This window comes from Paroedura picta, chromosome 12 (genome assembly GCF_049243985.1).
Source record: "Paroedura picta isolate Pp20150507F chromosome 12, Ppicta_v3.0, whole genome shotgun sequence".
Classification (NCBI taxonomy): Eukaryota; Metazoa; Chordata; class Lepidosauria; order Squamata; family Gekkonidae; genus Paroedura; species Paroedura picta.
Genome location: NC_135380.1, coordinates 22978555 through 23030067, shown reverse-complemented (window position 1 = coordinate 23030067; position 51513 = coordinate 22978555). Strand labels below are relative to the sequence as shown.

The 51513-nt window shown below is 44.3% G+C and overlaps 3 protein-coding genes across 4 annotated transcripts in view; all 3 read left to right on the top strand.

Moving 5' to 3' along the window:
- LOC143821738 (SH2 domain-containing protein 6-like) overlaps positions 1-4948 on the top strand; it is a 17317-nt gene extending 12369 nt beyond the window's left edge. Inside the window, exons 14-17 of one of the 2 annotated variants that reach the window (XM_077306066.1) lie at positions 355-386; positions 1066-1149; positions 2854-3012; positions 3542-4948. In XM_077306066.1, the coding sequence (XP_077162181.1) occupies positions 355-386; positions 1066-1149; positions 2854-3012; positions 3542-3658 (392 nt within the window). In that variant the 3' untranslated portion in view covers positions 3659-4948. Of the gene's footprint in view, positions 1-354; positions 387-1065; positions 2519-2853; positions 3013-3541 lie in introns of those variants that run through there. The other variant, XR_013225892.1, reaches the window with a different exon arrangement.
- Positions 4949-23554: 18606 nt separating this feature from the next.
- On the top strand, positions 23555-25297 carry LOC143821914 (uncharacterized). The gene is made up of 3 exons (XM_077306398.1): positions 23555-23962; positions 24141-24224; positions 24520-25297. The coding sequence occupies exons 1-3, from the start codon at positions 23887-23889 to the stop codon at positions 25182-25184; spliced, it is 825 nt and encodes a 274-aa protein (XP_077162513.1). The 5' UTR covers positions 23555-23886; the 3' UTR covers positions 25185-25297.
- Positions 25298-42899: 17602 nt separating this feature from the next.
- Positions 42900-51056, top strand: MAT2A (methionine adenosyltransferase 2A). The gene is made up of 9 exons (XM_077305256.1): positions 42900-43132; positions 45690-45767; positions 45853-45975; positions 46063-46175; positions 46259-46402; positions 46642-46860; positions 47797-47979; positions 48506-48639; positions 49566-51056. The coding sequence occupies exons 1-9, from the start codon at positions 43054-43056 to the stop codon at positions 49666-49668; spliced, it is 1176 nt and encodes a 391-aa protein (XP_077161371.1). The 5' UTR covers positions 42900-43053; the 3' UTR covers positions 49669-51056.
- Positions 51057-51513: the final 457 nt, after the last annotated feature.

Genomic DNA, 51513 nt, shown 5'->3' with positions numbered 1-51513 from the left:
ACTGTTCTCTGCAGTCTCATATTTCCTGCAGAGGGGAGTGATCTATCCTGAGGCTGAGTGTTGGTGGGATGCAAATTGGGCTGCCAGCTCTCAGTTGGGAAATACCTGGAGACTCTGGGTGTAGAGCCAGGAGTAGATGGGATTTGATGCAGAGTGAGACCTCAGTGGAGTATAATGCTATGGAGTCCACCCTCCAAAGCAGCCATTTTCTCCAGGGGATCTAATCTCTTTAGTCTGGAGATGAGCTATAATTTCAGGGGATCCCAAAGTCACATGTGGGGACGGGCATCTCTAGATGTTGAGAGGGTAATTATTGTGCCACTGAAACTATTGAGAGTGCTACTTCTCTTTCAGGAGGGGGGCTGAAGAGTGGATTTCTGGCAGAGGTGAGCACAAAGCCCTTGCCTGGGGGTTCACTGCTTTCCTGCCAGGTTGTTTTTTTAAAGAGTGTCAGGCCACAGGGAGAGAAAATATAGAGGGATGGGAAGAGCCACAGAGGGACGTGGCACTCTTCCCTTACTTCTGTACAGCTCCAACATGCCTTTAAGAGGCCTGCAACTGATTAAATAGTGTTGGCATCATCCTATTAGGATTTCCTTGTGAGGACAGAAACCTCTCTTCCTACACCACCCTATATACACACCTGTCCAACCATGGATGAGGGGAATTCAAGAGTGGTACCATAAAACGAAACTTTAAGGAGGACCTCTTACTTCTGAGGTAGATCTGAGCCTTACAACAGAAACAAAACATGCCAAATCCTTTTTTTTTTCCGGGGGTGGGAGTTGTTTCTAATGGGTATTTTATCTTTAAAGCATCCCAGAAAGAATCTTTGAGACTTTCTTTCAGTTTAATTTGCTCTTCTGTCTTGCTATTCCTTCAAGGAGCTCAGGGGGAGCAATTTATGGTCCCCATTGCAGACAATTACAAAATCATCCTGCCCTCTTCTGAAGCTGACTTTGGAACGGAATGGTGGGAGAATGTAGTCATCTAGGCCCATCTACTTGGTGTTCCCCTTCTGACACCTGTGTTTGCATTCTACCCATCCCTGCTGTCTTCTCTCAGGATTCCAGCATGCAGAACAAGGCCTGGTACGCAGGCAGCTGTGACCGGCGCACAGCAGAGGCTGCCCTCCTCCGATTTAATAAGGTATGGGTGCATACCCCAAAATTGTCCAGCATGGTGGCCATAATACAGTTGCTGTTCTCTATTTCGCCTTATATTTTGCAGCTAGAAAGCAGAATATTTGCATCATGCTTGTCCTCCAGCTCGGCTGGCTGAAGCTGACTACATTTGGGATCTAGCAACAGTATCTGGATTTCGGGGAGTCTAGACTGCTGCCTGTCACAAGGGTCTCTTCACACAGTGGTCTTCCTACAGTTTGGGTGCTTTGCTCCCCCTACCCTACCCCAGCGTCCTCATATCACGGTTTTCTGCTTGTCACCTTCCTGTGTTTCCATCACTGTTTCCCCCTGCTTCTTCACATCATTTGAGAAAGCCTAGCAATGATGAAGAGAATACAGAGCCAGCAACAAAAGGAAAACTATGAAGCAAGGAAGATCAGAGGGGGAGAGATACTGCAGTTCAGCTGCCAAACTGAAGGGAAGCTTCTGTGTGAAAAGGCTCTGGGTCAGAGGTTGTGGCAAGATGGGATCCCATGCGGGATACATATTGGTGGACAGAACAGACGAGACAGATCTAAAATACGGGGCACAACCTGTGGATACATCCTCTGGCAAATTGTTTCTGATAATACTAACAAAAGTTGTGCAGCGGGAGTGTACTTGAAGGAAATATTCCATGTAGAAAGTGGTGTGAGAGGTGTGTTATCTGAATTTCCTACCTCAGGCATCAAAATATCTTGAGCCAAATCTCAATGCCTCCCATCACCCCCACCACAACAGAGACAGTCTCCTGTACTTGGCCAGGTCCCCACTGCAGCACATTTCTTATATTGCTATTAATCCTGCCTGGGCTATATCGCGATTTGGGGATGTTTAATTTATGATATGGGTTTAAAATATTTTGCCCCACCTCCAAAATCTTGCTCAAGGCAAGAGTATATATTGGGAGGGAGAGAACTGTTTCTGATAGTTAGATTTTCAAGTACATTAGATTGTTGGCCAAAGATTAGGAGAAATGGTTTGGGAATGGTAGTCATGGTGGTTGTAAGTGCTGAAGAGGAGACAAAGCAAGCTGACAACATATAGTCCTGTTCAATCCCTGAAACTTCATTAGGTCACAGTCCTAAAGGCAATAATGTCAGCCATAGAGCTAAGGAAAGAACAGAGTGACACACACTTGAATTCCTGGTTCTCCTTTGGAAGCGACCACTTGCTAGTGCTTAAACAAAGAGTTTGTTTCCTGACACAAAACAGTACTTTTGACCTCAGAATCTCTAAAGTGATTTGGAACTACAAAACTCCAATGGACTACCTAATTTCCATATGAATCCACCTGACTATTAAGAGCTGGGCCGGAGGGCTGTCTCTGGGTTGCTCCCATTCTCAGAGGCAAGGTAAGTAGCTACTGGGGACAGGGCCTTCTCTGTGGGGGCACCCTCACACTGGAACTCCTTTCCCAGATCTATTTGACTAGCACAGCATTGATGGCCCTTTTGGAGCACATGTTTTCTTGGGCTTGTGGCGCAAAAACACCAATGTGGGAAGAAAGAGCTAGCGTTGCCCCCATTCCCTGGCTGTGTCTCTATGGTATTCAGTCTGGCACTGGTTAGCATTCAGTTTGTGCCTAGTTTGTAGTGCTGGAGCCCCCCTGATGTGGGACCACTCAGACTCTTCTCTCTCCACTCACTTCCCCTAACATCGCTCCTGTTCTCCTTTTCTCCCCTGGCAGGACAGCGCCTACATGGTGAGACAGAGCTCAGGACATGGTTGGAATCAGCCCTACACATTGGTTGTGCTGTACAAAAAACGCGTCTACAACATCCCCATCCGCTACTTGGAGAGCAGCCACCAGTATACTCTTGGCAAAGACGGCAAGAGCCACGAGGAGGTCTGTACTGGAGGCCCTTTGGATGTGAGGGGCTCCTCTGCAGAGATATATGTGCTCTGTGTGGAAAAGAAAAATGAAATATTCTGGGCAAAAGTAATCTAAGTTATAAGCCTGCTTGGGGGTGCTTGCCCTTTTTGTAACTGGAATAAATGAAATATGCAAATTATGCAAACCTTTCAGTGGGGAGAACTTCAGAGAAATTTCTCTGCAGTGTTTTATTTTTAGAAGGCCAGATCAGGGGCTCAGGATGTTCTGGAACTGCTTACTCTGGTCTTGTCCAGGAACCCCTTACGCATCTGTAGTTAGTCAGAGGTGAAGCACATGCACATAGGTCTTCTGTTCTGGTTAGGTCCAGGCAAGGTCTGCAATTTAAAATGTGACTAACATTTAATATTTTCAAAGTCATTTCACAAATTACATAGGGTTTTGCAATTTTTGCAAAATATAATGTGTCAGGGAAGAGGTTGGCCAACTAGTCTCTGTTGACCTTCGTCCCAACTCTCCCCTTTCTGTTCCATCTTCTTGCCAGCTCTTTGACAACGTCTCCAGCATCATCCAGAGCTACAAGGAGCGTCCGCTAGTGCTGATTGACGGCACCACTTCCACCAAGGAACAGACTTGCTTGTTGTTTCCTGTGAAGCCATGAGCCAGGTGCCTGGAGAGCAGCCCTTATCTGAAAGGGGGCAATCCCCACTGAACTCTTCTGTTTCCTGGCAAGTTTGATGTAATGCCAAAGTCCTGAAGCTTGGTGCTTGGCTATCCTTCCTGACATTTTGCAGACTGAATGCGATTTCCAGCTATCCTTCCAGAGCCAATTAAGAGGATGCTTGACCTGTGATATTCGCCTGGGATTGACGGGACTGAACGTCTTGAGTTAAAGGAATTTTGGTATGGAGGGCGGAGGTAAAAAGGCACGAGTTTTGCCCAACCGCAGGAAAGTTATGCTAGCCTCTTTTGTTTAAAATCTTTATAAAATATTGAGAGATGTATTGGGTTAGTTGCACATTTTAGTTAATCTCAGTTACAGTATATTGTTACTGGATCTTGTTAAGCTATGTTATCCTATGCAGTTCATTACTTCTCTTCTGAAAACAGTTTGGCTTTTCTCGCACATAAACCCTTTTAGCTCCACAGAAGTATTGTCAGCCGTCCCACCCTCAACACAGACAGATGGGTTTTTCCCCCTGTGCTAAACACGCACATGACCTCACATGACAACTGTTGAACTTGGGACCTTTTGCATGAAAAGTGAGCACTCTCTTGTAAGCCACGTTATTCTTATTTCACATGTGCCACTGAATGTCACTGAACAGGAATACACTGACCAGGCAGTTCTAGGAGTTACATCCTTCTAAGCCTGGTGATTTCAATGAACTTAGAAGACTGTAACTCAACTTAAGACTGCAAGGTCTGCAATTTAAAATGTGACTGACATTTAATATTTTCAAAATAATTTCACAAATTACACAGGGTTTTGCAATTTTTGCACTGACTTTTAATTTCCTGAAAAAAAAATCCAGCTCCTGTGGACACACTATTGAAATCTGAAATGGATTTTGATCAGAGCTTCTGAAATACCCAAACACATAGACTCAAACATGTCCCTATTCACTAGGGACAATTCCTAGTAAATCACTGCCTTTATTTTGTCTGATTTTTGTTCTTGAATATATCTGGGAATGGCTTTTAAAAATTGGTTAGTGTATACACATGTCCTGGAGTTATCAATGCTGGAGGTTTCAGATATCTATTTTTTGTATTTATTTCAAGATTTGTGCTCTGCCTTTACTACACTCAAGATGGCTCACAGTCTATAAAGGTACAAAATGGAATAAATAAGAGTTAACCATTAATAATAATAGATACCCGGTGTGCTCTAGGGCAAGGGTAGTCAACCTGTGGTCCTCCAGATGTTCATGGACTACAATTCCCATGAGCCCTTGCCAGCAAATCCTGGCAGGGGCTCCTGGGAATTGTAGTCCATGAACATCTGGAGGGCCACAGGTTGACTACCCCTGCTCTAGGGGACAATTAGAGGGTTGGACTAGTCTCCCCTCTGCCATGGAAACTTGCCTCAAGTCAGTCATTCTCTCAACCTAACCTTCCTCAGAGGGCTGTTGTGAAGAGAAAAATAGAGATGAGGAGAACCATGTAAGCTGGTTTGAGAGCCCATTGAAGAGAAAGGCGGGATATAATTCAGATAAACAATAAACAATAGTACAGATCTGCATTAAAACACCTGTCATAAAAACCACCCATCCTTCCCATCATACATTAAAAGGTAGGCCTCTGTGAAATCCAGGCAGTGAGGTTGCCTTCCTGATCTTCTTGGGCAAGCAGCTTCCAAGGTTTAAGAATGCCTTGTTTATTACCATCTCAAATTTGGCTAGACAGCTGAAGACATCACCCGCTGTGCCTGCTGGCGAGGTGGGTGGTCTCATATGGAGAGAGGCCATCCTTCAGATGTCCTGAGCTTCTGAAGTTGGTTGGGTTGCATCAAGTTGAATACAAAGGCTATGAATAGTCAATGCCTGTGCACAAATACAAAGGCACCCGTTAGTAAGCAAAGACAATAAGAGAAGCCCTGCTGTCCAGCCATCCTGCTGGCAATAATGCCAGATGTTTCCAAGAAGACTGTGAGCCAGTTAATAGACTGCAACTGGTGATGCTTAGTTTGAACTACAAAATAAGAGAGAGCCTACTTGTAGGGCAGCGAGGTTTATTTGACCAAAAGAATCAATTCCTCAGTTGCTTTTTAATCAATACAGGGCCGACTATAGCAAAATAAATCAATATAGAAGGCGGAAAAGTGCTTGCAGCAGTATAAAATAGAGGGATGTTCAGTATTAATAATATTGAGCATTTATTGAGAGCTTTCAAATTCAATAATCAGGCAAAGAGCATTTGTTTGAGAATAAAGGTACAGTAGTTAAGTAGCATGAAAATGTTAAAATGATAAATGTGCCCGGCTCAATTTTTTAAAAAGTCTTTTTATTACATTACGTTACATTAAAAGTCTTTTCAACCATTACATTTACTGGCAGCCATACAAACTTCTGCCTACAGTGGGAAATGACCAGACTATTTTGACTGTCTGATGAATTCTGTAGTAAGAATGATGGTCCTTTATTTATTCTTGGGTATTTTACAACCTGTGGGAACTCTGGGCTTTGATTTTTGAAGTGTAACCCTTGTGACTATTAAATTAAAGGGCTTCGGTAAACCTCTTTTGCCTTTTTGCTGTCTGGTGTCTTATCATTAACTACACAAGGGTATGATTACCATGGTGGCCCAGCTCCAGTTTAATTCACTGGCTTGCTCTGGAGAGATTCTTGGTGGAATGCATGTCCCCCAGGAAAGTGACTATTGTCTGGACAAGAACTTGAGAGGGGTGAGATTTTATAGCAGAGGAGGGAAGCCCTATCGGGGGCAAGAACAGGTGGGGAATAAAGTTCCATGGAGGAAGAAAAATGCAGAAACATTTCCCTACCCTTCTTGTTTGCTTAGTGAAGCCCCAAAAATAAATAAAAATCACCAAGATAGGAATTTTGCTTGGGGATCCCAGCACTTGCGAAGCTCTGCTGTCTAATAGTTCCATGCTACCAGACCTGCTCTAAAAATACAAGTTTTTGTGAGACCACCGGCTTCCTTATATCCCCCAAAGGAGATTAAGATGCATTGAACAAAACTTTCTCAAGATCCCCAGCCCCAAAGATGTAAAACTGACTACAACTGACCTGGAAGAATACTCTATCTACTGAAAAACAGGCCCCATGGGACCTAGGACATTACTGCAGGGCCCTTCTCCATTGTGGATTAATTAATTGATAAAAATATGGGGCTGTAGATACCAGTCTAGGTTGAATTCCTATACTAAGTGGGCAGCATGTTTCATCAGCTACACTAGTTAATTCTTGTAATTCAATATCCAGAATTCTGCACTTAATTTTCCTGTAAGCAGACCTGAATGATTCTAAATATAGTGTGTCCAAGGGTATTCCAGTGGTTCTGACTGGAATACCTTTGGACACATTATATTTAGAATCATTGTAAGCCGTGACTTCTTTGGGCAGTCTGGACAATAGGCCTGTGACTGCAGGAGGATCTGTGGGTCACAGAAGGTGGTTGGGGTCAGGCCATACTTGGGGGTCAGTTAGAGTCACAGTTCAGAATTCACAACATTTGAGAGAGAGAGACTTCAAGGAGCACAAACACATTGTGAAGATAGCCATCCCATTTTAAAACCAGAAGTTATAGATTATACAGGTGAGGGATACTAAACCCCTATAGTTTGTTTCCCCCAGGGACTTCTTCTCTGCTGGGCACTGACAGCAAAAATTAGCATTGCTGGCAAACAGTTTCCAGGGTCAACTGCATTCCATGCACAATCTTTACTCTCAAGAATCAGGCTGCACTTCACTTTCATCCCTCCTTTAGACACGGATTAAAACCAGTAGGTGAGACATGTCATTTGAGCCTGAGTTGGGGTGACGCGGCCCAGTGGACAGGGCCTCCTCTACCTTTCCTAAATTGCAAAGGAGGGAACTGGAGCATGTCATGGGAAGCTTTCCTCTCCTGTGGGCAAAGCTTTCCATTTTGCTCCTGCAACCTCACTCCTTGTTCCTTTTGCTTTCCTTGTTACCGTGGTTCTGTGAAGAGGACATCTTCAGCATGTGAACTGCTGCCATATTTGCGTGGCTACTAAAGCCATAGAGCACCCCTATATGGGAGGATGCTTAGTCACTTATTGGCCACTAAAAGAAACCCATTTGCCCATCTAAGTCTTTTGGATATGCTTTAGGAATGACTACATCAAAATATATACTACATCCCATTCTTATGTGCAGTGAAGATCAATACAAGATATAGTTAGTGTAGGTGTTGCCCACTGATGATAACCTAGCCTCGTAAGAAAGTACCGAATCATACCTCCTTTGGAAAAAATTGGCTTGGGGGGGCCAGAGAGCTATTTGTGGGGCTGCAGATTTAAGTGGTAGTACATCCAAAGGCCCACCAGGTGTCCTCAGTCTCCAAAAGAAGCCAGAGGCGCAAGGGGGGGGGGCAGATGTCAAAGTCACACAATGTCATGTGTTTTCTTTGAGCAAAAAGGAGACGTTGAAGAGGCCCAGAACAAGGGTGGCAGCTGCTGTAGGTCTCTCCCCTGCCTCCAAATACCTAATAGAACAGAAAGCGTGATATGACGTTGTCATGCTGTATGTTTCCCCACTTCTGGCTGCAGCCAATGATGTGTGAATTGAACCATGTGTGCGTAGGGGGGGGGGATAGCCCATCATCAATGTCATGTTAGTTGCTGCATTAGATTACCAGTATCAGACACAGAATGAAACAGGCAGCTGGGGGAAGACTGTAGCTCAGTGGCAGAGCATCTACTTTGTGCACTGAAGGTCCCAGGGAGTAGCATTACAGGAAATAGACCTGTCTCCTGAATTTCATGATGGGGAAAATTAGCAACTGTAGGACACTAATAAGCAAAGAGGCGGTAACCAGCGAGATACTACATCTGTGTATAAGAAGAGCAAGAAATCTTAGACAGAGGTAGTTCTAAAAAGTAATAAAAAGGAATTTTATTGAAAACAAATCAAAATTATCCCTATCAACATAAACAATATTAGATCATATTTACAGAAGAAATAAAGAGATTATCGGATATGAAAGAGGGAAAATTTGGGGTCAATTTACTTTACCATCTGCTGTGTCAAGGGGAAAGGTTCCAGAAGCAACAGCCTGTCCATCAAGCTGCGTCTCATACAAGGTAGAGCCCAGTGTGAGAATGGACAATGCTTGTCTCTGCTCTCTTTTTATAGCAAATCTTTTACCTTGGGGGCAGGGGCTGGGAGCCCTGAAACAAAACCTTGATGCGATCAGGAAGGTAATGTCAAAGAAGTGGGGGTTCATTAAATGAAAAGAAATCTGATGGGCCCTTTGTGGGTACCTCCAGAGCTAGTGAAAGACTTTGGGCAAGTCCATGGGAGTGACTTTGTTTGCATTCTGGTTGGGAAGGGGGAGTCCAGGTGTGGAGGACTATTAATAGAAGTTGATGTTCCAGTAACTAAATACAGAAGCTGCTAGAAGCACCAGGAAGAGATAAGAAGAAGAAGTTGGTTCTTATATGCCACTTTTCTCTACCAAACGGAGGCTCAGAGATCGGCTTACAGTCACCTTCCCTTTCCTCTCCCCACAACAGACACCCTGTGGGGTGGGGGAGGCTGAGAGAGCCTTGCTTGGTCAGAACAGTTTTATCAGTGCCATGGTGAGCCCAAACTCATCCAGCTGGTTGCATGTGGGGGAATGCAGATTCTGCATTGCAGAATCGAACCTGGCTCACCAGATTACAAGTCCGCACTCCTAACCACTACACCAATTTGGCTTAAGGTAAAACAATACAGAATAGTTAATTAGATCTACCACTACTCCTGCCCTCAGTGTTTCCAACAAAAATATAAAAATACTTTTTGAAGACCCCTCGTGTAATGCACTCTTGCATTACTGGCACATGTCGAGGCCAATACATTTAGTGCTGCAGACTGGAAGGTAAGACATAAATGACATTCAGTAGCACAAAGGGAGGCAACTAGAGGCCTAAGAGAGAACTGTGAACATTCAAGTCTGAATCCCAGAGATTCTGAGAACTCAGCAGACTTGAGCACAGTGTTTCTCTGCAGCCATAAGAGATGCGGACTTAATACAAAAATGTAGTATTATCCCTAGGAAAGGGTCTTTGCATGATGCTGGCTGGAAATGAATTAGTTCAGTAAGCTAAACATACACATTTCTGAGTTATTCTCTGCAACCTTTGGAACTAGAGCCTTTAAAAAAAAAAGCAATATTAGAATAAGAGCACAAGATGTTCTGGCCCAGTGCCCTAACTTGTTCCATCATTAAGCTGTGAGAATTTGCATCAGGGAAGCATTAATGTGGGTAGAACACAAATTCCTTGCGGCCTAGGAATCCTGGAACCCAAGCCTTTGCCAGAGACATATTGCTCGTGATTGTAATCTTACCAGTCTGACCTCACTGAATTTACATGTGCCAGCTGCTAAATCAGCAGCACCCTCCCTTCCTTGTCTCTGTCTTACTAGTTTGGCAAAATCGTCATCTGCATCAGTTGGCTCTCTCCGGAAGAAGATCTGGTGTGTGTGTCCCCCCCCCAGACACTAGGGCTGTGAGGGGGCCCTCCTCAGTGGAATTTCCTTGTGCAAAGTGGTCAAGCCCAGCATTGCAGACACCACAGTCCCAAAGTCCTCTGTACTGTATTCCACACGAAAAGGCGATGAGGCATCATAAATCCAGTGTTGTTAGGAGTTATGAGGCTTAATTGTGTTCACCCAGAATTACAACCAGCCACCCAACTATAGAAATCCATTTCCTTGGAGATAATGGCTGCTTTGGAGAGTGTACTCCATGACATTGTACCATGCTAAGGTTCAAACCCTGCCCTCTCCAGCCCCCGCCCCTAAAATCACTTGGAATCTCCCAGCTAGAGCTGTGACTAAACTGCATTTTGCCTCCCAAAGTCTCCATTATAGACTCCTGGAGAGCTCCCCCTGTTTGCAAGTACAGGGCTCAACAATATAGGGCCATCTCCATAGACTTCAATAATGGGAGCTGTCCCTCCTGGGGCACACAGTTGTGGGCACCTATGCTGCACTCCTGTTGCAAAAGGGGGAGGGCTTCCTTCTTGGTGGGCTCACTAAAAGAGGCATCTGTTTTGGAAAGGGAGAAGCTGGAGCTCAGTATAAGTCTGTGTGTATTTTGGATAACACAGAGCCATATTCTCCTCTCCTTAGGAAGCTCCCTAGTTAGCAAAGCTCTTTAAGTACGCTGTAGAATGGGTAGTTTAAAAGACAAGTCATGAGGTTGTTAGTGAGAAAGGAAGGGTGGCTAATTTAGTGTTGCTGTGCATAAATTTACGTAATCACTGTACAAATTGAAAACAGGAGTGCTGTTTACACTCTGGAGGGTGCTAAATGAGTCACTGTCTGGGGGGGGGGCCCTTAAGGAGGGGAGAAGGAAGCCCCTGGCCTGCCAGCTGTAGGCCTGCCTTGATTACGTTCAGTGGGTTACATATCTAGTAACCTTGTTGTGCAACAGGAAGAACTGGAAGAAGTAAAAACAAAAAAAAACAAAAAAACCCAGCTGTTTTAAGCAACTTTACTTGTCAATTCTTGGGGTGGTGGAGAACAGCTTATGACCACAGTTTTGACAATTAGTTGCTTAAATGGACAAGCAGCAGGAAATACTTGACATTCAGCCGTCACCGTTGCCCTGGCAACTACAAATGAGAACTTGGGAAAGGAGGCTAGCAGATCTCATAGCACAGCAGACAGGGTGATGGGTGGGGTGGGTGGGGAGTGTAGGAAGGCCCTGGGCCCTTTTCTGCCTGAAGGAACCATTTATTCAGATATTATTTATGGAGTTTTAAATATATATACATGAATTGGTTGGAGAGGGGTCAGAGAAAGACTTTCCTTCCTCATTTATTATGACAGATCAAAAGTCATTCATCAGATTAGTTAGGACAGGACCCCCAAAAAGCGACTTCTTCACATAATATGTCTATTTCTGCAGGCTATGGTGATAGTAATTGCCTTCAGAGAAATTCACAGAGCAGATGACTATCTGCAGTTGTCACAGAATAATAGAATAATAGAGTTGGAAGGGACCTCATGGGTCATCTAGCCCAACACCCTGCACTATGCAGGACACTCACAACCCTGCCGCTCATCCACTGTAACCTGTCAGTTGGGACCAGTTCAATGGACCCTCCATGTACAGAGGCAGTATACCTCTAATTATCAGATGCTGTGGATAAGCAATAGGAGAAGGCTCTCACCTTCATGCCTTTCTTATGAGCTGCTCAGATCTGCTCACATCTGGCTGGCTACTTCTAGAAACAGGATATTGGATAAGATGGCTCTTTGATCTGATCACATAGGCCTTTTCCTATGGTGTGAAGAAGCAGTTCCAGTCCAGGCAGACTTTGTTTATGGTACAAGTATACAATGCAAAGCAAATGGGAGTTCCTGCCCTGAAGCTTGGCTTGTAATAAAAATGCAGGGAGAAGGTGAAGGGGTGGCATCTCATGCAAATCAACCTTCCCTCTTCAGTCTCTTCTTAACCCATGTTTTCCCCAGCTGGATCTGGAGAATGCAAATAGTCCAAAACAAAGAAAAATGACACAAGCCTGGAAAAGATAAACATCCCCTTTGACAAATCTCCATAAATCCCCACCTGCATGCATTATTGATGCTTTGTGTTACCTGCCTTGAGTGTCTAGGAAGGGCAGGTTATAAAAATAAAGATTTATTTATTATCTTTGTAAATGTTGGTTTCTGAATAGGAGTTGCTGAGGTGATATGCCTTTCTATCCACAGGAAGTACACTCTGAAGTTCTCAGTAACATCCCAGCCATAGAAAGATTCCACATGATGGCTAATGCGGGTATCCATCTGAGCTGTGCATCCGTGCCAGACCCCTTTCCTTCACCTCCGCTCTCCAGCACCATCCACAAACTTACTGTACCTCTGACCTCTTTCAGTATAACTGCTGAAACAAACCCTAAGCAAACAATGTCCACAGCTATCAAGACAAAAAAAAAAAACAGTCCACATTGTACTCCTGCCTGAGAAGCAAACCTACACATCAGTCACGTGGAACTGACCTGTTAGGTGCAAAGTTTTTCTTTTCACAAAGCTGATCATCAGTGTTTGTATGTATTAATGGATAAATATATACCATTGCCCATTTTTAGAAAAACAGAAGCTGGAACTCAGTTCCTGAAAGGCTCTTCTAAGGTTGCCACATATTTTAATGATCTCCTCAAGCAAGTATTTCCCCAAATGAACAGCTTCTCCCCCAATATGGAGGGGCAACAATAACAATAACAAAAAATTCAGATCCCGGACAACTGAGGGAACTTTGCACATATTTATTTATTTATTACATTTATATCCTACCCTCCCCTAAGGCTCATACTCAGAGGCATTCACTTCCTCAGTCAAATGGCACATGCATGGAAAATGAATCCATTTCTGGCTCTTAAGAGAGCGAAGTGACATGAACAGATACCACCGTACCACTTTCAACCTATCAGTCTAAATGTAGCCTACCATGTGTGTGGTGGATATCCTGAAGGGGATTCACAAACTGCCTGTTTTTCACTAACTTGGGATTACATGTGAATATTTGCAGGATCTATGAGGCTATTTTGATTTCTATTATATTTATACACTGTCCTTCCCTTGGTATAGTAGCAGTAGAGGGCTGTATTGAGTTACAGAACTCCCAGGTTCTGTAGGCCTCAGATAGGGAGAGTGCTGGTTTGTGACATATATCTAGAGGCAGTACACTAGACAGCCCTGAATTAAATACGCACTGATGTAAGTTTCTCTGCCTGGCCATTCACACCTCCGGGATCTCTTAACTGAACTGCTGCTAGCCAGGGAAATGAAAGGTACAGTAGTAGATGTAATTCAGGCCTGACAGATTCCTGGATGGTTGCCCAGTGTGCCCATGTTGGGTCTCCAGGAATTCATCCTGAACTTTTTGCTGTGTGCCATGCAGCTGCTTCAGGCTGATGTTATGTGTAAGTTGATCCTGACCATTAAGTGTCCAAGTACAGGAAAGGAAGGAGGTTTATTTATAAAGGCAGATGCTACAGGAGCTACAAATGTGCTTGGCAGAGCTCCATGCCATATTGATTTTAGCTGCATGTACAGCACAGGCAGAGCGTTTATGTAGATCTAGTGCAGGATTTAGCTTCCAGCCAAACCTGACAATTTTCATGAAAAATGTTAATCCCCATGGCTGCAAAGAAAACCTAGGTGAATTGATAAACTCACTGAATGTATGTTGAAGCTGCAGAAAGAACATCCCTCCCACCAGGAGGGAATAGGCCATAACAACTGCTCATCAAACGGAGACATTAAACTTTTACACATTTGCTGTGAAATCACTTTCTGGTACTATATTGCATTGTGACTGTCTGTCTCTGTTCTCTCTTTATAGCTACAAAGAGATGCTTACAAACTACCCAAACTAATTTCCATCTATGGCTGCGTGCTGATCGTTTCTTGTGTTCCTTCTGTTGGGGCTGTGAGTGTAAAGACATCTGAAGCAGCAACAGTGTCCACTTGATAGTTTTCTCCATGCACTCCTGACCTCAGCATCCTAACCCCAGTCCCTTATGGGGCTTATTTTTGAAATAATAATTGAGATGTTACTGTTTAAAATAATGGACATTTCACCATATCTTGATGCTATAGCAATATTTCAACTATCTAAAAAAACTGGAAAAAGCCTTCCTGTGGTGGTGAGGGGGGGCGGGAAGAAAATGACTTTACTGGGAAGAGACATCAAAGGAAGACAATGCATACTGGTCATTGACTGGATTAGACCAGCCTTTCTCAACATTTTTACCATTGAGAAACTCCTGAAACATTCTTCAGGCTTTGAGAAACTGCAGAAGTGGCATGATAGTGCAGAATATGGTTGGGAAGCACCTGGACACCTTCCCATCCCCTCCAGGCCCATCTTTGGCCATTTTGGAGTGTGGGCGGGTTGACATGACCATATATGCTCATATCACCCAATAAATATTTTAATTAAAAAATATGTAAAAGATTAATTAACTCCCGTCCATTCAGGAAACCCCTCCAGGGTACTCAAGAAATGCCAGGTTTTCACGAAACCCTGGTTGAGAAAGGTTACATTAGACTCTAGTCAGCTGCTTTTGCTTCCTTAGTCTTTGTTATAGTGTGTGGAGGGGACCAAATGGCCTAGCCCAATTGTTTTAGGATGCGTAGGGCTGATCCTGCGTTGAGCAGGGGGTTGGACTAGATGGCCTGTATGGCCCCTTCCAACTCTATGATTCTATGATTCTAATTAATTCCATTACTCTTGTGAAAGCCAGAAACTCTCCTGGATGAGTCTGACGTCTCAGAGCTAGTGTTGGCCTATTTTTTTATAAGGCTTTCTGGGTAGGCTTCTCTGGCCTAGCCATGCTTGCTTACAGTGAACCAGAAATAAAGATGGAGGTCTGCAGCTGCACTCCTTTTTGCACAGCAAAGGGTACCTCTTGGAGCCTAATGGAAGTGTGGGAGTTTTCCTGATCTCTTCAGCCAGGCCATTCCACAAAGGGGAAGCCAAAAGAGAGAACGCTCTGTTACAGGCAGTTGCCAATCTTACCTGTTACCAGGTGGAACCTTCAGAAGACTGCTCAGTGCTTTAGTTATGTGTTTTAGATTTGTGGACCCCAGACAATAATGAGTTTTAGAAATGGTAACCAATGCCTTGAACTGAACCCAGAAACCAATTGGTAACCAATGAAACAACTGCACAACAGGTATAATATGTATAGAAAAGGCACCGCAATCATATCTGAAAGATTTTTCAAGCAATCTTAAACCATTTGGGCCATATTACCAAGGGGTTTTCTTCAGATGCTTGATCATCCATTACTCTGGTTGCTAGTCTGTTCACCTGCTCTGATTAGAGATATCCAACATTCAACCACATTTCCCCATAGATTTCTTCTGTCTGCTACTCCATCTGATGACACAACTACTTTACCTTTGGTTGAGGCTTCCCAGGTGCTCCCTGGCCACTGATGTGTGTGTGGGGGGGGGGCACCACCAGTTCTAGGATGAAAACGTCCTGTAGAGCTGCGTGGAACCTAGGAAGGACCCTCAATGGGGTAGAGTGCCATAGAATCTACACTCCAAAGCATCTATTTTCTCCCGGACAACCGATCTCTGTAGAGATAAGCTGTAATTCCAGACCTCCGGGCTGCCCCTGGAGGCTGCCATCCCTACAAAATTTTGGCTTTGTCATCACTTTCTTTAAGCACATAAAATAGCAACATTTTATTAACAGTGATGACTTTTAATTACAAGATATAAGCTTTTGTGTGCAAATCATACTTCTTCACATATGTCACTTCAGCCTGAATATCTCTCTTTCTTGGAAAGGAGACAGTCTGGACATGACATCATTCCTCCACATGCAGCCCCCAGCGTGACCTTGGGCTAATCACAGTTCTCAGAACTCTCTCAGCCCCATCTACCCCACAAGGGTAGGTATTGTGGGGATAGGAAGGGAAGGCAATTGTAAGCTATTTGAGACTCCTTTGGGAAGAAAAAAAGTGAGGTATAAAAACCAGCTCTTCTTCTTTTCTACAGTAATGTGGCCCTAATTGTGAAATGTATGCAGAGGGACTTGACCTGCTTTGTATCCCTGAACAGAGGAGACAATATTTATAGTCCTAGATCCTTTCTCTTTACTGCCCTTGGTAAAATCCTAGAATGGTTATGCCACTGCTATGATGCTTGCCAGCTATGACTCAGCAGAAACCAGATTAAAAGGGTGAGGGAGAAGAGAGAGACAAATAGAGGAATTATCAGGAATGATTACTCATATGCTGCTTGTCCAAGGTCCTGCTTCAGTGTGAATTACTGTGTGTTTTTTCAGAGTCTTTGTGCCGATTTGCACTTCAAACGCTTTGTCCAAGATAGCCTTTTGCTGTCAGGACAGTGGAAAAAGGTCATGTCCTTTGAACAGACACCTAGGTTGTGAAAACAGGCAGCTGAGACTTTCCATAGCATGAGCTTAAATAAATACTGTGATAACTACTTGCAAATCAAGCTGATATTTAAGGACCAGCAAGGAGGGCCAGCTTAGAAACTGGCAAGTCGACCTTTTGCTAAAATATATCATGTCCCCAGTCGGTCAGCAACTAGAATACACAGAGGGTTAAAAAAAAAGAAGAAAAGAAAAGAAAGTGGGAAAACATTGCAGACCGGATTGACAACCCCAGAATATTTTTTTATAATACTGTGGCAGTATATTATTGTCTTTGCTGCTGGGTGAGCAACAGATCCTCAGGGGGCCAGATTTAGGCCACAGTTGCTGGTTATCTAATGCGTATGGTACACTGTGAGATGGAGGCATATCATTCTACCTATTAGTCTCAGTGGTAAAAAAAATGATAGCAAAGAATTTTGAGAATGGAGATTTAACTGAGGAATGAATGCCTCTTGAGTGCACCACGCAGTGTGCAGCCTGCTATTTTGCACACTGCACCTGCTGAGATATTTTGAACTCTTGCTGTTGCAGAATGGTCAAAAGCATAACTGAGTTAGCTACAGCCAGCCAATAATTAAAAAGCATACAGATTTTCTTAAATACCCCCTACCCTTTTTCTGTCTTAGAGGCCACTCCACCACCCACATTGAGATTGTTCCTCCTACTCTGTATCTTTTGGCATCCTCCCCCCTTCATCAGTGTACAAGCTCCAATATTGTGTATTTTTACATGTGGAATGAATCTAGTAATATGAGTTTATCGCTAAACTTGAATCGTTGGGGAAAATTAGTGACTCTGTATGTCTGTGTGCAGTTAAAAGTTTTAAAAGATGCATGCCCCAAGAAGATGCTGAATAGGTGGTCAGAGAAGCAGCAGCAGCCACACAAGGGAAGGAGGGAGGAAGGGAGGGAGCAGCCAGGCGTGCATTGCGCTGGTGGTACCCCCTTGCCCAACATGCGAACAACCACTTGAGCCTGCCCTCCTCATGATCCCTGCAGCAGGACTCTGACCGCTTCGTAGCTGCCTGGTCCAGGCTTCTGTTGGCCAGGCTGTGGGGATGGGATTTCCAGAGCTGCTGTGGGCTGGCAGGTGCACCAGCAGAACAGGAGGAGGTTCAGATGAAGTACACAGTTTTAAAAGCATCTTTGAAAACTATCAACTCCTGCTGTTAAATACTGCTCTTGCATGTCCTGTCCTGGGAGAGGAGATAGCCATGATTCCAACAAGTGAACAAGTGAACTATTGTGGTTAGCGAGCTTAAGAAGTTATTACTGTGAAAGAAATTAAGTTTTTTACAGTGCCTGCATTCAAATATCCCACTGAAGTAGAGCAAAGATTTCTGTTTTCAAACTTGGGTGTGTACAATTAACTGGGTGTGTTCCATTACAGAGAAGCAACATTCATTTTATCAGAAGTATCATTGCTGGTTTTTTTAATTGGGCTTGTTCTATTTTCTATGCTTTTTGTACCTGTCTGGACAAATTCTCGGAGTGATATATAAATACACTGAATAAAGTATTAATATATTATGAAATCTCACAGGAGACAGTATCTTGCTGCTAGTGTCATAGCATGTGCACGAACTATAGGGCAACATGTCCTCCCATTTTCCACACTACAGCAGGCAAAGGGCATAGTTTGAACTGTTTATAACCCGTTGTGGGACAATTAGTTTTGTCTAGTATATCTTTAACCAAAACAGCTCTTCTTACTTTTTAACCATGGAAAATGGATTACTGCAAAGCAAACAAATGCAGCATAGAAAGGAGGGGGCAGTGGCTTGGGACTTGAGTGGTAAAATAGTATAACCCTTTCTAATGGGAAGGGGTTCAACTCAAGACATGTCAGCCACTTTGTGGCTTGACAAGATGGGAAACTGCTTCAGAAGTAAAAAAGACAAAAAACCCCACCATTCCAGACATGAAATAGACATCAATATAACAATATTTATCATCAACCCCAGAACTGTAAAACTAAATATATAACAAAATCTTCAGTGTCCTTCCAAAAGAGCACTCAGGACAGAACCAGTCTTAACACTGCCTAGTAACACATGCAAAAAGAAATTCCAAACTTGAATTTATAGAAGTGTATGGCTGCTGCTTCTTATCTGCTACTTCAGGAGTTGACTTGCTGCTGCTGCTGCTGCTCATGAGTTCATTCCCTGGCTTGGGCCTGACAAGGAAATAGCTGCTGCTGCAGGGCCAGACTCACTGAGGGGTGGGGCTTTTGCAACTAATATGTAAGCAACTTAACTTACTGCCAGTGCTCAGTAACCTTTGGCTCCCTAAGCCTAAATCCTAAACTGTTTGATGGAAATGATTAAAACAAAATGACATGGGATACTATAACATATAGATGAAACTTTTGCTTTCCAGCAAATGTTCTTTTCACAGAAAAACTGTGAAAGAAAGGTGGGAGGTCTAGTCCTATAAAACGTCAGGCCTAACTAGACAGAGAGTTGCCAACTGGTGGCCCATGGCAGCTCACAACATATCCATAAAACCAACAACAGTCCCCAACCACCCTCCCTTTACCAGCTGGAAAGTTGGCAATGCATGTGTCTGGAGAGATGTAGCATGGCAAGGAACCCGAAGCCACCGGAGTCTCTTTGAAGCGTCAGGATAGTTTTGGTCCTTTTTGTCCAATGTAATGCAGATCACTATCACTGAAGTAATGGAATTATTGTTCCAGGTCCTGATTTGGGGTGCTGCATGTTCGGGTGATAATGACAAAGCCCTAAAGTCTGTGTTAAGCATTAGCTAAGGGCATCTGAAGTTCTGGAACTAGTTGGTATTAGTGTGCTGATGCGGTAACATGCCATGGGTTTCTTTAACCGGAGACAGCAGGAATCTGCATGTATATATTTAAGATAAAATGGGAATCCAGTGGCATCTTTATTTCTTTCTATTTATTTATTTCTATTTCAATCATAAAGTTGCAGATCATTTATGCCAGCATAAACTTGGTGAGTCATTTCAGCAAATGCACTGGTTGATGCTTTATTATTTCCAATATAGAAGTATGTGTGCAGGAGATATTATGAAGACAGGTCAGTTAAAAATACAATGTAATAAAAAGCAGTAATCAGTTCACTCAGATGCTGGAAATAAAACTGTTATACTAGGTGCTGCTAGACTATTTTGCTACTATAGATTAACACATATACTGATCTGGAAGTATCATGTATTTAGAAGTATTTTAGCCTTTTTTTAAAAAATGTAAAACTTCTACATATACCAAGAGGGAAATGAAAAGGTGGTGATTCTCGAGGGAACTGGCCGACATGACAATTGAGTATCAGAGCAGCAGAAATCAGTGAACTGTCTAACAGAAAACTGTAGCACAACACCTAATTTTTTTGTGTGTGCGCGCGCGTGTGTGTAGAAAGATATGTTTTTCCCAAGATAACAGTTACCACTCTTTAACAAAACACAGCACCTTGCAGCCTGATTGTAATTTGTGGCATGATATAAAGCAAATACAGATTAAAAACGCTCCAAATGTTTCCAGAATGCTGTATTTCCTTAACAGTGGACAAGTGCCAAGTTTTAATAGTGCCTTGAAGGCTCAGGTTTTCGTGCATCACCAAGAAAACCTGCAGGGAAATTAGTTTTTTCCTTCCCCTCTCCAATGTAATTTATTTTGCAGTTTCTAATAGGATTAACCAAAGGCCATCTTAACAAGATTAAAAAAGGACCCACACCATAATGCCCTGGCTGGCAAGAGGAGTGATAGATGACTACAGGCTAGCCTTTATGTGCTTGCTTTCCCTCGCCCTGCCCTTTCAACGCTGCTTCAGTAAGCACACTCCAAGATGGTATTTCAAATCCCTGGTTGCCATGGCAACTTGCTCAGGCCTAGCCAGTCTTGTGTTGTGCTGAAGCCTGAGGTGGACAGCAAGCCAGCACCTTAGAACCTGCTGGTCAGGGAGCCCACAGGTGCGTGCACCAGCTGCCCTGACTGAGTCTGGATTTCCACAGAAAAACTGGAGGAAAAAAGGGATGCTCACTTTCAGCAAAACTGTAATCTAGAATCGATGGAAGGGATATCATCAGATTTTACATATTGTTTCTGTGTATAAGAGCTTTAGTGCTAAACATTTCTGGATCGTTTGGGGGAGGATTAATACAAAACAAGAGAATAATTCCTAATCTCCATTAAAATGTAATACCCACAAATTTATTGAACAAAGAAGAGTTTGAGTTTTTTTGCTTTTTGGTAGCTCATGCTATAATATATGTTTTCAGCTCAACTGGGTGATGTTAAATTGACCTGTTTGAAAAAAAAACAAGTCATGTATATGACGCAAAAGTGGAAACGTCCATTTTGGAGCAGATCTGCTTCAGTTTGCCAAGAAAACATGACCATTATTTGTTTGGGATGATCATGGTGGTCCTGCTGTTTCTGAATGGGATTTATGTATTTATTTTGTTTTAAATTAAATTGTTCTGATAGAAATATCAGATGACTAAAAATGGCAACAAGAGTTGTAAGAATTCTACAACATAATCCTATGCACATTACTCATAAATTAATCTCATGGGGTTTAATAGAACTTGTTCCCAGGTTGCGAGATTCAAGTGGGTAGCCATGCTGGTCTGAAGCAGCAGAACAAATTTAATTCAAGCTATGAGCTGAAGAAGTGTGAAGAAGTATCTGGAAGTATATGTGCACATGAAAACTCATACCTTGAATAAAACTTTGTTGGTCTTAAGGGTGCTACTAAACTCAAAATTTGTCCTGTTGCTCCCAAGTAATTAATTCTACTCTCTTGGACTTCAAGTACACAAAAAACCAACATGATAAAATTTGGAAACTGTAGGGATCTGCAGTATAATAACTCTCATTTACAGTGTCTGTTTACAGCCATCCACTTTAGCTGCCAAACCATCAGCTGTATGCAGCTCTAAATAAGCTTTGGCAAGATTTAATGGCAACTAGAGGAAAGTTGACGATGTTCAATATGACCTCTTTGCTCTTGAGGAGCAAGTAAATATTAAAGCTACTCTAAGGGCCATTACGCACGGCTTCAAAGTAGCAGGATGGTTGCCAATTGGAAACGCTACAAATTTGCCATAACCCACGACGTCGTACACAATCTGCAACAGTCCTGCAACCGACCCGCAAAAAGCGCTTCGTTGTAGCGCTTCTAGGGGAATCCAGAAAACTGGATTCACCCTCCGGATAGCGATACACTCCTGCAACCAATCTGCAACAGTAGCGCCACAGACTTGTGCGTTACCATTGTTGCGGTTTCTTCAAAGTCCCTCCTCCCGAGCCTTTCCTCCTAACTTCCGGTGAACTGTCCGCCATTTTTTTTCTCCGAGCGAGCGGGGATCTACGAGGCAACGAGACAGCGACTGGCTTTCAAGCACGATCACTTTCTGAAATTCTGCCCGGACACCACAATAGTTTTCCAAAAGCACAGTGGCACACAGCGTCACGTTCCAAACATTTGCCCAAAGCTTAAAACCCCGTCTACCTTCGGCCAGTACTAGCGGAGTCAACGTACGGGGATCATTTTTAAAAACTTTCCTCTGAGCGTGCCAACGAACGTTCGCCGCTCGCAGTCTCCTGTTTAGATTACTGGGGTTAGATAGATATGATTCGAGGTGATTACATGAGGGGCGGTTTATGTGTAGTGGGTCTTTGTGTGGTTCCGGGTGCGTGGTTGTGCTTGGGTGCGGACAACCCCTTCCATCGGCGGCTGGACCTCCGGCAAGCGGAGTCGCCGTCCGCCGTTCATTTTAAAAAACCTTCCGCTGCGCGTGCCAACGAACGTTCGCCAGTTACATGTCATTCATTTATGCTTTGGTTGGTGAATATTATTGGGGAACTGTCGCGTACCGCTGCAATTGCTCTCGGTTTTACACCGGCATGCGTTTTTGTAATGGCGGACATTTCACTAAAATGGCTCCCGCTGCATGTTCAAACTGCTCTTCCCGCGTGTGGACGAATCAGCGCATGCGAGAAGTCAAACAAAAGGCGCTAATCTGGCCATTAGGAGCAGATCCTGTTCCCGCGCGAGGAGTTTTGAACGTGACATGTGACCTGATGTGGCCAATGTGCGTGTCCCCTACTGCCCTCTACCAATCAGGAGCCGGCTAGTCCCTTTGTCTTTGTGTGCGGGAAGGTATATGATCCGTTGCACCCTGCACCTCGCACCACCATTTTGCTCAGCTACTAGCGAAAGCAACATGGAATCCTCTTCGCAAGCCTCGTCCGTCCCTGCAACCGGCCGTGGCCCAACTTGGAGGGACGCGGAGATCAGGGACCTGATCGCGATTTTCTCGGAGGAGAAAATCCAGGACGCGTTCCAGTCCTCCCACAGGAATAGGGAGGTCTTCGAGCAAGTGGCCATAAAGATGCGTGCCCTGGGCCACAACAGGACCGGCCTGGAATGCCGGTCGAAAACCAAAACTATGAGGGCTGAGTACATGAGAGCCGTGAACCATAACAAGGGTTCCGGCAACGAAAAGGTGACCTGCCCCTACTTCGAGGAGCAGCGCCCGCTGTACGGAGACGGGGAAGGAGCCGGCAGGCCGAAGCGCGTCGGGAGGAGCCTTAGGGTGGTTCGGAAGCCGGCTGCCCCGGTCGAGGAACCACCCGCTGAGGAGGATCCCGGCGAGGGCACCTCGTCCAGCTTTCGGCCTCCACCCCCCGTCCAGCAACGACCAGCGGAATTGGTCACGGTGGACCTGATGGCCATCGCTCCTGGGGAGCCGGAGGAGGCTCCTGAGCAAACGCCCCTTGCCTCCGGTAAGTAATTTTCTTTTTATTTTATATTTTATTGTTTTTATATTGAGCAAATGTGTGTTCTGACGTTTGGGGATCGTTTTCTCGTGTGTTCGTTGCAACGCATAATATGATAGGATGTTTGTGGATTGCTTTGGGTGGATTTTTAAAACGGTTGTGTTTAACCAACAACCCAAACAGTTTTGCAGCATGCCTCAGCCATAGGCCTTCTGCAGCGCTCTAGCCACTACTTTGGGACCTTGATGTGTGGTTCAGGTTGTGTGCTTGCTCCTTTTTCACTATTGTATGCCTTGTGTTCGTTGCAACGCATGCTATGCTTGGATGCTTGTGGATTGCTTTGGGTGGCTTTTTAAAACGGTTGTGTTTAACCAACAACCCAAACGGTTTTGCAGCATGCCTCAGCCATAGGCCTTCTGCAGCGCTCTAGCCACTTCTTTGGCAGCTTGCTGTGTGGTTCAGGTTGTGTGCTTGCTCCTTTTTCACTATTTTCTGCTCTTGTCCACAGAGACACAGATGCCTGGGACGGTGGTCCTCGAGTCCCCTGCAGCAGTAGCAGAGGACAGTGATTCTGGGGCGTCCACAAATGTTGGTAAGTATCAGTTGCAATAAGGGGGGGGGGGTTTAACTGCTTTGTGCTTTTCTGTTTGTGCAGGGCAGCAGCACTGCCAAGAGACAGAAGATAGTCCCTCAACGTTGCTGCTTTAGGGTGTGAAGCTAGCTTTGCCACACTTTGGTCCTAAATCATGTTCTTTTTTCCCTTTTTTCAGATTTTATACCCGGGACACAGGAGGAGGAGGAGCGTGGGGTGGCTGGACCTCCTGCCCTGCGCAGGCGGATACAGATACAAGATGGTGAGCGTGCATGAACTGTTCCTTTCGAGCCATGGCTGCAGGACAATGTCTGTGTGCAATAACTGTGTGCTTTCTTTTCATTTTTGTGCTCCCCTGGCATTGTTCTGAGTCTTGGTTTAACATGTAACCAAGAAAGGCCACCATGGGCAAACAAACAATAACCATGTGCTCCCCTGGCATTGTTCTGAGTCTTGGTTTAACAATATGTAACCAAGAAAGGCCACCATGTGCACCAGGGTGGGTTTTGACTGTCTCGTTGTTACTAACAGTTCTCTTTCTCTTTTTTTGCCAACAGAGGTCCTTTCTGAAGACGACGAGCCAGCTGGCTCACCACCCAGGGGCGCTCTCCCGGCTGAGGAGAGGCTGGCCAGGGAACGCGGCAGGCTGCGGCGCGTCTCCGTCCTGACTACTGTGGGAGAAAGGATCCTGGAGCACTGCCAGGAGGAGTCCAGGCGTGCAGCTGCTGCAGACCAGGCGATGCTCTCCCTCGTGGCCCAGGAGGGCAAAAAATTCCGTGCCATCCTTAGAGATTCGAACAACTCACTACGCGAAAGCGTGGAGGAAGTTCGAATGATAAGGAGGCTGATGGAGAGGGCGGTCGCGGTTATGGAGGCGGCCCCCCCTCCTCAGATTATAGTGAACGTCCCCCCCACCCAACCCACACCCCCCCCACCACCTCCAGCACCCACCCCCCACCACCACCTCCAGCACCCACCCCACCCACCCCCTCTCAGAATGCCGCGACCCAAACGAGAAGGAGGACTGTTCTCGGGAAGAGAGTCGTTAAACCCGCGGACAAGTTCTCCCCCTCCTAGTTTGGGCCATTTTGTCTGTTTATCTGTGTTTGCTGTTGTCTGTTCAATAAAGTTTATGTTTTTGACTCTGTCTCTGTGTACCCTCTCTAGTGATTGTGCCTATTCTGGCACCGTTGTGTGGGTTGTAGGTTGGAGGGTGTTTTAAAGGTTAAAGGTGTTTTAGGAGTTTGGGGTGAAAGGTGTGCGAGTGCAAGGAGTCACACTGGAGTCTTTTTCAGGAAATTTACAACAACATTTTATTTTCAGAAACAGTTCAACAGGGGAAAAAAACAAGGGAATGTAACTTGGACCCCCCCCACCACCACCCCCACCCTCCAAGAAAGCCAACTTTTTTTAAACAAATTCAAATATTTAACAGGGATAGAAAAATGGGCAAAGTAACTGGGAACCCCCCCAACACCCCCCACCCCAAAACACAAAAAGAAAACAAAACTTAGGTCCCACCGCTCCCCTCCCCAGCCCCTTCCATCGCCCTCACTCTCCTGCACAGCCGTCCCACGGTCCCCCTAACTTTGCGCCGGAAGAGCTCTTCGTCCTCCTTCTTCTTAACTGTGTGGGGAGGGAGAAAAAGTACACATTAGTGCCACACATATTTTCCAATTTTTGTAGTTTACATGCATACACTTTTTGGTGGCCTTAGCCACAGTGTGAGAAGAGTTGGGCAGTGGGGAACATAACCTACGTTCTTCCGCCTCCCTCTGCTGCCTTTGCTGCTCTAACTCCCCTTTCAGCTCTGCCACTTCGGCCTCTAAGGCAGTCAACCTTGCCTCCATGGCACGCAGCCTTGCCTCCATAGTTTCTGCTATAGAAATCAAACAAAGAATTTAATAACACTTCAAATGGGAGCATCACAGCAGGCTCCCATATGGCTCCATGGGGGTACACACACATGGGTCTCCCGCACAGGCATAAAACTCTCACCTGCAGCCTGTCCTGAGGTGGAAGGCCCCTCTTCCTCCTCCTCACGCTCAGGTGCTTTTCCCATCTTGGATGGTGATTGTGTGGCTGGGCAAAGAAAAAGAGAAATCATAATTAAAAGCACACAAACCAGAGATGAAACACAGCTGGTAGACACACCACAGTTAGAGTATAAGCGCATAACCAAAGTGGTTCTACACAGTACTGGCGGGCTAAGTCAGAGGGGGTTGACAGCATATAAATACTATTTCGAATTTCATTGGGGACAGTAGGGGAAAGAGCCAGCTAGTCATGCCATGCATGTTTAAGGGCAAAACACAACGAGGGCAGCACTCACCCATATGCCTCCTCATTTCCAGGGGGGGCTTCCCAGCCTTCTCCCATATTAGCACCATCTGGTCGTGGAAGACCGTCCTCCCACTTGGCTGCGGGACCCCCCCCCACTGTTCCAGACTGTTGAGGAAGTCCAGCTTCAGGCGCTTAAATTTTGTCCGGACCTGCTCCCAGGTCCGGACATAGCCCCTCTCCCTCAGCTTGGATGCCAACACCAGGTAGGCACCCTTGGTGTGGCAGTGGGTGCTGGCCATAAGGCGGCCAACACTTTTCGATTGGAGCACCAGCTCCAGAAGTGCCTCAGCCTCGGCGCGCTGCCAGAAGGAGCCCTTCCGTGGCTTCGGCATCTTCGGAATGACGGTTAGGGAACGAACGTGCGTTGCCCCGATCGACCACCCCTATTTTAAATGTATCAAAGCTGCCCACCAATAAAATTATTCCTTGGAACATAAGTGGATTGATCCTCCGGTTTGACAGGGGTCGCCAATACTTCCTGGCTACCCGCCTCCCCGAACTTTCCCCGCTCAGCGCTTCCGTGTTGTGTGTGTCAATTTCAGTGGGAGTTAGCGTTTAGGGCTGTCAAAGTGCTTTTGGACCAGAGAATCCCCGTTTTTTTGCTGGCAAAGTACACAAACCGCACAAGACAAGGTTAAACAAAGAACACAAAACTTTATTCAACAACAAGAGAGTGGGAAAAACAATTAAACACGCCTCCTGTTTCTGTAGATGTGGGTGGCTATGGCGTCCCGAACCTTGCACCCCTCTGCATAGATTCTTCTTCTCCTTGCTTCAGGGATGTCTTGTGTGTCCTCAAGGACAACAGGATCAGGTTCATCCACAGGGAAGGGGATGTTATGTCCCTTGTCCTCGCATATATTGTGCAAAATGACACACGCGATGATCAGCGGAGTCACATTGTCTATATGCACGTGGAGTCGGGACATCAGGCAACGGAACCGGGACTTCAAACGTCCAAAGGCACGCTCCACTACATTCCTTGCCCGGGAGTGAGTGAGGTTGTAGTGGCTATGCACGTCTGTCCTTGGCCGCTTGTAGGGAGTCATGAGCCAGCGTCGTATTGGGTAGGCTCCGTCCCCGAGCACCAACGGCGGCACACGCACGCCCTCAATGGTGGCGGTGGGGTTTCCTGGAACAAAGACCCCTTCGTCCATGGCTTTCCTGAGGTTGGATTCCCTGAAAACAAGGGCATCATGCCTCCTGCCACTCCACCCCACCTCGGCATCGATAAACCGGCCTGAGAAGTCCACAGTTCCTTGCAGGAGAACAGAACAAAAGTCCTTCCTGTTACCGTACTCCTTTATGCTTCCCCCGGGGGCACGGATAGGGATGTGGCTTCCATCGACGGCAGCAAAACAATGCGGGAATCCGAGCCTGGCAAACCCGTCCATACTCTGGAATAAGGGAAAGAAGAGAATATAAGCCATGGCATGTCAGCGTGGGGTGTATCGCGTCTTCGTTGCTGACCTGTCAAACAAGAAAAAAAATTTAAAGGGCAAAGGGGATCGAATGATACTCACCGCTCCAAGCCGGTCTCCGAGGCACACGACTTTGCTGAACAATTCCGCCTCCATGGCGAGGCAGAACTCCTTAAGGATATCGCCAACCGTAGTGACTCCGAGTCCGAATTGCTGGGCTACTGTCCGGAAGTACTGAGGGGTTGCCAAGTACCACAATGCGACCGCCACCCTTTTTTCCACTGGCACGGGGCGCCGCATGCCAGTGACTTGCCTCTCCATGCGTCCACGTAGAGCCTCCACGAGTTCAAAAAATGTCCCCCTAGACATTCTAAAGTTGGCAATCCAGTGGTCATCATCCCAGCGAGCCCACACAAAATTTTCCCACCAGTCAGAGGATCTTTCGTCCGCCCAGAACCGGGGGGGGAACCGGACCTCTGCCAGAGCTTGCCAGTGCCTCTTTGCCGCCATGGTTGCCCGTTGAGAACGTCTTGTGCTGCTGGTCATCGCTCTGGCAATACGTTCTCGGTATTCCTCTGAAGCAGCCCTCCTATGCTGCACAGTGGTGCGGATACGCTGGACCAACGCAATCACCCGAGCCAACAATTGAACAATAATCCTCTCCATTTCAATGTTAACCTGTGCTGCGGGCAGTAGGCTACGCAAACAAAGAGAGGCCGACCGCGTGTCTGCCCAGGTGCATATAAGCAGGTAACCTGTGGGCGTGTACTGTGGGCGGGGATTAACCTTTCAAACATATCAATGCATCAACCTCTGGTTCATAGAAAACAATAGAAAACACGTTCAAAGGGCGCCAATGATTTGACGATAACGCGTTGCTACGGGTTTCCCAAGGTTTTTTAAAAAAAAGGGGACCCCGACAAGTCCGTCTTTAGGGTCGAGGTCAAAGGTGTGCCCGCAGTTTGATTGACGGGCACGGGAGGCCAGAAGCGCTAAAAAGGGACCTCCTTTGTAGCGAAAAGACGGAGAACCGGAAGCCTGTGGGTTACGAAAGTGACGAGAAGTGAAAGTGCTAAATTCCGCAAAAACCGCAGCTGTGCGTTACGGGCACAGCTAGTTACATTTCGCTAGTTGAAGTAGCGCTTTCGCTAACAGCAACCAAATAGCAACTTTGAGCTCTGTGCGAAATGGCCCTAAGGGTTGCCAGCTGGCTACAATAAATAACAACAGTCTAGATGTTCCTCAAGTAAGCTGCTATTCAGAAATGTTTTTCACGTTTAAAAATCAACTCCTAATTGTTGCAGATTGGAATTCTGTTAACAGGACAGCTTCATGGGAAGCTTGAAAAGTTGGCAGCAAGAAACTTACCCAAGTAAGGTAAAGGTAAAGGTATCCCCTGTGCAAACACCGAGTCATGTCTGACCCTTGGGGTGACGCCCTCTAGCGTTTTCATGGCAGACTCAATACGGGGTGGTTTGCCAGTGCCTTCCCCAGTCATGACCGTTTACCCCCCAGCAAGCTGGGTACTCATTTTACCGACCTCGGAAGGATGGAAGGCTGAGTCAACCTTGAGCCGGCTGCTGGGATTGAACTCCCAGCCTCATGGGCAAAGCTTTCAGACGGCTGCCTTACCACTCTGCGCCACAAGAGGCTGCTTACCCAAGTAAATGTAGAGCAAATTTTGAGTCCAGCAACACTTTTATGACCAACACTCAAATTTTGTTATTTTACTTCAGATACTCATGAGAATCCGTCTTCATGAAACAGACCACAGGAGATAGGACTGCTACTGTAGTTTAATTGTTGGAGACTACTTTTAACCAAGGGCCATTTTTCTGTGTTTTATGAAGCTATTGTGATCATACAGAAGTACTGTAAATAAAGGACAAAAGTTAATAGGTTAAGAATGGTTTTCCCCATCAAATGTGGTGAGTTTTGTTAATGAAACTGTTAAGTTTTCTCACATTCCTTAGCAGGAAAATGGATCTGGACTTACAACTGGGCCAGTAAAAAAGGGAGTCATACTAGTGGCTAATGGGGGTGAGTAAAGAGGAGAAAGGAAGATTTAAAATATACTCTAAGCAAATATTACCTTTGTTCAAGATGTGTGAAAGATAAAGGAAAAAATAAACCAATGCATGGAGGGGGGGGGAATATGTGTTCCATATTGCACTCTCCCAAGATCCTATCCATTTGGTATATAGTGGTGCCAAAATACTAAGAACAGCAGCACCTGCAGAAGTTTGAGTTTTGTTTTTTATTTGCTCTACTCCATAAGTAGAAGAGTTGGTTCTTATATGCCACTTTTCTCTACCTGAAGGAGGCTCAAGGTGGCTTACAGACACCTTCCCTTTCCTCTCGCCACAAAAGACCCCCCGTGAGGTGGGTGAGGCTGAGAAAGCCCTGATATCACTGCTCGGTTAGAACAATTTTATCAGTGCCATGGCAAGCCCAAGGTCACCCAGCTGGCTGCATGTGGGGGAGTGCAGAATCAAACCTGGCATGCCAGATTAGAAGTCCGCACTCCTAACCATTACACCAAACTGGCTCTAGGAATCTTGCTGATATAAAGCTATCAGGTTGAGTGAATTGTTCTAGTCTGTTTCAGCTCATTCTTGGCACTAAAGCAATGTAGAGGAATTCTTAAACTTCTGGCTTCAAATTGCACTGGTGGGTAGGCATAATAAAACTTTGTTATGTGCCCATAGTCTGTTCTTATTCCTTCAGGGTCAAAGCTCTGCCTGCCAATACAATTTCTTCCATATCTCCTATCTCTTCTCTTCCCATGAACTAACAAAAGAAAAATTGCTATGTTGGCAGAAAAGATCTGATTGGCTGAGAGTCTGGGTGGATGCAATGGCTCCTTCTGCTCATGCTGATGAATAGCAGCACCAGTTTAATTCTGATATTAAAATAGCTTTATAGATTGGTAACATACTTAAAAGGAGAGTCTGTCTCAGCTGTCTGCCCTTTTGTACTCAGGTTTTTCATCTGATAAATGCAAGGTTGGATACAAAACATGAGTCACTTAATAAAATCTCTGCCAATAATTGTTAAGCTTTACTAACCAACCATTATTTCAATCTCCTGCTTAGCTGAACTGTTTGGTAGAAGTTAATCAGCATTAGTTGATTCCATTTAGCCATGATAACTAAATGGAATATTTAGATTTGGAGATTAAGTGTCTGAATAACAGTTCCAAGTCAGGGTAAAGTGTGGTTTTTTGTCTGTTTGTTTTTGGTTCTGGTTCCAGATTCCCCTGCCCCTGCTTTGGCTCGTGTAGGATACTACAATAACAAGTATGTGAAGGATAGAGCAGGAAAAGATTATATGAAACTAAAGGACTTCCAATGATAGAGGTGAAGAATGGACAGAAATCCAAATAGGGTTGCCAACCTCCAGATGATAGCAGGAGAACTCCTGAGATTACAACTGATATCCAGATGACATTTTCTTCCCTGGAGAAAATGGCTATTTTTAAAGGTAGACTCTATGGTATTATACACACTGAATTCCCTCCCCTCTCCAAACCCCACCCTCCCTGAGTTCCACACCCCAAATCTCCAGGTATTTCCCAACCCGGAACTGGCAAGCCTAAGAGTGACTCATGTACCTATTGATGCCAATGGACTAAAAAAACGGCAGTGTGCTCCTGTATATATTTATTACGTATAGTAAGATCTCATCTGTGATCATTTCTAATAATGGTGAAGCCATTATTTGAACCCTGCCAACACAGGATCTCAAGATGCTGCCTTTAAATGGCTGCAATCTTTCCTCCAAGGTCAGGAACAGAGGGTGGTGCTAGGGAAGAGAACCTCCCAGCTGCATTCCCTAGTATGCGAGTTCCTGTAAGGAGTTATTCTTTCCCTGATATTTAATATCTAAGTGGATCCCCTCACACAACTGATAGTTTCAGGCTAGGGTATCATCAATATGCTGATGGCAACCAGCTATATTTACTGATGGACAGCCATCTGTCCACACTCCCATATTCTCTGGCCAGATATCTGGATATCTGGAGGCTGTGGTATATTGGCTCAAATGGAGTTGGGTGAAGTTAAATCCAGTTAAGATGGTGGTACCCTGACTGGGTCAACATGCCCCAGATGGGCCACAGCAACTCCTGACTCTTGATCATGTCCAGTTAACAACTTTGGCAACCACCAAGAGCTTGGGTATGACTCTGAATGCCTTACTATCTATGGAGGCTCAGGTCACAAATGTCAGCCACCAGGCCTTTTATCATCATTGCCAAGCATAGCAACTAGCACCCTATCTGTCAGCACCCAGCCTAGCCACAGTGATCCTGTCATTTCCAGGCTAGATTACTGCAACTCGGGCTACACAGGACTACCCTTGAAGTAGGTCCAGAAGCTTCAGCTGGTCCAGAGCACAGCTGCATGTGTTCCTATCGGGATCCAGTGGACAGATTCAAATACAGCACTGCGGCCAGATAAAACAGATAGCAAGAAAAAAACAGATTAAACTAGCCTCAATCAGGGCCTGAGTCTTTTCAGCCCTAGCCCCAGCCTGGTGGAATGCTCTGCCAAATAAAATCAGAGACCTGTAGGATCTTAGACAGTTTGGCAGGGATTACAAGATGGAGCTGTTCTGCCAGGCCTATGGATGAGACCTCAAGTAACATCTGAATCTTCTGGCCCCTCTGCCAAAATTCCATCAAGTTAAAACTACTAATGAGGGTTACTCTGTATGATCCTCCCTTTCTCTCTCCCATATGAGAGACAAAGGCACTCTGGGCAATTTTAGAATTTAATTCTTGTTTTAATGTTTTTTTAAATCTAATTTAAATGTATATAATTTTATCTTGTAATCCGGTCTGAGTGTGGAGAATATAAATTTAAATATAAATAAATAAATAAAATTTATCTTTGAGAACCTACAGAGGTGACATTCTAGGAATAAAAAGTATTGCATGAATTAAAGGACCAGTGTTGTACAGTGGTTAGAATTGAGAACTACATAGGGAAGATTCATGCTAATATTTATTTGTTTGTCTATTTATTCGGCTTATTTCCCGCCACTCCCTAACAGGCTCGTGGCAGGTAATAACAACAGTCTTAAAAACCCCATTAAAACCCCCATTATCTCCGCGGAGCCATGGTTATATTCTCTGGATGACCTGAACCCAGTCATATTCTGTCAACCTCACTGGTTTATTGAATAGATAAAATGCGGAAATGGGAATCATGTACACTGCACTGAATTCCTTCAAGGGGATGTGGGATACAAATTATAAATAGATAGAAACAGATAAATAGACGCTCCTAAATTCCCATTTCCTTCAAGGTTAGTAAAATCATATGGATGTTTTCTGTAAGGCAAGAATGAGTTTTGGTTGCATCAGTTTTCTGCATATGGCCACAAGGAGTCCTTTCCTGAAAAGATTTGTAAATCACACAGGATTACAAAATAAACGGTGGTTTGAGCGGACTAAATGACTCCACAACAGGATATCCTATACTTAAAAGTATTTTTATGACCACACAGAGCCTGGAGATGACCTTCCTCTTTCTCATGTCTTGAAAACTAATTATGCTTAACCATTGTTGCAAGTCTATTGACCATGGATCACAACAGGGACATTTTCTGGTCACCAACATGCACCTACAATGATGAATGGAGACGCTCCATCTTATACCAGATACCAGGAAAGTTTGGTTGGATATTATTGGGCAGTCAGAGAAGTGCAGGCTGCCTAAAATAATAATTACTGTCATGTTGTCAACAAGGTCAACTAATCACCCTTTTTAAAGCAAGGGATTTTACCCTTTGATGTGCATAGCTTTAACTTAATTTTACAAATAAAATAACAATATGGTTGGAAAGCTGCAATTTCCAGTTGCCAATATCTAAACGGTTGCACAGTGCTGAAGACTCTTTAACACCTGGTGCAGTGATTAGGAGCACCAACTTTTAATCTGGCGAGCCAGGTTTGATTCAGTGCTCCCCCACGTGCAGCCAGCTGGGTGACCTTGAGCTCGCCACAGCACTGATAAAGCTGTTCTTATCTAGCTCTAATAGGGTGTCTGTGGTGGGGAGAGGAAGGGGAAGGCAATTGTAAGCCACTTTGAGACTCCTTCTGGTAGAGAAAAGCAGCGTATAAGAACCAACTCTTCTTCTTTTTCTTCTTCTACTTTGCAGTAGCCTGTCCAGCACTGGCTTGAAAGATGGTGGGATGTCATTCTTTGGATTAAAGCTGTGCCACTGAAACAAAATTGTCTCATACTACATATTTGAAGCATCAAAATCAGCTTCTCCAGCTGCAGAGTGTGAAATGACAGGTTGTAAATTACACAGGCCCTCATGAATGCTAGACTCCAGATGCATGCATATGCATGTGAATACCTGGAAGATTCAACTGTTTCCGGGAGGAAGAACAATTTGTACAAATAATGTTTTGACAAGACATTTTCAAGCAGCTTTGAGTTCCTTTGGCTGAAGAATGCAGGACAAATGTATAGATTAAATAGAGGGCAAAAGTAGGGACACAATAGAGACAATGATTTACCAGAAAATAGAAACTATCCTGGGTAAATGGAGACCAGTGGAATGCATGCATAGCTAGGGGTCAGACCCGTTAAGTACTCCTGAAGAATAGTTTTACAAGACTTGAAATCCAGGCAAATATTTCCCCAGGACTTCATGTCCCAACTAATATTGCCAAGGCATAGCCCCTTTTGGAATTTTTTTTTCATTGTATGATGTATCTTTACATTTTTACTGCAAGCTGCTCAACAGGATATACATTTTAAAACAACAGAATAAATGCACAACTGAAGCAGTGATACAGAGGTTGTTTCTCCTAGGCATTCACACATGCCTCTTTATCCACTACATACCCACCAACATCTCTTAAAGCAATCAGTGTGCTCCACAGTGGAAGGAGATGACAGGGGAGAAAGAAAAACATGGGGGGGGGGGGAATATGGCTGCCATGCCACTCAATTCACTGGCACATTTAAAAGAAAGATAATGCTCTGGTACTATACTGCCCCTAGAAAAAAATTAAATTTTAACTTGTGGTAGAACTTCCAGCAATGGTGTGCTTGATTGTATTTAGGTTTTGTTTCTATAGCTATTGTGTTGCTCTTGACTCTGTTGCTGGGAACATGGAGAACTAACTGCAAGTACATTACCCCAACATTAGAAAAGGTGTAGCTGCCACTGGCATAGCAAAACTGGAGCTATTTGTCTCAATGCATTACCGTAATCTTTTATTACTGAAATCACACACATAACAGGTCTTTTGTGTGACAAGTCTCCTGCTTAAACATAAAGTGAAAATGAATCTAGCTATCTTTGCACTTTTCTCTACATTCAAGATGCATTCAGTTTCAGCAGGGAGAATGCTAATGCAGGGAATGGAGAGGTGACAACAGAAATACAGACTGGATGCCAGGGGAAGAGGGGCAAGGTCAGCAATGCTGATATGAATGTTTCAGGCTTAGTGGGTGCAAATATTTTTCATAACTATTCAAACTCCAGCAACTCATCAAAGTTGCCATTTGCAACATTGACACTTTGCTTCAACCATGATCCAGAGTAGTCTCTACCATCTTGACATGTAAGACAAAATTCAGGGGCTTTTTGCACGGCTTCAAAATCGCACAATGGTTGCTAATTGAAAACGCTATTGATTTGCCTTAACGCACGACATCATAGACAATCTGCAACACTCCTGAAACCGATCAGCAAAAAGCGCTTCGTTGTAGCGCTTTCAGGGGAATCCCAAAAAGTGGATTCACCCTCCGGAAAGCGCTACACTCTTGCAAACAATCTGTAACACTAGCGATAAAGACCTGTGCGTTACCATTGTTGCGGTTTCTTCAAAGTCCCTCCTCCTGAGCCTGTCCTCCAAACTTCCGGCGAAGCGATCGCCATTTTTTTTTCTCCGAGCGAGCGGGGATAAACGCACCAGCGAGCCTCTTTCTGTTTAGAGGCTTCCCTGGCTTCAGTCCTTTACCTTTAGTCACTAAGCACAAACCACATAAAAGCCCGTTTGCTGAAATAAAGTCCCTTTATTTTTTACACATTAATTCAGCCGAAAATCAGGCCCGTGAGAGGGGTGGGGATTTTTTTTTTATCACTCGAGGCAGCGTGGCAATAATCATACGATCAAACGACAGCTCACATTAGGCAGCTGGATGGGTCTCTCCGTTGCAACGAATCTACCTAGATTCGTTGCTATGGGTCTGTTTTTTTTTTTTAAACCTTTCTTAAAGGGAAAGGGGCTGTTTGGGAGCATGCTAACGGCTGCCCATTGGCTGCTTGACGGCCAGGGGCGGGACGAGCTTGGCAAGAGCGCTTCCTTTCTAGCGATTTCTGCCGAGACCGGAAACCTGTGGGAAACGCTAAAAAACGCAACTGATTCCACTACAAAGGCAGGTATGCATAACGACGAATTCCACTATTTTAAATGGCGATTTTTCATTCCGCAAACAATTTGCAACAAAGATCCCCGTGCGTAAAGGCCCTCAGCCTTCACCTGTCTTCAGACTTTCTCAACAGATCAAGGCTGTGATTCTTTCCTGTTGAACATAGACTTGGTTCCTTTAAATTGTTTTCCCCTGCTTCCAGAGTTCAAAGTAATTAAAAATATATTGGACATTACTGATCATTAAGATATCCTCCCTTTTACTTTCCAAACTTTCTTTTTCACAATTAGTTCTATGACCTCAGCTGCGCCCATTCACTTTCTCTGTTTAACATTCCCATACAATCCTGCCCTGTTCCCAGTCTTTCAAAGGATATTCCCACTTTCCTTTTTGTTTTCCTACATATACTCCTCTCCATTCCTCTTTAGTTTCTGTTTATTTTAACCCCATGCTAAACCCCACAAGCTTTAACTACTGTTTACTTAACAAACAGCCTGCCTTCTTCATACATAGACTCTGCCTCTATTAGCAACCTAAAGCCCTGCATTTATGCTTTTGTCATAGCTTGTCCTTGGGTTCCATCAGTGGACATCCTATATGCAAGGTGGATGCTGTTCACTGACCTTGCTTTGCCACTCGAGCAAGATGAGTCAGGGCGCATTGGGAATGGTTTGCTAAACATTTTTATAGGCTCTTTTTAAACAAAGCATCCTTGAATTTTAAAATGGCAGATGTCTGTTAATTTAGGCCTTGCATTGCGTTCCCTGTTTCCTCTTGATAATGGCACTGGAGGAGATAATGGATAATAGGCACTGAGTCTATCAGCCATGAGTGCCCTGATAAGCTACAAGGCTAAATCTTTTCCGCATGCCATTTCCTGCATCATCAATGAGGCAGATATGCCTCAAATCAAGATAAGCAAAGCTCAGGTGGTAGAGCAAAGAGAGCCATGAAAAGAAACCGGTACACCCTGGAAGCAATAATATATTAATATATTAAGAAAGGCAGACTGGAAGAGTTATGACATATACTGATTTGGGAAAGAGAACAAATCTAACAGGGAGGAGGACTAGCTAGAAAACAATTATGTTCTTTTCAATACAGATAGATAGATGTTTTAGGAAGTACTGAATTCCTCATATTGATTTTAACCAATCAACACTTCCTTTTATTCTCATTGGTCCTATAGCCTTCAAAACTCTTTTGCCTGTCCGTGCCCTAGATCTAAAGGAGGTCTGATATTCCTTTAAGATGCCATTAGTTTTTAACAATTTGACATTAATATTTGTTCTTGCTAGTCTTGTCAGCTGTCCTGAGCCCATTGCAGGATGGGTGGCCTATAAATAAATAAATAAACAAACAAACAAACACATAAATAAATAGCAGGACAGAAGAGGAATTTTAGCATGTGTGGGTGCAAGAAAAACTATGTCTGCTAAAATACTTAGGCATAACTGGCCTTGGCCCCAATTTCTTCCTTCTTGGTATCCAATGATCCTGATTCCAGCAGTCCTGCCTGTTGCGATAAAGCCAGATAATTGGTTTAGCTTGAACAAGAACAACGTGTCATTCTGAGATGGTATTTTTCAGTCTTTTTATGTCATTAGCCTTTGACATGGGCAGCCCCAAGGAGGGATTGGTTAGCTTCCTCTTTAAAATTAATCATGTCACACTAATAATCAAGTTACACTAATAACAGAGCAAGCCTGGCATATGACAGGAGAGATAATGGATCAGAGAAGTGTCTCTGTTTATTTGTTTACAGGAGGTAGCATCACCTCTAGGACATGTCAAACTGCTATACATGATGCAACAGATCCTAAACCTTACCACAGTGGTTCTTTTAACAGTACAACAGACTGTGTTTTGGCACAAGCATGTGCAAAGTTACAGGAAAGATAAGATTTTAAGGCAAATATTATTTTCTTCCTTCATCAGCAATGCCCTCGATTAATAAAATGCTCCATGAGACTGGTCTCTCATTGATCCACACTGGATTTCCAGGAGTAAGTAGACTCTTAATACTCAGCTAATCTGATTTAGGAAAAAGAAGCACCAAAGCACTGTTTTGTTTACTTAATATCTCCCAGTGTCTAGTTTGAAGATCATGCCTCAGTATACTGTTTAAAGCATCAGAATGTGATGAGGGACAGACCGATGTAAACATAGTTATGATGCTCACTAGAAGCACAATCTTAAACAGAGTTACTACTTTCTAAATCTATTGAAGTAAATGGTTTTAAAAGGGTGACCATAATCGGTATATATACATATACCTCTTTCCCTTTTAAACTGTAGACGTGTCTCCAGTGATAGATGACAGTAGTTCCCCAGACAATTCCTACTGCCTAGTGGACAGGAAGCACAAACGGCTATTTAAGGAGAATGATTTAAATCCATCTGAGACAATCCAGCGATTCCACACTGTAGTAGTAGAAGAACAGTTGGGTTTTATGTGCTGCTTTTCTCTACCAGGAATCTCAAAGCAGCTTACAATCACCTTTCCTTTCCTCTCCCCACAACAGATACCCTGTGAGGTAGGTGAGGCTGGGAGAGCCCTGATATTACTGCTTGGTCAGAACAGCTTTCTCAGTGCTGTGGCGAGCCCAAGGTCACCCAGCTGGCTGCATGTGCGGGAGTGGGGAGTCAAACCTGGCTCACTGGATTAGAAGCGGCTGCTCTTAACCACTATACCAAGCTATACTAAAAACACTGCATGCAACACAATCCATTTATTAAAACTTTAAACAACACATGACAGAACAATTAAAGACTTCATCATGCAGCCCAGATACTGTATTTATTGTCATGCCAGCAGTAAGCAGAGGTGGGGTGAAGAATCAGGATGTCTTTGAAGTTTAGTGTGCATTCATACTCCAGTAGGAAAGGTGATTGTCAAAACACAACATAGTGTAGTGGCAACCTGTCTCCTCTCCTTTCACTGCCAAGAAAACAGTGAACTTTCCAGTAGGAACCTCAGTGAAGTTCTCCTTGTGCTAGGTAGGCAGTGAAGGTTCTGGGAAGTGTTCTTCACTTGCCCCTTTCCCCTGTTCTACCTGACTGTTGGGTGTTTGTTTATTTGTGTTAAGTGCTTCCTTTATGCATCAGCAAAGTCTCCCCTTTTGTACTCATCATTCTTTCAACATGGAACAAAATACTGTGGTTTGTTTGCTATATGTGATTAGTGTTTTCTGCTTGTGATGTGATTAGCTACAAAGTTGGTTAGAATCTTATCCACTATTGAGATTGTGTGCGCAGGTCCTTCTGACTTTACAATGAGTGAGAGTGTCTTAATATAGGCCTCCTCTTTTGCCTTTGGGAAAGGTTGGACCATGCCCTTATCAAGCATAGGATTTTGACAAAGACCCAATTATGCCATGATATGCCTAGACTCCACCCAGTTTCCCCCTACTCCTTTGCACAACTGCTGTTCTGACAGCCCTGGGTACCAACAACACTACATTGGTGCTATCCAGCACAGATTCCCTGTGCCAATATATCTTCAGGCTGCACTGGTATAAAGGAAATGTAGGAACAATTTGATTCTTCCATCCATTCAGAATGTCTGAATTGGCAATAGAATGGCTTTGTTGCTCTATTGAAGCTTATTAATTAAGGTTGTAAATGACATTTTCCCCACAAAGATGATAGTGCCTTTTTAGGTGGTTGGTTCAGACACTGCATAAACTGCTTTGTACCTCTGCGGTAGCTGCTTGTGCTACAGGGTCATGGCTGGGTTGTTGTACCTTATTAACTGAACTATTTCTGTTACTTATACATGTCAATTATGGTCGCTTTTGTACTTGCACAGTTGGTGAATGAAATAATCTTGATCTACAGCAAGAAGGCACATGTCCCCCATTTTCATAGTTGAGACATTAAGTTGGTCTACTTATTATGCACAGAATCATTCCCCTCTGCAGTTTGATGACTGATAGTAGATACATTGCTTGCTAGAATGTGCAGATTTATCTTTATTTAGACAGTTTGGCTGTGTTTTTTGTATTTTCAGTACAAGTGTGTATCGGCAATAGTACAGCAAATCTAGCCCTCAGCCACATTTTTAAAAATTAGTCTAACAGTTGAAAAACTTTTGTAAATATGTGTGTGTGGGAAGAAATTACAGCTCTAGAGCGCATTGAATTAGCATTGAATGATGTTGCTATAAGGGACAGAGAAACACCACTTAAGTACTTTGAATAGTTCAGACACAAACAGTGCATGATGTATTTGACTTTGATGACCACAACTTACAGCAGGTCATGGGGGGAGGGGGGTTTGGCATACAGAAGATCCAAGGTTAATTATCTCTAGTTAAAGGATATGACAGTAGGTGATGTGAATGACCTCTGCCTAAAACCCTGGAGATTGCTGGAAGTCTGAGTAGACAATATTGACCTTAATGGTTTGAATCAGTATAAGTAGGTTCATGTCTCCATGTTGAAAATGGTGGGCAACTGAATAATCTTACTTAAATCTTATTCCCTAGTATGTCTTCTGTTTTTTTAGCATTATTTCCCATTTTCCCCACCAGCCCAATAGAACTGACAACTGGCCTTCCTAGTAGCTTTAGCAGCTGGAGGACATGTAAAAATTCAGCAGGTGAAATCTTCTTCATGATGTACAAGCCTGATTTTCTTCTGTGGTCTGAATTTTCATGGCCCCTGATTGGTAGAACTTTAACTGGGGATCACGTGTTGGCTGGAAATATTTTGCATTAATTAAATATTGTATTATAAAGTTGATGTTAAGTTTCAAGATTCCCAATTAAATATGCAAATACCAGTGATGTACAATAAATTATGTAAATATGACTATGGTTAAATTTAAGTTATTGATGTTTTGCTGAAGCTGTATAGATTAGTGAAGAATTTGATATGCTATAGGAAGCATACATATGAAAAGGGATAAAACAACATAATCTCTAATGTCTATTTTAGGAACTGGTAGCTATGTAAGACACAAGCTTTGATTCTCTACTTTATTATATTCCTTACGCTCCTAAAAGAAAAGGAGCTATATAATGAGGCCACATTGCAGCCTTTCTCAACATTTTTAACATTGAGAAACCCCTGAAATATTCTTCAGGCTTTGACAAACCCCAGAACTGGTGTAATTGTGCAGAATATGATTGGGAAGCATAGCTGAGTACACCCCCACCTGGGGCCCCTTCCATTTCCCACCCCCTCCAGGCTCATCATTGGCCATGGGGGGTTGACATTTCCATATATATAGTCATATCATCCAATAAATGTTTGACAAATTTATATATATAATTAACTTTCACCCATTTGGTAAACCCCAGGATTTCATGAAAAGCTGAGCTAGAACCTGTTAGAAGGGTGAGTCTCAGATGGGGCTGGAGAGATAATACAGGTGCTTTATTTTGACTGATAGGCTCATAGATGGTATTGCTGGTGAAAGGGAAACTCCTTAACTGGGGCTGGTTTCAGAAATAAGAGGCTTCGGAAATAAGATGCTTTTGGATTCTGCTGGCATTGTGTTGTTCACTGGGGTTATCAGCTTTTTCTTAGAAATTGCTGGAGATTTAGGAATAACAATCTCCAGAGTACAGAGATATTTATTTATTACATTTATATACTCCCCCTCCCTGAGGCTCAGGGCAGTCCATGGTATTATACCTGCTGAGGCTGATATCTCAACCTCCCCAGATTCCACTACAATCTTCAGGAAATTCCCAGCTTGGGGTTAGTAACCCTACGTCCAACATTAAGATCTGAAAGCATGAACATTATTGCATCTTGCGAATGTCATGCATCATTCCTGATCCCCTATATTTACCCTAAGGGAAGTCCCATTGTGTTTGCTGGGCTTACTTCCAGGCACTGCAGTGAGGCAACTTGATCTTATTTTGTACCCAGAAGCTTGTTCCCCAATAAGCAGACACAGCAATCCCCACAGTGAGACTGAGGGAATATCCCTAGCATTGTCGCTTGACAGCCTGATCTGCCTGCTGACAATCTGGGGAGGCCGTGGAGTGCGCGTTTAGCGCTGCTGTACACGATGTTCAGGCTTCCATGTTTCAGTGCCGGTCCCTGCTTTGTTCTTTAACCAGGCACTAATAATTTCGAAGCCTCACTGTGTGAACGAAGCCTCGGGTGATTCCAAAAGAAAGTGGAAACTGAACCAAAATGGCCGTCGTGGCTATTCAAGGCATCGCGAGGGACCACACAGCTCCCTCCGCCTCCTGAGAGAGAGAGAGAGAGAATGCAAGCTCTCGGGGCCCTTGTGCGCCGCGCATATGAGAGGTACAGCCCCGTTCAGGCATCTTTCCTTAGAAACAAACCCCGTTTATATGACTGGGATTTAAGGGAAACGGCTAGAGGCGTACAGGTAGGCCGCGTTCTTAAAAGCGGCGCTCGCACGGCCACGCCAAGGCGGGAAAAGGGTGAGTGGCCCCGCGCCTCCCACAGGCCGCAAAGCGACTGGAAGAAGCCAGAGACATGCGCGGGAGGGAGAGGCGGAGATCCCGCTTATTATTTTGCCTGGGTCACACTGGGTAATAACTATATAAATAGGCGGTGCATACGTAGTCCTTTATTAATTTGGGGGCGAAATGTCATTTCCAAAGGCACGGAAATGAGCGAAGCGGGCTTTTTAAAAAAAGGCAATTAGCCTGCCCGGGCAGCTCGATAGGCGCCCAGATAGCGCTCGCTCTTTCCGCGGCCTCGCCTAGGTTATAGCCGGAGGACGAGGGGCGGGGTTTTCCGGGAGGTGGGAGGGGCCTAGCGCTATAAATACCCACGCTGAGCGGCGGCCGCTCTCATTCCTTTCGGGCGCCACCTTTGGGGAGACGGGAGCTTTGGGGACGCCTGCTTTGTTCGTGTGTCGAGTCGCCTCCTGACCCTGTCTCTGTGCTTCGTTTTTCTTCTCTTCCCCCACCATTTCCAGCTTCTTGAGAATCGCCATGAACGGATTCCGCGACAGCAGGATCGAGGAGGGCACCTTCCTTTTCACCTCAGAGTCGGTGGGGGAGGGGCACCCAGGTGAGTGAAAGGAAAGACCGAGCCCGGGGGGGGGGGGCGGGAGGAAGGGAGGGCGACATTCTGTGACTGACGCGATCGCGGCTGCGGGGGGCGGCGGGAAGGAACACCCGAGGCTCGTCTCGGACTGACGGGCTGGTGATGAGGAGGCAGTGGGGCCGCATGCGCACCCCCCCCCCCTCGGGAATCCGATTCAGTCGCGCTGGATTATGGGGAGCGGAGGGGGAGCGCGCATTATCCCCTTTTTCTTTCTAGCCTGCTTCGTATAATCACGGGAATGGGCGAAAAAAGATGACGAAACCGGCTTCTTGTACGGGCGCGCGCTCCCGCATTGCAGGCGACTCCGGCGCTGACCACGTGGTGTCCACATGGAGAGTTCTTGGGGAAGAGGATGGGGACGGGGGGGGGAAGAGAAGCTTGGAGGCATCCATTTTAAATCATCGTCTTTGAAGTGGTGCGAGGAAGGAGGGGAAAGGGGATGCTCAGGTTTACGAGGCTTAGAACAAGAGATGGTGAACGGGATGTCCCCCATTCCAGACTTCTTTAAGGAAGGGCGGGTCGTATTTAGCTCTCAGTTGTTGTTGTTTTTTGCTCCTAGAAATCGAGTGCGAGTGTTGGGAGAAGAGAGGATGGGAGTAAATGTGATTTATGGAAAGGCTTGGTTTGATTAGTCTGAAGTGAGACGAGCACTTCGGTAGGAAGTGTTTTTTGTCCTCCGCCATGACGGTTGGGTAGTTGCCAATGCTGAGTGGTGGCAGTTGGAGGGTGAGATAGCTGGGAAATCCATTTTCGGCTCTGTATGTGTGTGCTTTTGTATATGGGAAGATCATCTGTATTCTAACAAGGAGTCTTTGCTGCAGGAGCAGAATGAAGGGAAGTCAGGGTGGCTTCCGCTGCAGGAAATCAGCAGTTGCACCATGGGCATGTTGCCTCATTAAGCCATGCGGCACCCCATGACAGCTTTGCTCTCTGAGGTGTACAAAAACCTGCACAAGACAACCTGATCAAGTTTTTTAGTGGCTGCATCTGCAACATGTTTTTGTGCCTTTGACAAGTACATTGTGGCCAGATGCCTGTTTTCCTTTTGTTGGATAGATTTTGTATCACGGTCACATTGGTTTTGCCATCATGAATTGGTTTTTGAGTGCACTTATTAAGTTTCAAGCCTTCACGCAAGCTTTTACCTTGAATAAAACTTGATTGGTCTTAATGGGGCTACCAGGCTCAAACTTCATTTTGCTTCAGACCAACACAGCAGCCCTCCTGACTAGATTTTTAGAATGTTTTCCTGCTCTGCACAAGAGCCTTATATATTTGGAAATAAAGGTTAGCATTGGTCTGTGATGGTTCACTATATTGTGTTGTGATACAGCGACTAGCAAATAAACGTTTGATAAATACACCCGGCTTAACTTGAGCACCATAACATATTCTGGCTTTATAATTAAAGTTGCTGCTGTGACTTTGAGAGCTTCATGATTTAATCATGTGACCAGTGACGGATGTATATGTTCTTTCCCTGACAGTTGGATATGTTAATATCTTAATGATATTTTATTGTGATTTTATATAGTACATTGTAAACCACCCTGAGCCCCTCTGCATGGAGGTGGCAGTATATACAACCAATAAGTAAATGACATTTATATCCTTTTATGTAGACTGTGTTGCTGGCTATTCTTGGCTTAGTGGCACAACTACTGGACGGGAGCATTGACAATTGGAACTAAAATACAGTAGACATTCCTGGTGAGGTTTTGTTAGAACACTGGGAGGAGACAACACTTCCTTTGATATACTGGGCCTTCTTTGGTAGAAGCTAGACTGCTTTTACTGAGTGTTGTGACTCAGTCTTCTTCGTGTTCTGGAGACCTGTGTTATGTGGAACTGTTGGTGGTCTTTGTCCTTGCATTATTCTGAAAAGTCTCTAGCTAATCATTCACCTACTACAATAAGTAGTTATTCAGCGCTAAAGTAGTTCATCAGTGGAACATTGGGGCATAGACGCAAAGGACTTAGGCATGGGGGGAAGCCACTGAGGAGAGCTTTGTGATCAGAGAGCAGGTTATAAATCCAACATTCTCAATGTGATTCTAGCTCTAGTTGTAGCATCTTAATGCTTTGGAATCAGATTATGTATGATTAGGTAAAAGAATCTGGGATGGCAAAAAATGGAGATGCAATGTGTGAGTGGCTCAACTGAACCTGTAATTGATGTAATGTAAGGTTGGACTCTCCTATGCCGTTCAGACAATATTTGGGTTCCCCAGTCCTTGAAGTCAAAGAATAATAGCTATTTATGAGTGAAGATTTTAGTTAAGCCTCCTTACTTTAGTAACAGAAAGGTACTTTGATACATGGTTTAGTAATATGCAAATTTTAAAAATTCAAATAATTATGCAGCCCAGGAATAACTAGCAAATTACTAGATTAAATGTTCCTATCTTGTGATACTACTGGGGTATGTAAATGAATAAAATTGCTAATTTTCTGAACTATTAAAGCTTTGGAATAATAGCAACCCGATGTTTAGAAAATAACATGAGCTTTTTAATTTCAGATAAGATTTGTGACCAAATTAGTGATGCTGTCCTTGATGCACATCTTAGACAAGATCCAGATGCCAAAGTAGCATGTGGTGAGTGAACTCTTCTATTAAAGGAAGAAAACACCTGTTGAGATCAGCAGTCCTTAACTCACATGAATATAATGGTCTTTTGTAGAAGCTGCTGCTAAGACTGGAATGATTCTTCTGGCTGGTGAAATAACATCCAGAGCTGCGGTTGACTATCAAAAAGTTGTTCGTGACACAATCAAACACATTGGGTATGATGATTCCTCAAAAGGTAGGTGGTCCTTATGAGATAAGCTTTTTCTGGTTCTGAATGGAAAACTTTTGGCTCTTTATGTTTAATTGCTTTTGTGGTTCCTAGGTTTTGACTACAAGACGTGCAATGTATTGGTTGCGCTGGAGCAACAGTCCCCTGATATAGCTCAGGGAGTTCATCTTGACAGAAATGAAGAAGACATTGGTGCTGGAGATCAGGTTGGTATTCAGACTGCACAAAATCTGATAGAATTCCTAGGGCTCTCTTGGAAGCTGGATTTCCAAATATTTGTTTGTTACAGGGCTTGATGTTTGGCTATGCTACTGATGAGACTGAAGAGTGCATGCCCTTGACACTTATAATGGCACACAAGCTGAATGCTAAACTGGCAGAACTCCGTCGTAATGGTACTTTGCCCTGGCTGCGCCCAGATTCAAAAACACAGGTAAGTGTCTTGTTGGTATAAATCTCTAGTGAAAGGAATGTGAATGAAAGCCAGCCTACATAAGTAGCTGCTGCAAAGCAGCAGACAAACTTCACTGGGCTACTTCACATGGGTACATCCATAGAACATTTCTCTGCTAGAAGAGGCCAGTTAGTTATGCGTTTAGTTGTAATAGTTTGTCAGAATCTGAAGGTATGCAGAACATATAAAATACTAACTTTATCTTGGTTGTGTTTCAGGTGACTGTGCAGTACAGGCAGGATCGAGGTGCTGTTGTTCCCATTAGAGTCCATACGATTGTTATCTCTGTCCAACATGATGATAAAATTTGTCTGGATGAAATGAGAGATGCCTTGAAAGAGAAAGTGGTCAAAGCTGTTGTGCCTGCAAGATATCTGGATGATAGCACAGTCTATCACTTGCAGCCGAGTGGTCGTTTTGTAATTGGTGGACCCCAGGTATGAGTGGCTTTTGTTCTGTTGACAACAAATATACTAGCTTTTTGAGAGGCTGTAGATGGTAGCTATTATTATTAGATTTATTATCCATCACTCTTGTGAAATGTGGTGGATTACAGAATAAAAAAACCCACGTCATATTAACATTACCAGAATAATAATAAGACAAATCAAACAAGGGAAGGCCTGCTTAGAGCGAGTTACAGAAATCAATGTTTGAGGTGACTATTGAAGGGATCACTGGCCAGTTGCTCTGGAGACAGATAGGGTGCTAGTAGCTTTGCCTGACCTGCACCTCTATAGTAAGAGAAGTGTCAAGGATCACTCCCAGATTCCTGGCACAAGGCGAGGTGTTAAGATATACCCCAACCAGATCAGGTAATCGCGCTTCCTGGTCTGCCCCCTTCATTCCAGGTCAAAGGATCCCTCCATCTTTGGAGGGGTTGAATTTCAGGCAATTCTGCTCCAGTCACCCAGCTACAGCTTCTTAAACATCTGGCAAATGTATGGGGGGGGGGAGTTTAGGCAGCCATCTATGAGGACATAGAGCTGAGTGTCATCAACTACTGATGCAACCCAGCCCAAAATTCCAGACCAGCTGGGCCAGAGGGCACGTAAAGACATTAAAAAGCGTGTGGGAGAGGGCCGCATCCTGAGGGACATCACATGTGAGTTGATATGGGCTTGACATCTCTTCTGCTGCAACTCTGTGTCGGGTTCTAGACACAGCTATCGGTAGTATAGTTTCATTTATGTTTATGAAAATTAATTTTGTATTTACAGAATATGTCTTGGTCATATAAAGTGTCATTTATGGTGTTTTGGGGGGAAGTGTGAAATAAAACTTTTACAGCCCTTTGCATCAACAACTTTGTCTTATGAAAGTGTCCATCTGGACTATAAAAGGGAAGCTAAATGATTTCATGTTAATTGCAGGGTGACGCTGGCTTGACTGGCCGAAAGATAATAGTTGACACCTATGGTGGCTGGGGAGCTCATGGAGGTGGTGCTTTCTCTGGTAAAGACTACACAAAGGTCGACCGCTCAGCTTCTTATGCTGCTCGCTGGGTTGCAAAATCCCTTGTAATGTCTGGTCTGTGTCGGAGAGTACTTGTCCAGGTATAGTCAACCTGCTTCTTCTGTGCTGAAAGATTGGGCAGGGGGAATGGGGACTACAGCTAAGTTGCAGTTAGCTAACAGTACTCTATAAACATGTACTAGCTTCTAAAGGTGTAATCTTCAGGCACCCTTTATGTTGACAGACCAGTCAGATAAAATTCAAAATACAAGCTAAAAGTTTGGGGCAAATGCGGTTATGTAGATAGATGACTAAACAAGGCACAGTCGCCTTAAGTGGTGTATTGGCATTGCAAAAGTATAAGCTGGTAGTGTGGTCTGGAAGATCTTTCAGATCAGTAAATATATGGCATTTGGTAGGTCCCAATTCCTGCATCAGATTTTTACACACAAAATAGTGATCGTTTATGGTAGAGGCTTCTCTCTAGCTTAAGAGGTGCTGGTTATGTACTAAACCAGATATAATAACCAGGCAGACATGTCTACAGGGATGGAAACCAGTGGTCCTACAGGATGTTTGAAATTACTGCATATTTTAATGCTTGTGGTTTGTTAATTTTGTTTCCAGGTTTCCTATGCTATTGGTGTGGCTGACCCGTTATCAGTCTCTATTTTCCATTATGGCACTTCCCAAAAGAGTGAGCATGAGCTGCTAGAAATTGTGAAGAAGAACTTTGACCTCCGCCCAGGGGTCATTGTCAGGTAAAAAAAATGGTCAGAATAAGCATGCACATCTGTACAGATAAATACAAGCAAGGTAATAAGGATGAAGCTAGGCTGCAAATGTTCAAGACACAGCCAGTGATCAACTGCCTTGCATATATACATTGGTTTTGATATAGTTCCCATTACGTGACACTCCCCCCGTTTACTGCAGACTAGTGGAGGAAAAATGTTAATGAGGAATTAACCTGCTGATCTGTAGGGATAAAGGAAGTAGCTGCAGTCTGTGTTTGAGGTCAGGTCACCTGTATGCTGCAGGGAATTTGATAAGAACAAGGTAGTACAGCTGAATGATGGCCTGTAGAGTATTTGAGTTCTCTAACTGGGAACAGTCTCCAAGGGCTTCATATTAATATTGATTCTCTGTTAAGGCTGCTCTTTGGATAAACACTAAAAATTAAAGACGTGTTAGAATCAGTGATGCCCAAGACTTTAGACAGCCTTCATATCACTTACTTAATGCATCCCCGTGCCATTGCAATCCCTGGAGGTGGTTGGCTCTACAAACTTTGCTGTGTTGCCGCCTTGCTGCCCATGTCCTGAAGAATGTGCTCTGGAAATGGGCAGGTCTGGTCAGAAAAAAATGGTTATTCAGTTAGTGTCAACCCCATTGGAGAGCCATGTGGTGATTTGCAGTTGGATGTAGCGGCTGTGACAGGCTGGTAAGTACTACACAATGCCAATTGAGCCCAGAGGCTTAGAGCTTTAGGACATCCTTTGTGCTGTTGTCTGCATTTTCCCAAAAGGCATAAATGGGTTACTGTGAGTTCTACAAGGCAGCCATTGATCCGTTATGGACCTACATTATTGAGCATCCCTGCGTACAAGTTGATCCTTCAGGTGTTGCTGCTTTTTGCTTTGCTTGGTGAATGCCCTATATTGAGTTACGGACTTGTATATTCCAGGGATCTGGATCTGAAGAAGCCTATTTATCAGAAGACTGCAGCCTATGGCCACTTTGGTAGGGACAGCTTCCCATGGGAAGTACCCAGAAAACTTAAATACTGAATATGTAGGGCTTCTTTCCCCAGTCCTGTTGGTGTAATTACAGAGAAACTTTCAGGCTCTGTGGGAAAGAGCCCCCTTCCCTAAACTGGTCCTGTCCTTCTTTGCTCTTAACTTGGTGCACACTGTCCATTTCCAGGCATATTAATTCCTATGGGGACCACAATTTGCACTGTGCTTTTTCCTCTTTCTTGACATGCAAGTAGAGCCAGTTGACCATAGGAGCTGTCAGTGTAATATAGAGAGGAACAGGCTGTAATCAACAGTGCTTCAGTCTAATCTTCATGTTCTCCCAAAATCTAACAGGTCTCCTTTCCTTGAAACAGTGAAAAAAGAAACTCCTATTGTAACATGCAACGTCTGTGGTTCCACATAGTCTCTATCCAAAAACATAGACCTGCATGATGCAATGACTTGGCTCCACTGAGAATGTAAAGCCCATTTTCCTCCAGCTAAGTAGTTCTCTTGTGAGCCATTTTCTTACCAGATAGCCTTGCATGCAGCACAAGTTCCATCTGGAGTTCCAGTTTGGTGTGGTTTTATATGGAGGCAGATCTGGTATGACAACCCATGGTATTATGCTCTTAAATTAAGTCAGCACCATATTTTAATCATTTCCTACTCTGTCTTCTTGGAGGATGTACGTAATAAGGTTTTAAAGAGGTCCTATGCATGGTTTTAGCACTAGCCAAACCCCACCAACTTTTATCAGAACAGGCACTTGGCCAACTTTGTGATGTATTACAGAGAAGTCACAGGGATGTATCCAAGGCCTGTAGGCTGCATACTTTGGCGCCTGGAATTATTTTTTCTTCAGAAAAGCCAAGGAATCCATGTTGCACAAAACTCCCAGGGTTTAAGTTTTCAAAGTCAGGTCCAAATCACATTCTGAAGTTGCTGGTGTAGCTACAGAGAAACCAGCTTCCTTCAGAACACAAGTGCATTTGGAAAGGAAGCGGGGAGAAACCCTACATACTTGAAATTTTTTTATAATTGCTTATTTATTGTGTTTGGGACAGGGTGTGAGTACAGAGAAGCCCTCGTCTCAAATGGCAGCTTCTAAAGTTTCTTTTTGACACCACAAATTCCTTGATTTTCCAGTATTCCCTGCTAGGCCAAGGTGTCCTACAGAAAAGCCTTGGGTGACAACCTACAGGGGGTCTGGCTTGTGTAAAACAGGGGAGGGCAGTGCTGAGGTGGCTGGCCTTGGGAGGGCTAACTTGGCTGGTGTTGTACAGAGAAGCTAGCTTGTTTACCTGCCCATCCCATGGCCAGTGTCCTAAGCAGGAAGTGCCTTTTGCAATCCACTTCTGGGTGTTTATTACGTATGTCTGGTTCATAAAATTCCAAGTTGATTGAAGATCTCAATAAAGTGGTAGGTTCTATCTCAACCTTGTCTCAATATTCTGTGTATGGCAAGTAAAGGTCGGAAAAATGACTGTTGTCTTGAACAAAGATACATAAGGAGCCTCCCCTTTTAAGAATGCTGGTATGACTGTCGTTTCCACAGCTGCTGTGCATGTACAGGAAAATGAGACAATACACATCAGAATTCCATAGCTGAAGACTGTACTCTACATGTTGTGACAAAGCCAGGCCAATCAAATCAGACAGTGTTTTGGAGATGGTTTCTGGCTGTACAAGATTTGACTCCTAGAACAGTGGTTCCCAACCTTTTTGCTGGGGACCAGCAGGGCAACTGCCCGCCCGCGCATGGCATGTATGCGTTCCCAAAACCGCACATGCGTGGCCCTGATTCCCCCCCCCCCCCCGCAGTAAGAAGCTTCTCGGGCCGCAAGCTTGCGGCCTGGGAAGTTTTTTACTGCGGGGGGGGGGGGCGGGGAGAGG

What these genes read in the sequence shown, in the direction of transcription:
- LOC143821914 (XM_077306398.1), top strand. Translation starts at nt 23,887, where the DNA reads ATGCCTGGGACGGTGGTCCTCGAGTCCCCTGCAGCAGTAGCAGAGGAC. An exon ending in TGGGGCGTCCACAAATGTTG is followed by an intron (nt 23,963 to 24,140) that starts GTAAGTATCAGT and finishes CCCTTTTTTCAG; the next exon opens with ATTTTATACCCGGGACACAG. An exon ending in GCGGATACAGATACAAGATG is followed by an intron (nt 24,225 to 24,519) that starts GTGAGCGTGCAT and finishes TTTTGCCAACAG; the next exon opens with AGGTCCTTTCTGAAGACGAC.
- MAT2A (XM_077305256.1), top strand. Translation starts at nt 43,054, where the DNA reads ATGAACGGATTCCGCGACAGCAGGATCGAGGAGGGCACCTTCCTTTTC. An exon ending in AGATGCCAAAGTAGCATGTG is followed by an intron (nt 45,768 to 45,852) that starts GTGAGTGAACTC and finishes GGTCTTTTGTAG; the next exon opens with AAGCTGCTGCTAAGACTGGA. An exon ending in CGCCCAGGGGTCATTGTCAG is followed by an intron (nt 48,640 to 49,565) that starts GTAAAAAAAATG and finishes TGTATATTCCAG; the next exon opens with GGATCTGGATCTGAAGAAGC.